This window comes from Pseudophryne corroboree, chromosome 1, assembly GCF_028390025.1.
Source record: "Pseudophryne corroboree isolate aPseCor3 chromosome 1, aPseCor3.hap2, whole genome shotgun sequence".
Lineage (NCBI taxonomy): Eukaryota > Metazoa > Chordata > Amphibia > Anura > Myobatrachidae > Pseudophryne > Pseudophryne corroboree.
The window spans coordinates 394055243-394127331 of record NC_086444.1 but is presented as its reverse complement, the minus strand read 5'-3'; positions in this window follow the sequence as shown (position 1 = coordinate 394127331).

Sequence of the window (72089 nt, the reverse complement as noted above, 5' to 3'; positions counted from 1 at the left end):
TTCTATGTATGTTTGTCCCCTGTGAGTCCATTTATAAAAGTTACGTTTTAACTGATTTTGAAGAGTGCCCCAGAAAAAAAAAGAGTTTTCTGTTTCTGATTTAATTTTGTACTTGGTATTAGGCTTGGGAGCACCACCAGTTAAAATAATTTGTCTTCTTTCTGATTGCAAAAAAACTTTAGCATTATCTAAATTAGATTGTCTTATAACATGCTGGCATTTACAATACTGTATATTGATTCAGTGTATTTGTAGGTGCAAATCATTGTGCCCTCCCACCTTCCTCCATTCTGATTAATTTCAGGACTACTTAGGAGCAGTGAGTTATGAGGCTCCTAGGACTGCCTAGAAGCAGTAAGTTATGAGGAACATGAGGCAGGATTGCCTTGATGCAGGCATACAAGGAAAAGTGCAGGTTTTCAGGTGGTCCAGTGTAGAAACACTGGTGCATTTTTCAGAATGTCCAGTGTAGGAACACTGGTGCAGATTTACAGTATGTCCAGCAATGGAACACTGGTGCAAGTTTGCAGGTTCTAAAGTGCAGACTGCAGGGCAGCAATCCCGAGCCAAGGTACTAGCCTCTGATAGAGTTGTAGTACTGATGTCACAGGGTGGCCAGGGGCTCAAAGAACACATTCTAGTTTGGAGAGATGCAGCCTGGCAACCAGAGATACTTAGCCCATAGCATACAGATGAGAATTGACCAGTCCACACCTTGCAGAGTCAAGAGCTGCTATTTAAAGAGTGTAACAACTGCAAGGTGATGCAGGTGGAACCAGAGTCAGTTAGTGCTAATTCAAGTGTTGCTGGAAAAGACTGTAAAACACTGTATTCAAGGAACTCATCCGTTGCTTCTGCGATGTCTCTTCTAGCTTCGCAAAAGAGACAGTTTCTAACTCCCTGACACCCTTAGTAGATGTCAGGTGAGGTGTAGGTGCTGGCCCACACAGAGATGGTGCCTACTGCGCTCATACAAGGCACTGTCAGATTGCACCACATACAGTAGCTTTTGGGCCTGTTGGAGGATATCTGCACCATCATGACTCTGTCAAACCTGACAGGGGTCTAGACGCAGATGTTCTGCATGGGACAGCTGACTTCACCAATGGGATGTTTTATAATGAGTGTCTTTGAGCTGAAACCTGACGTTCTTTAGAGTCTCTTGCATCTTGTTCTAAACTTGTGACCTGTGTTTGAACGTGGTGGTGGGAATGATGGTGCATGCGTATCTAGACAAAAGGCCTGGAGCAGGAGAGGGAAGTCCATTTCTCTGAGTATTTCTCAAATTAAGGAGCATCATAAACATGACAAAACTATCTCTATAACATTTGTCTTACAGGTACTTTGCAGAACATACTCCTCTTTCTGCTAGTCCATGGGACTGTAGATAATGAGTACTGCCAGTGTCATGTGAGATGTCCCACCTGCTGGTGAAAGTCTGGAGCTCACCACTGGTGAACTGCATGACATCAGTAAGTAGTTTTATACTGTAAGCTATTACAAACAGGGCTCTCTTTCCTCATATGCTTTTCCTTCCCTCATTTTTACCATCATCTCCTCCCCATAACCCATGTTTTCTGACGCCCTACTGCCTTATTAAGTATTATGACTGCTGATGCAGCAATGTTTATAAATGGATGCAGTCAAAATCCCGGCAGTCAGAAGACCGACAGCGCAATCCTGATGGATAGAATCCTGACACATCCCATTGGAAAGTAGAGGGGTTAGGGTTAGGCACTAGGGGGAGGGATAAGGTCAGGCTGCAGGAGTTGGGGAGGTTGAGAGGAAGGGTTAGGGTTAGGCTGTGGGAGGGGGGGTTTAGGGGTAGGGTTAAAATATTTACTGGGATGTGTCAGGATTCTGTCAGTCAGACTGTTGGGATCCCGACTGCTCGGATTTCATACCCTACCCTTTATAAAAAAAATGTCCATGTCCTGCAATGTTCTGTACTATAACTTTCTTTCTTATTTGGTCCATAGTGTTTTTGTACTCTGTAAGGTGCTACGGACCTTACAGAGTAAGGATAATAGTAGCACCATATAAATAAAGGATAATAATAATAATAATAATAAAAATAATAAGTAGTTTCCATGGTGTGCATTGGAGTTATGTGTGCCCTAGGACCCTGGCATCTGTCTGGTGGTTAGAAGCTAACTGGCAACTGTGATTTTCAGAGCACCTGTGAGAGGCTGATGAGGTGTGTCAGTTGCTAGTCTGAATCTCACACTATTTGGGGAACAGGCAGCAGGGCTGTTGAGAGACACTGATTACTGGCTTTAAGTACTGTGCTAATACTGTTGTATTGTGAAATGAGACAATAAGTTCTTCTTCCTTTGAGAGGGATTCATTTTGTTTAGTCAGAGCCTAGCATGCTAAGCGTTTATGTTTTATTTATCTTTCTGATACAAATAAAACTAGCTGCAGCAACTTGTACCAAGACCCTGGACAGATGTGCTACTAACTGGCTGCTGTGTGAGAGTGTCCCAGTCTGCCCCAAGATACGCATCCTTACCCTGATCTTGCCACACCACTAGCAAGAGGTGCTCCTAACCCCTTTTTCAAAGAGATCTGCTTAAATGATGGACAAAGGGAGATCTGGAATCTCATGGAGAGTGAGCAGCTCCTTGGCATGATAAGCCTGTAAAGCATTACAGGGAGCACAGGCAGAAACAACTCACTTGATGTTAGCAGCCATGACAGGACATCCTTAGTCCGCCATAAGGTGGCCACAAGTCTGGGAGGCATGGAAGCCTTGAAGGCATATAAGGTATCAGGAAATGCTGACTATTTAGAAAGATCAGAGGTGGTCAATTCATCGCTGAAAACAATGAAAGACTTAAGTTCACAAGACAGTTCCTTGTATAAAGAAGGCCAGTGACACAGGACAACACGGGACAATCATTGGCAGAGGTCATTCCTGAGAATTACATCACAGAGCTCTTAAATGTGTCTGGAGGAGGGGACATCAAATTCCATGACATCCAGGTCATCATTAGCATCAGGGACACTGGGAGTTACCACCGACGAAGTCGTCACGTATTATATAGTAAGATTTCCCTACAATGGTTTTAAGGAAACATAGTCCCAAACCATTTTTCCTACTCCACCAATCTTTACAGTTGTCAGTATGGATTCAGACAGGAATCATTCTCTTGGTATTCACCAAACCCAGACTCGTATGTCAGTCCGTGAGATGAAGTGTGTGATTTTTACTTCAGCAAACATGATCCACTGCTCCAGAGTCCAATGGTGGTGTGCTTTACACCGCTTGAGCTGTTTGGCATTGCCCATGGCGATTTGAGGCTTGAATTCAGCTGCTGAATCATGGATTCCCAATCCATTAAGCTTTCGACAAACAGTTATTGGCTGATGTTGCTTCCCGAGGCAGTTTGAATCTTGACAGTGAATGCTTCATCCGAGGATAAACAGCACTATAAAGTCTTGTCCTGTGAGATTGAGTGTCCTACTATTTTACAGCTGAATTGTTCTTGCTCTACACAATATCACTACTTACAATTGACTGTGGCAGTTCTAGCAGTGTGGAAATGTAACTCTTTGGTAAGGTAGCATCATATGCTGGTGCCACATTGAAAGTCACTGAGCTCCCCAATATGACCCATTCTACTGCTAATATTTGATTATTGAGATTGCATGACTGTAAGCTGTTGCACCTGTTAGCAAAGGGCTGGGTGGAAATTGGCCAAGTCATCAATTAGAAGTGGTGTCAACATATTTATTACAATTTATACTTATATAATTTAAGCATCCTTTATTTTGCAGTTGTATCATCTTATAAAGTAACTCTGTATACAAATACATGAAAATGTATATATTTATACAGTGTGTATTTATTAGAGATGAGCGGATTCGGTTTTACTCGGTTTTACTCGGTTCTCAAAACCGAATCTTATTGGCTATCCAAAACACGTGACATCCGTGAGCCAATAAGATGTCGTTTTGAGAACCGAGTAAAACCGAGTAAAACCGAATCCGCTCATCTCTAGTATTTATACATTATTTTTTCTTTATTTGTTTTACTATTTGGCCACAGAACTGTTAGAACGATATGTTGTACTCATCTTCATTGTTTATTATAATTTGTGCATAGTGTAAAAGCAAATCATACACAAATAAGATTAGTACATACAAGTTTGCTATATAAGGGACAGACATGAGACAAATAGTAGAGAAGGCACTGCTTGTGACATCTTTATCCAGGGCAGTGATTCTCAACCTCAACCCTCAAGTTTGCGCAACAGTTAATGTTTTCAGGATTTCTGTATGTGGAAGTAGGTGGAAGAATGTGTTGGGTTCGGTCTAAATACTGACTCCAGCATTCTGACAGTTCTTAGGGTTCGCACAGCAGCGGTCAGGTCTGAAGTGCGCATGCGCCGTCACCGCAGTGCCGTCGGCTGTCTTAGCCCTGTGATCGCCTCTGCCTGATTGCGACATCACACACAGCTGCTGTGACCCAGGCAGTGACGAGTAGCTCCCTGCCAGTGCGCAGGAGCTGCGCTGGTAGGGAGCTACTCTTCCAGTACAAAAGCATCGCAGCTGTGCGATGCCTTTGTACTTGGGCGGCGGGGTAGGGCCTGACATGCGGGGCGGACTAGCCTTGTGCTGGGCGTCTCCCCGCCTGTCAGGGAAGCTGATCGTAGATGTGCTAAATTTAGCACATCTACGATCAGGTCTGAATCACCCGCTTAATCCTAACAGGGGTTCTGCAGGAAAAGAACCTTAATCCTAACCCTCCCCGTAATCTTACGCCTCCCTCCTTGCAGTCTAACATTAGCCCTCCCTCCCCGCAGCCTAAACCTAATTCTCCCGCCCGCAGCCTAACCCTAACCCTCCCCCCTCAGCTTAACCCTAATCCTTCCCGGCATACTTACGTTGGGGATCACAGTGTTTGGGATGGTTGTGCCGGAATTCCGACATGTGTTGGGAGAGAAATTAGACTTGAAAAAATCTTGTCCAGGACTGTGAGGGCATTTTATGTACTGCAAACTTGTCATAATGGGACTGCACACAGTTACACACACATTCTCCTTTATTTGTGTGAAGCAAATGCAGAATCCTACCACATACTGCCAGACACTGACTAAATTGACATTACTTTCCCATACTGCCCTGCTTCACCTCAAATACCGCCCCAACACTGATATCCTTCTAGATATTGTGGTCTCTTCATGAAGCAGTGAAATGCATGGAGAAGTGAGACTGTGGAGAAGAACCAGACAGCTGCTCTTTAAAATTGTATAGTATGCAAATTATAAATGTTACTTCAATGCTGATTGGTTGCCATGGGCAACTTCTCCACTGGCTTACTTCTCCACAATTTTAACTGTTTCATGATAGACCCCATTGTCTCAACAGTGCATCCTTCTCCAATTAGCGCCCTATTTTACTTTATACGAGATCCGTACACTGATACCTTCTCCAAATATTGCCCCATTTCATGCTTAAGTCAAAACACTGCCCCGCGACAGATTATAGCCTCACTTGTTAGAGCAGGACTGCCCAGTAGGCCCATCATGCTTAAGGGGGACATTTACTAAGCAGTGATAAGAGCGGAGAAGTGAGCCAGTGGAGAAGTTGCCCCATCAACCAATCAGCAGCTCTGTATAATTTTATAGTATGCAAATTAAAAATTTTACGTCAGTGCTGATTGGTTGTCATAGGCAGCTCTCTACTGGCTCACTTCTCCACTCTTATCACTGCTTAGTAAATGTCCCCCTTAGTCTCACACTGCCTCGTGCTAGTTTTTAGTCACCTCAGCTTTTCCCCTTATTCTGGCTACAATCTGTCCCCAGACATACTGAAGACTCTGTGTGTGTGTGTGTGTGTGTGTGTGCGTGTGTGTGTGTGTGGGGATGGGGGGGGGGGGGGCGCGTAGCGAACATTTGCTCCTAGTGCTGAGGCTCCACGTTACACCTCTTCTGTGCAGAAATGCATCATTGTGAATCATAAGACGGATTGACAAGCTGCAATGTGTACACTTAGGTGGGGAAAACTCAATTTATAGCATATGCATGGTTGTTGAATATTGCATTTCCATTTCTTGTTATACATACTATAAAATTTGTTTTATTGTCTGTTTGATGGAAAACACATAGGATAAACAGAGTTTTATTGTCTGTTTGCTATACCTCAACAGTAAAGATGAGCAGATGTCTAGTCTCTGCAGGAGTTGAAGTAATATCTATAGTATAAAAGTGCAGGAGCAGGATATTCTTTTACTACCCTACATTAATAATACCAATATGTCATTCGCCATTCAGAATATTCATAGTTTTTTAATATCATATCTGTTCATTGTATTAGCATTACTCCTCTTTATCCATATTACCACCCATTTGTACTGTAGCTGATGTTTAAAACATTTAAGTTTTCTCTTACGTCCTAGAGGATGCTGGGGTTCATTTAGTACCATAGGGTATAGACGGGTCCTTTGGAAGCCACTGGCACTTTAAGAGTTTAATAGTGTGGGCTGGCTCCTCCATCTATGCCCCTCCTACCAGACTCAGTTTAGAAAATGTGCCCGGAGGAGCCGGTCACCACTAGGGGAGCTCCTAGGAGTTTTTCTAGTTTTATTGTTTTTCTAAGATTTGTTAGGTACAGGGAGGCTGCTGGCAACAGCTTTCCTGCTTCGTGGGACTTGGGGGGGGGGGGGGGGGGGGGAGTAGGAACCAGCTCTAGAAGTTAATGGTTCTCTATCTCCGCTGACAGGACACTGAGCTCCTGAGGGTGCTGATCGCAAGCCCATGAGGCGACCGCTCACTCCCGCAGCATGGCCCCCACCACCTAATAGAGCCAGAAGAAAAAAGAGTGGTGAGTTCAGCGCCGGCGGCCTAGTTAGCGGGTCACCAGCAGGAATGGCGGCACAAGGGTGGGAGCACAGCTCTGTCAGGCTGCGTTCCATGAAGGCTCAGCAAATTGTTATGTAGACGCGGCTGAATGGCGTCCTGGGCCAGCGTGACCACCCTACACTGGCAAAACAGCTAACAGGGGCTAATCCCACTGTTAGCACTAAACACCTCAAGCCAGTATAATCATATTATGTGCGGGAAGCTGCGCGCTATTGCAGGGTGCGGGGCTTCTTCTCAGAGCGAATCCAGCACTCACCAGTGCCATTTTCTCCCTGCAGAACGCTGAAGCACGCTGACAGGGAGCGCTGACCCTCCACATGACTCCAGTTACTGTGGTACCAGGGTGTTATAGACAAGGGGGAGTGTGTAATTAGTACTATTCAACCTATTAAGGTTGAATAGTCAGTGCCGGGCTTTTATCACAATAACTGCTCCAAGGGCGCTGTGTGGCTGTCTCCTTAGACTCTGTGACTCTCTGAAGGTACTCTGGGGGAAACTGTGTCTGACATTTTCCTGTCTGTTTGTGTGTATATGTATTTATCCACATTACCATGTCTAAGGGCTCTGTATCATGTGCTGCAGAGTGTGTATCTTCTCCTGAAGAGTCTATCCCATGTACTCAGGACTGCAATGTGCTTTCCCTGATTCTGAACCCCCATGGGTGGATTCTTTAAGGGGAATGATATCTCAGATTCCATCAAGGATGTTACGTAATGAGAAAGAGACGCAGTTTTTGAGAAAGTCTGTAGATGGTTGGCAGCATTCAGCTCCTACTTCCTCCAATACCCCAAATACATACCCTAAAAAACATACCCTTGCCCAAATAATGCAAGTTGACACTGATACCAACTCTGATTCAGGGGACGGTGATGGGGGTATGCATAGGGGGGGATGCCTCCCTTGTTAAGGGGGTGCAGTTCATGATTGAAGCCATTAGGGATGTTTTGCATATTACTGAGAAGGTACCTGAGCCGGAACAGAAATCTTATTTTACGGAACATAAGAAATCCTCCCTCACCTTCCCGGCTTCTAAAGAGCTACACTAACTGCACTAAAAGAGCTGGCTGACCGCAAGATTGAGACTACGCTCAAATCTATATACACAGCTACAGGCGTGGCCTTAAGGCCCACTATTGCTTGTGCGTGGATTTCTAAGGCCATAGTAAAGTGGTCAGGCACATTACTAGAGGTCTTAGATACTACGGATAGGAGTGACATTGATTTGTTTTTGCGTCACATACAGGATTCTACTGGGTTCATGGTAGAGGCCATGAAAAACCTTGGAATGCTGAATGCAAGGGCTACTTCCATGGCGGTCTCGGCACGCAGAGGACTCTGGCTACGCCAATGGACTGTGGATGCAGAATACATTCATATAAACACTTGTTGGAAGAAGCCAACAAAAAAGAGTAGATTGATTTTTTGGAGCACTCTTTTAGATTGTTTGACTAATTTGACATGATTATATCAATATAAAACTTACCCTTTAATATACTTCCATAAAATAGAGTGAGGTAATTAAACCACAATGTCCATAAATGAACACATTGAAATCAATGCATAATCTATAATGCACCCCCTATCCATTAGTGGTGCCGGTATCGATTATCAAAAATCTAATAAACTTATGTGGTGAATTTATAGTAACAAATCTTTCTTCACATAATAACAGCAAAATTGTTAAAAAAATAGAATAAGAGCCAATGTTCCAACAATTTTCTCAGCATAGAAATCTCTGTATTTATTACTGCTATTTACCACCGCTACAGCACAAATCTGTTGCAATACAATACCGCTTCTAAAATAAATCAATTAGTGATCAAAAAACAGTAATGTTACCTGTATAGAGATTTACCATATTTGTTATGGCTACAACATAAATGCAAAAAATGTATTTGGATACAAAGTGTACTATCTACCATGTTGTTTAAACTAAATGTAACATTGTTCCATTTACCATGGTAAGTAAAGACAGTATTTGAAAATCCCCGCAGGACATAACATGAAATACACAAAGTGCGCCAGCTACTATTTATGTTATCCACTGAGTAAGTTTGCTACAATGAGTGCGTCAGAACTATTATGTTCTTTGAAAAATATATCGCAAATGTAGCGTTTCTTACAGCACTTGGCATGCTGCCATTAACACAGGAAAGCATAAGTTGTAATATAACACCTTCAACTGTAATAAATATTGAAGTGTGGGGATGCAGAATCTAAGAAAAGTGTGGAGAACCTGCCCTTCACACAGGGCAGGCTCTGTTTGGGGACGCATTGGATGCGTGGCTTTCCACAGCAACTGCGGATAAGTCAACCTTTCTTCCCTCAGCAGCTCCACTGACTAGGAAATCTTATCCTACATCCACACTGCAGTCCTTTCGGACCGCAAAATTTTTAAAATCCAAATCCCTTTCCACCTTCTTTAGGGGTGGTCAGGGAAAATCCAAAAAACCTGCACCAACAGGTTCTCAGGAACAGAAACCAGGTTCTGTTTCCTCAAAATCTTCAGCATGACGGTGGACCTCCCAGCCTGGAGATCAGGCAGGCGGGAGCGAGACTAAAAAATTTCAGTCACATCTGGGCGTCATCAGGCCTAGACCTCTGGGTGACAGACATTGTTACCCAGGGCTACAGATTTTTCAATTCAGGCTTACCAGTTTCCCTGACAGAAAGTGCACTTGTGGTGCTGAAACTGGATGGTTCGGTAAGGCCGATTTTAAACCTAAAGTCATTGAACCCCTACTTAAGGGATTTCAAATTCAAGATGGAATCTCTGAGAGCAGTGATCTCAGGTCTGGAGGAGGGGGAATTCCTAGTATCCCTGGATATCAAGGATGCATACCTTCACATTCCGATCTGGCCGCCTCACCTGGCTTATCTCAGATTTGCGCTGCTGGATTGTCACTATCAGGTCCAGGCACTGCCGTTTGACCAATCCACAGCACCGAGAGTGTTCACCAAAGTCATGGCAGAGATGATGCTACTCCTCCGAAGGCAAGGAGTGAACATAGGGGGTAATTCCAAGTTGATCGCAGCAGGAAATTTTTTAGCAGTTGGGCAAAACCATGTGCACTGCAGGGGAGGCAGATATAACATTTGCAGAGAGAGTTAGATTTGGGTGGGTTATTTTGTTTCTGTGCATGGTAAATATTGGCTGCTTTATTTTTACACTGCAATTTAGATTGCAGATTGAACTCACCACACCCAAATCTAACTCTCTCTGCACATGTTTTATCTGCCTCCCCTGCAGTGCACATGGTTTTGCCCAACTGCTAACAAAGTTCCTGCTGCGATCAACTCAGAATTACCCCCATAATTCCATATCTGGACGATCTCCTGATAAAAGCATCTTCCAGGGAGAGGTTATTGCAGAGTATTGCTCTCTCAACTCGACTACTCCAGAATCATGGGGGGATCCTGAACCTCCCAAAGTCACATTTGGAACCGAGAAGGAGACTGCCCTTTCTGGGGATGATACTCGACACGGTAGTGCAGAGGGTGTTTCTACCGGTAGAGAAAGCGTTGATGTTCCAATCAATGGTACGGGATGTCCTGAAGCCAGCCCGGGTATCGGTTCATCAGTGCATTCGCCTTCTGGAAAAGATGGTAGCCTCCTATGAGGCTCTTCAGTATGGAAGATTCCATGCGCGGTCCTTCCAACTGGATCTCCTAGACAAATGGTTGGGATCACATCTTCACATGCACCAGCGGATACGCCTGTTATGCACACCAGTGCCTGCAGGAAAGTACTGGTGTCAGAACTGTTATGCACTCCAGTGCCTGCAGGAATGTACTGGTGTTTGAACTGTTATGCAAAACAAATGGACTCACAGACAGACTGGGGAATATGACATAACGTACACAGAAGGTGATAGGGTAACAAAATACACACAAAGTGAACAGAGAAGCCCAGAGGCTAAGGAACTGGGTATCTCCCTTGTATTAGAACTGCTCAGATGGGAAAAGCAAGATGTTGTGTTTTAATACGTAGAGAACCCGAAATGCTGTTGCTAAGGGCAACAGCAAAACCCTAAAGGGTTACCAACGGGTGTGGCAGTAAACTCCTTGGTCAGAGATGGAATGATAGACACAAGGAGAGTCTCCACAATCCTAATTCTCACTTGCAGTGCACAGGTTCAGCTTACTGCCACTAAACTGACCCCTGACACCTAGCACAGTGAGACAGGATTAGACAGGCAAGTCTTAGAATACAGCCACAAACTTGCTAAGTTCACAGAGTAGTAACAGAACCCCAGCAAGCTAAACGACTGACTCCAGTCTTACTGCTAGGTCTGGATTGGCAGAGTGTAATACCAAATCCCCAGGCCTATTTGCAGTAAGCAACAAACAAATACAAAGCTACACAGTACTGGCTAACTTTCATGAACTGACTAACCAACAAAGATTCAGCAGCATCTGCTTACCCTGAGAAGAGGCCTTATAAAGCAGGTGCTGTCCACGCCCCACTCAGACCTCACAGACTGTGAGCACAAAAACCAGCACCGGATCCCCTGCCGTGCACAGAGCCTATAACCACTGCACAGCAAAAGACCCGAACCGGAGTATCAGCTGCGCTCAGGTTACTCCGCTAGCACTTGTCTCCCGGTTGCCATGACGACGTGGCAGCACAGGGCAGGAGACCCTAACAGTACCCCCCCTCTGACGAGGGGTCAAAGAACCCCTGCCACCGGGTTTATCGGGGAACTGCGAGAAGAAAGAGCGTATCAGTCTGGGGGCATGAAGATCACAACTGCGCACCCACGACCGCTCCTCCGGGCCATACCCCTTCCAGTGCACCAAAAATGACAGCCGACCCCGAACCACCTTGGAGTCAAGAATCCTTTCAACAACAAACTCCCTCTGGCCACGTATCAGAAGAGGGGAAGGTCTTCCACTGGAAGAAGGATTACTAATCGCCCGTTTTAAAAGGGAACAATGAAATGTTTTATTGATACCCAAAGAACGGGGCAGATCTAACTGAAATGCCACCGGATTGATAACCCTGGTGATCTTATAAGGGCCGATGAACCGGGGGCCTAACTTATGAGATGGCTGTCTCAACTTCAAATTCTTGGTAGACAACCAGACGAAGTCTCCTAATTTGAAGCTGCAGGGTCTTTTCCGCTTATCAAAAACCCTTTTGGTCACTAATGACACAGACACAAGGGCTTTCTTCACTTTCCGCCAAATACCTCTAAGGACCGAAACCACAGAGGAACCACCAGGCGTGGAGTCCAGGGGGTCAAAAGAATTGGCCTTAGGATGATGCCCATACACACAAAGGAAGGGAGAGATCCCTGTAGCAGAGTGAGCCGCGTTGTTATAGGCAAACTCCGCCATGGACAGATGAGCAACCCAGTCAGTCTGACACTTGGAGACATAACACCTGAGGAACTGCTCCAAGGACTGGTTCACCCTTTCAGTCTGCCCATTAGACTGCGGATGGTAGCCTGACGACAAGCTGACAGAAATCTGGAGATCGGAACAAAATGCCCTCCAGAATTTGGCCACAAACTGGGATCCGCGGTCAGAGACCACATCAAGTGGCAACCCGTGGAGACGCACAACATGCAGCATAAATAATTCAGACAGGCGTCTGGCCGATGGCAGCCCAACCAGTGGAACGAAGTGCGCCATCTTCGAAAACCTGTCAACGACAACCCAGATGGCTGTCATCCCCGAGGATTTGGGCAAGTCCACCACAAAATCCATTGAAATGTGGGTCCATGGCTTAGATGGGATAGAGAGTGGATGTAATGGGCCAACAGGAACCCCTCTAGGAGTCTTATTTCGGGCACAGATGTCACATGCCCGAACCTACTGATCCACATCCTTAGCCACCGAGGGCCACCACACCGCCCTAGATAGCAACTCCCGAGTTCTGGCAATACCCGGGTGACCTGCCGACTTCTTGGCATGGAATTCCAGGAACACTCGCTGTCTTAACCTAGGAGGCACAAACAAAAGACCTACCGGAAGGTCTGGAGGAGCCTGCTCCTGTGCTCTAAGGACTAATGATAAGAGGTCCTGGGTAATGCCCACTTTAATACATGATGGGGAAACAATGGGCAACGGCTCCTCGGTGGTCTCCTGGATTGGAGCAAAACTACGCGAGAGCGCATCAGCCTTGATGTTTTTTGACCCAGGGCGATATGTTATCAAAAAATTAAAGCGAGCAAAAAACAAAGCCCATCGTGCCTGCCTGGCATTGAGACGCTTCGCTGACTCTAAATATGCCAGATTCTTATGGTCAGTGAGAATTGAGACCACAAACTTAGCCCCCTCAAGCCAGTGTCTCCACTCCTCGAGTGCATCCTTAATAGCCAACAATTCCCGGTTACCCACGTCATAATTCATCTCGGCAGGCGAAAATTTACGGGAAAAGTAAGCACGGGGATGAAGGCGATTATCAGACACTCCCATCTGAGAAAGCACTGCCCCAATACCCATCTCAGAGGCATCCACCTCCACCACAAAAGGACGCTCTGGATCTGGGTGTCGCAGCACCTTGGCCGAAACAAATGCCCTTTTGAGACGGGCAAAAGCCGCTTTAGCCTCACAAGACCAGTGAGCAACATCCGCCCCTTTCTTAGTGAGTGCCACCAAGGGCGCCACTATAGACGAAAATCCAGCGATAAATCGTCTATAAAAATTCGCAAAGCCCAGGAAACGCTGAAGCGCCTTCAAACTAGTGGGCTGCACCCAATCCAGGACTGCCTGTACCTTGGAACCCTCCATTTGGAAACCTTCTGGGGAGATAATATATCCTAGAAATGCGATTTGCTGAACTTCAAATTCGCACTTCTCCAGCTTCGCCCCAAGCCGGTGGTCTCTGAGTTTCTGGAGGACTAAGCGTACATGCTTCCGATGTTCCTCCAGGGAATGGGAGAAGATTAGGATGTCATCTAAGTATACAACTAAGAATCTATCCAAATATTCCCTGAGCACATCATTCATGAAATCCTGGAAGACTGCCGGGGCATTACAGAGCCCAAAAGGCATCACCAAATATTCATAATGCCCTTAGTGGGTATTAAAGGCAGTCTTCCATTCATCCCCCTCTCTTATTCGGATTAGATTGTACGCACCGCGTAGGTCAATCTTAGAAAAAATGGTGGCAGTACGAAGCTGGTCAAACAAGACCGAAATGAGAGGCAGTGGGTATGAGTTTTTAATCGTGATACGGTTCAATTCCCTGAAGTCGATGCAGGGTCGCAACGAACCGTCCTTTTTACCCACGAAGAAGAACCCCGACCCAACTGGAGACTGTGAAGGTCTGATAAATCCCTTAGCCAAGTTCTCCTGAATGTACTCTGCCATAGCCTGAGTCTCAGGACGTGACAGGGAGTACAACCTGCTCTTGGGAAGCTTAGCATTTGGCAACAAATCAATGGCACAGTCATAGGGGCGATGGGGAGGTAGTACCTCTGCAACTTTTTTGGAGAACACGTCCGCAAAATCTGCATAACACCCTGGCAATCCTGGCAAACTTAGCTGCGAGAGCCTGACTGGAAGGCTCAAGCAACTCCTGAAACAATCAGTACCCCAACTAAGAATCTCCCCAGAGACCCAGTCAAATTGAGGATTGTGGGCCCTTAACCAGGGTAACCCCAACACCAATGGGGCAAAAGTACAGACAGTCACATAAAAGGACAATTTTTCAGAGTGTGTGGCTCCAATAAACAAAGAAATCTGGCTAGTGCAAGAGGTAATTTTACCTTGGGATAATGGTTCCCCGTTTAACCCACAAATCTCAATTTCCGATGCCAAGGGTACTAAGGGAACAGAGTGTTTCAGGGCGAATTGGCGGTCCATAAAAACCCCGTCGGCCCCACTGTCCACAAAGGCCTCAGTCTTGACAGTTTGACCGAGGATCTTCAAGGTCACCGGAATGATAAAAGTCTTCTTGGGAAATTCTGACTTCTGGCCTGACAGGATATTTCCCATCACCCTCAGGCCCTGAAGTTTTCCGGCTTTTCTGGGCATGATACTACCACATGACCTTTATTCCCACAGTACAAACACAACCCCTGCTGTCTCCTCCGCGTCTTCTCACGCGAGGAGAGGCGGGTAGCCCCAATCTGCATTGGCTCCTCAGAAAATTCCTCAGAGTCTGAGGTTCCCTTGGGAAGGAAGGAAATCTCAGTCTCCCTTTCAAGCCTACGCTCTCTCAGCCGTCTATCCACCCGAATGGATAACTGCATGAGCTGATCCAAGCTATCAGGCAAGGGATATTGTACCAGTTGGTCCTTTATCTGGTTAGAAAGACCTCTTCGGTACTGGTGTCTCAGGGCTGCGTCATTCCACTGGGTATCATGGGCCAACCTCCGAAACTCCGTACAGTAAACCTCAACTGGCCTTCGCCCTTGCTTAAGGATCGAAATCTGAGCCTCGGCTGAGGCCGTCTTGTCAGGGTCATCATACAACATGCCCAGTGCCGTAAAAAAAGCATCAACACTTTTAAGCGACGGACAGTCAGGCTGCAATCCATATGCCCAGACCTGTGGGTCTCCTTGTAGCAAGGAAATCACTATGCCCACCCGCTGAATCTCCGACCCAGAAGACTGAGGCCTAAGCCGGAAGTATAGCTTGCAGCTCTCCTTGAAACAAAAGAACTGCGAGCGATCTCCAGAAAAACGATCCGGGAGATTTACTTTCGGCTCCTTAACCCCTGCAGGTGCTGCTGCTGCGGGAGCTCCGCCAGCAGCCTGGGAGGTGTGCATTTTAATGGACAAATCATTAAATTGTCGAGTCAGGACCTGCACCTGATCGACCACCTGTTGCAACGTATTTTGAGGGGTATGCTCCATATTCCCACAAAATTTCAACAGGAGTATTAGGCTGCTGAATATGTTATGCACACCAGTGCCTGCAGGAAAGTACTGGTGTCAGAACTGTTATGCACTCCAGTGCCTGCAGGAATGTACTGGTGTTTGAACTGTTATGCAAAACAAATGGACTCACAGACAGACTGGGGAATATGACATAACGTACACAGAAGGTGATAGGGTAACAAAATACACACAAAGTGAACAGAGAAGCCCAGAGGCTAAGGAACTGGGTATCTCCCTTGTATTAGAACTGCTCAGATGGGAAAAGCAAGATGTTGTGTTTTAATACGTAGAGAACCCGAAATGCTGTTGCTAAGGGCAACAGCAAAACCCTAAAGGGTTACCAACGGGTGTGGCAGTAAACTCCTTGGTCAGAGATGGAATGATAGACACAAGGAGAGTCTCCACAATCCTAATTCTCACTTGCAGTGCACAGGTTCAGCTTACTGCCACTAAACTGACCCCTGACACCTAGCACAGTGAGACAGGATTAGACAGGCAAGTCTTAGAATACAGCCACAAACTTGCTAAGTTCACAGAGTAGTAACAGAACCCCAGCAAGCTAAACGACTGACTCCAGTCTTACTGCTAGGTCTGGATTGGCAGAGTGTAATACCAAATCCCCAGGCCTATTTGCAGTAAGCAACAAACAAATACAAAGCTACACAGTACTGGCTAACTTTCATGAACTGACTAACCAACAAAGATTCAGCAGCATCTGCTTACCCTGAGAAGAGGCCTTATAAAGCAGGTGCTGTCCACGCCCCACTCAGACCTCACAGACTGTGAGCACAAAAACCAGCACCGGATCCCCTGCCGTGCACAGAGCCTATAACCACTGCACAGCAAAAGACCCGAACCGGAGTATCAGCTGCGCTCAGGTTACTCCGCTAGCACTTGTCTCCCGGTTGCCATGACGACGTGGCAGCACAGGGCAGGAGACCCTAACAACGCCTGACACAGAAAGCCAGAATTTCACTCCTCTGGTGGCTGCAAACTTCTCACCTACTCAAGGGCTGCAGGTTCGGATTTCAGAATTGGATCCTTCTAACCACGGATGCAAGTCTCAGAGGTTGGGGAGCAGTCACCCAAGGGGAAAATTTCCAAGGAAAGTGATCAAGTCTGGAATCCATCCTTCCGATAAGCACTCTGGAACTAAGGGCCATACACAATGGCCTTCTACAAGCGGCACATCTTCTGCAAGATCAGGCCATTTAAGTTCAGTCGGACAATGTGACGGCAGTGGCCTACATAAACCAACAGGGTGGAACGAAGAGCAGAGCGGCAATGTCAGAGATAACAAGAATCCTCCTCTGGGCAGAAAGACACGTGCTGGTGTTGGCGGCGATCTTCATTCTGGGAGTGGACAACTGGGAAGCGGACTTCCTCAGCAGACACGATCTCCATCCAGGAGAATGGGGCCTCCACCCGGAGGTGTTTGCAGAGGTAACAAGCCGATGGGGCGTACCTCAGGTAGACATGATGGCCTCTCGCCTCAACAAGAAGCTTTGCAGGTACTGCTCCAGGTCGAGAGACCCACAGGCAGTGGCGGTGGCTGCACTTGGTAACTCGTGGGTGTTCTAGTCAGTGTATGTGTTCCTTCCACTTCCACTCATCCCAAGGATTCTCAAACTAATAAAAAGAACAAGAGTTCAGGCAATCTTCATTACTACGGACTGGCCAAAGAGGGCTTGGTACGCGGATCTTCTGGAATTACTCCTGGAGGATCCGAGGCCTCTTCGCGAGGACCTTCTTCAACAGGGGCCATTCGCTTATCAAGACTTACCGCAGCTAAGTTTGACGGCATGGAGGTTGAACGCCAGATCTTAGCTCGGAAGGGCATTCCGAAAAAGATCATTCCTATCCTAATTCAGGCTAGGAAGAGAGTTACGTCTAAACATTACCATCAAATTTGGAAAAAGTATGTGTCTTGGTGTGAATCCAAGAAGTTTTCAACGGTGGAGTTTCAACTGGGACAGGGGCCTACGCTTGGGCTCCATAAAAAAAGTCCAGATTTCGGCCTTGTCCATTTTCTTCCAGAAACAATTGGCTACCCTCCCTGAGGTTCAGACATTCTTGAAAGGGATTCTGCACATCCAACCACTCTTTGTTCCTCCTACGGCACCTTGGGATCTTAATGTGGTGCTACAGTTCCTGCAATCGGATTGGTTCGAACCTTTGCAGGAGGTGGTCGTCAAGTTTCTTACTTGGAAGGTGGTCACACTGTTGGAATTGGAATCTGCTAGACGTGTGTCAGAATTAGGGGCATTGTCAAGCAAGAGCCCCTATTTGATTTTCCATGAAGATAGGGCTGAGCTCAGAATGCGTCAGCAGTTTCTTCCAAAGGTTGTGTCGGCTTTTCATATCAACCAACCTATTGTGATGCCAGCGGCTACTGACTCCTCAATTACCTCAAAGTCCTTGGATGTGGTGTGCCTTGAAGATTTATGTGAAGAGAACCACTTGTCACAGGAAGTCGGACGCTTTGTTCGTCTTTTATAATCCCAACAAGGTTGGGTGTCCTGCTTCTAAGCAGACAATTTCTCATTGGATCAGGTTTACTATCCAGCATGCTTATTCTATGGCGGGCTTGCCGTGTCCAAAATCTGTTAAGGCCCACTCTACTCGTAAAGTGGGTTCTACCTGGGTGGCTACCCGAGGTGTGTCGGCTTTACAGCTTTGCCGAGCAGCTATTTGGTCTGGGTTGAACACGTTTGCTAAGTTCTACAAGTTCGATACTTTGGCCTCTGAGGACCTAAAGTTTGGTCAATCTGTTCTGCAGGAACCTCAGCATTCTCCCTCCCGTACTGGAAGCTTTGGTACATCCCCATGGTACTAAATGGACCCCAGCATCCTCTAGGACGTAAGAAAAAATAGGATTTTAATTACCTACCGGTAAATCCTTTTCTCGTAGTCCATAGAGGATGCTAGGCGCCCGCCCAGTGCTCCATATTCCTGTTTTGTTACTTGGTTCAGTATTGTTGTTTCAGCCGTTACTGAATTGTACCAAGTTGGTTAGCTTGGCTTTCCTTTTTGTTATGTGTGAGCTGGTGTGAATCTCACCACTATCTGTGTATTTCCTTTTCTCGAAGTATGTCCGTCTCCTCGGGCACAGTTTCTAGACTGAGCCTGGTAGGAGGGGCATAGAGGGAGGAGCCAGCCCACACTATTAAACTCTTAAAGTGCCAGTGGCTCCCAAAGGACCCGTCTATACCCCAAGGTACTAAATGGACCCCAGCATCCTCTACGGACTACGAGAAAAGGATTTACCGGTAGGTATAAAAGAAAGAGTTAGATTTGGGTGGGGTGTGTTAAAACTGAAATCTAAATTCCAGTGTAAAAATAAAGCAGCCAGTGTATACCCTGCACAGAAACAAAATAGCCCACCCAAATCTAACTCTCTCTGCACATGTTATATCTGCCCCCCCCCTGCAGTGCACATGGGGGGTCATTCTGAGTTGATCGCTCGCTAGCAGTTTTTAGCAGCCGTGCAAACGCTATGCCACCGCCCACTGGGTGTATTTTAGCTTAGCAGAAGTGCGAATGAATGTATCGCAGAGCGGCTACAAAGTTTTTTTGTGCAGTTTCAGAGTAGCTCAAAACCTACTCAGCACTTGCAATCACTTCAGACTGGCCAGTTCCTGTTTTCCCAGAAACGCCCACCTCATGTCACTCTGCGGTCACCAGTGCTACTGAAATGCTTCGCTAGACCCTGTGCAAACTACATTGTTTGTTGTGCCCGTACGGTGCGCATGCGCATTGCGCCACATACGCATGTGCAGAGCTGCAGTTTTTTAGCCTGATCGCTGCGCTGCGAACAAATGCAGCTAGTGATCAACTCGGAATGACCCCCATGGTTTTGCCCATCTGCTAATAAATTTGCTACTACGATCAGGTCTGAATTAGGCCCATTATGCAACACAGTATACCCAATTTACATTATGACAGCGTCCCCAGTTTATTTCATGCCTGATTGAAATGTAGTTGGAGATGCTATCACTGCTGCTGGAGGTGTATTCCTGTTACAAGTAGACGCCTCCTGCTGTACTAGTGATCCTAGATGCGTAATAGGATCAGATCTCTCACTCACCATCGGGGCCAGAGACCAGGAAATCTCCATCCAACAATGGAGATCCCTGGCCTGTTCTCTCCCCCTAATCAGTGGCGATACGTTTCCCTTTTCCCAAACAGAACCCATCGCCATCCCCTCCCCGCTCGCAAAATGGCATCAGACTGTCAATTACTGACCGACACACATCTTACGACAATATTTAGTATTTAGTATTTAATTTTTTGTATTATGATAAGTGAGTCTTTGTGTTTATATACCTTTGAACACGAGGACTCATCTGTTTGGTGTTTATATGTACTCACTTGACTAAGGATTTATTTTCTGAATTGGTGCTTTTGGAATGTTTTGGAATCATGGAGCTATAAATACCGTGGGAAGCCTACATAACCACCGATATATCCAGTGCTTTTTTTTATCTCGCAATTATACACTAATTTTTAGTTGTTCGATATACTGTATTACTATTTTTGATGACTTGATGGCAGCTATGCATGTCAGTGTGTATATTCACTAACTTTTCTGGGTAGGGTGTTATTTTGATAGTGCCAGCCCTGTCATGTAATGTTGTAATTCTGCAATACTACCCACTGCTACACCTATCCCGTCTCCAGCGCCAAAGCGGGCATTGCGTCCTAGTGATACATGCCGGGCTGGTTGCTAAGAGACGCGGGATGACGAGTGCTGTGTCAAATGACGCGCGACTGGAAGTGCGCGATCTGAGACAGGAAGCACGATGCGTTCCACGGCGGTGGCGTGCGTTCCACCACCGGGAACGGCTTCCATTTATCTTTTGTATGGTTATTTAATTATTGCCTTATTTATTTCTTTTTGCTGCTTGTAGTTATTAACCTATACACACTGGTCTTGGCTTTTTGGTGGACATTATACTAGTATTTTGATGCTAATAGTAGATACGAGCTCCCTATTGGTTAGGAATTAATTGGTGGGCTGTCCCTTAGGCTATTTATGGCTCCACAGGCATGATGTGTGCAGGAGAGATGGCAGCCTAAAATTTTGGTCTTGATAAAGGTTCCATAGAGGACCGAAACGTTGACCCTGACCCTGTAAACTATGTGAGCTGAATTAAAGAAATCTTATTTTCACTACTGAAGAAGACTGGTGAGTGCGTTCCTTGTCACTTTTTCTATGTTTGAGACAGCTTCTGGAGGGGACTGATCTCTGGCTATTGCACCCCAGCAGTTGTGACAGTTCAGTATGCGAGTGCAACTTCTCTGGATCTCTCTCTCTCTCTCTCTCTCTCTCTCTCTCTCTCTCTCTCTATATATATATAGTGTATAATATAAATATATATATATATATATATAAAATATAAATATATATATATATATATATATATATATATATTTAAGCTTATACAAGATTCAAAAGAAGAAACAATACTCTTTCTCTGCCGGCTTATTTCAGATCTGAATGCGTCATTACATAACACAAGCTGGATCTTTTGTTAACTGACAAGTCATGCTTGGAAACAGATATGCCATTTTGTAGGATCTTTTGTTTTATCTTCTTTCAAGTATGTTTAGAAGTGCCAAAAAATGATGATCAATAGTATCACTATGACTACAGATATGTACAAAAATATGGAGAATCAACTAGAGAATACAGCTGATGCTGGTGAGATTGTCATTGTCCATCTTCTGAACATTTCAAGCTGTGCAGAAGATGACTCCAGGGGAACATGAATGACTTTATAGAAATTGGTCTACACTGTGAAATATTAGTGTGCTGAAAACTATTTTGGAATAGGAGTAAGCACAGTGTGCAACATAGTCAAGAAAGCTTGCATTACTGAGAAATATAATTCACTGTTTAAGTATCAACAGTCAGGGAAGATTGTGGAATACATTTCGCTGTGACCAGTAAGTATAAAACTTCAGAACATAATATGGAGGATTAAACATTCACAATAAAGAGAGTCCAGTCAACCCATTTTTCTTAAGAGCTTTTTATGCCTTTCTGAAGGTACAGTATAGAGTTGCACAGACCAGTTTTGGCATTTGTATGACACTTTCTGATGTACATTTCCATGTCCTGTATGAGTTTATTTCTTTGCTGACGTTCATCTTTAATACTGGTTTTCACAAAGTCTAATGTTAATTCTGCTTCAAGCATGTCCTATTTAGTATAGCATTCTTATTAGAAAGCTTATTTTTAATGCTGGATCATTCATGCAGCTTCTGTATTGCAACTCATATGCGTTTTGTAGTAGTAATCCATCTTCTGTGAAATAGCTGGTCATCTTTTATGAATAAACTTATGTGTTTCTAGTGTCTTTCTCTCTTTATTAGCCCATTCCTGTTATTAACCTATAGTCTGTGATAGTAATAAGTCCCCATAAGTCATCTCTGAATAGCAGCATCTCAGCTTTAAATTTACACAGCTGATACAGAACAAATGGTATAATAAGAGAGCCAGTAGTAGAAGTAACTTAGAGAAAGTAGCTAAGGCAGAGAAAGTCCTGGATTATGTGATAAATATTGCTGAAATAGGAGATGATGGCTTAGCAGGAGACGATTACCCACACTTAGGGGAGATGGTCGAACGTGACACTGAAATGCTTCATATCTGTATACTGTATATATCACTTCTTTATCAAACCCAGCCATCATGCTCACTTCTACCCCATCTCTCATCCTAATCCTCTGCTACGTGGCTCACTTCTACCCCATCTGTGTCAGCCCTGTCCGTTTGCCCCGCCTCTTCAGAATGTAAGCTCTCACGAGCAGGGTCCTGCTTTCCAACACTGCTACCAGACTTGCTGAAGTCTGCTCCTGGACATCCAAATCCAGCTTTGTGACAGCTGCATTCTGATTGGTCCCTGCTGTTTTATATATAAGTTTCAATGACAATTTCTTGTCTGTCTTAAGCTTCTGTTATGTTTGCTGTGACACCTGCTTGTGCAGTCCGACTCTGTTATATAACAGCCACCTGACTCACCTTCTACCTGTGTACCAGTTCACAGCTAGCCCGAGCTTGTGCCTGTGTACCTAGGGTTGCTATAATATTCCTTTAATCAAAGACATATGAATTCTACACAGATTCTGTGGCTGGCTGACTTCAAGTATACATTTCACCAGGTTTTGGTCAGCCACATAACATTTGCAGTTCATATGTGTCTCTGATTGAAAGGATATTATAGCAACCCTATGTGTACCATTATGCTACTAAACTGACTGTTACCTGGATTGAACTCTGCTTGCGTACTTACAGTCTGACTGCTGTCTGTATAGATCTCTGCCTGTCTACTACAATTCTGCAATTTTGGTTACTTCTTGTACTGATGTGCATATGTACCCTGAGTCCTGCTTCTGCTTGCTGTCTGAACTTTGCTGTTTATCGTTCTGAAGTGTATTTCCTATATACTTTCTATTGGAATAGTAAAGTCAGATCAGTTACATAGTTTTCTACTACTACTTCTCATCTTACAGCACAATAGTAAATCTCTGCTGCCCTGAATTTAAACACTGCGGACATTCAAGTAGCAGTGAACAAAGAGCGCTCTAAAGAATCTGTGGTTGCTAACTTGCTATAGGTGTAGGCATCTGTAAGACCAGTTCTACTAACTTGTGAAGTGTGAGTAGTTTCATGATAGAGCCCAGACTAATAGAATTCACCAACAATTATTTATCTCATTAACACATACACATGATACTGTATATGCAATATATGTGCAAGAGATTTGGTTCTTTTTTTATATATCATTTCTTTTTAAAAGATGTGATTCCAGCCTCGAGGCAACCCATGCTGCCAGTTACTAGCTAGAGTTGATGTTATTACAGTATGTGCAGTTAACAGAGGATGTGCTTATCATTTCCATCATTTCCATCAAGCAACAATGGGGGGTAATTCCAAGTTGATCGCAGCAGGAAAAATTTTAGCAGTCGGGCAAAACCATGTTCACTGCAGGGGGGGGGGGGGGGAGGGCAGATATAACATTTCAGAATCAGAATCAGAATCAGAATCAGGTTTATTGGCCAGGTATACTTGCGTATACTAGGAATTTGTCTTCGGTTTGCTTTACAACAGCCAAGTAGGTAACAGATAAGCAGGTGGGGGGGTAAGCAAAGTCACACAGATAGGGTATACGGTAGGAACACAAGTGAGTTACATGTACGTCTAGTCAGTCAATGTTCAGGAGTTCAGCAGGCGGACCGCTTGGGGAAAGAAACTTTTGAGGCTTCTGGCGGACCTGGCGGGGACGGCCCTGTAACGCCTGCCTGAAGGAAGCAAGTTAAACATGCTGTGGCCGGGGTGTAACTGGTCTTTTACTATCTTCATTGCCCGCTTTTTAGCTCTGGACAAGTACAGGTCCTGGACTGAGGGAAGGTCGGCCCCGATGATCTTCTCTGCGGTTCTGACCACCTTTTGGAGCCTGCATCTGTCCCTCGCGCTGGCGGAGCTGTACCATACGAGTATCGAGGAGCACAGTACCGACTCCACAATCGCGGAGTAGAAGAGGAGCAGAAGCTTCTGTGGGATGTTGAACTTCCTTAATTGCCTGAGAAAGAACAACCTCTGCTGCGCTTTCCCAACAGTGGCGTCAGCGTTGGACCCCCATTTAAGGTCCCGGGAGATTGTGATCCCTAGAAACTTGAAGGAGTCCACTAGCGATACCACACTGTCAGCAATCGTTAGCGGAGGTGCACTAGATGACTTCTTCCTGAAGTCCACTATCATCTCGACAGTTTTGAGGGGGTTGAGCTCGAGGTTGTTGTGGATGCACCACTGGGCCAGCCGGTCTACTTCCCGTCTATAGGCCGATTCGTCCCCATCCTTGATGAGGCCGATGACGGTGGTGTCATCGGCGAATTTGATGATCCTTACTGATTGCGCCTCTGAGGTACAGTCATTTGTGTACAGGGAGAAGATCAGGGGTGAGAGGACACAGCCCTGAGGGGCCCCTGTACTAATGGACCGCGCTTGAGAGATGAATTCCCCCGCTTTCACCACCTGTGTGAAGAGGGAGTTAGATTTGGGTGGGTTATTTTGTTTCTGTGCAGGGTAAATACTGTCTGCTTTATTTTTACACTGCAATTTAGATTGCAGATTGAACTCACCACACCCAAATCTATCTCTCTCTGCACATGTTATATCTGCCTCCCCTGCAGTGCACATGGTTTTGCCCAACTGCTAAAAAAGTTCCTGCTGCGATCAACTTGGAATTACCCCCAATGTGTTTCCTGATGAGGTTTAACGGCAAAACTTCTAACAATTTATCTACATGAACACTTAACGCATTGGACAATTTGCACACTGAAAATGCTGTATCTGAGTAGCACAATGTTGAAAATGTTGGCCTAGTAATTGTAATGCAATCTCATGACACTGCTCCATTGGATTTTAAGGATAATGGGCCAATGCATACCTTCCAAATGTCCCGATTTTCGCAGGACAGTCCAGTTTTTTTGGGACTGTCTTGCTGTCCCATCCATAGGTCACAGTGTCCTGTGGTGGGAGAGGGGAGGGGGGGGGGGAGGCAGTTGGAAGGCTGCTGTCACTAATTAAGTTGCTGCTCTGCAGCAGTGAATAGACAAAGATGCAGCATTACTCACAGATCAGATGATAGCACTATGGGGGTTATTCCGAGTTGTTCGCTCGCAATTGGATTTTAGCAGATTTGCTCATGCTAAGCCGCCGCCTACTGGGAGTGAATCTTAGCATCTTAAAATTGCGAACGATGTATTCGCAATATTGCGATTACACACCTCGTAGCAGTTTCTGAGTAGCTCCAGACTTACTCGGCTTCTGCGATCAGTTCAGTGCTTGTCGTTCCTGGTTTGACGTCACAAACACACCCAGCGTTCGCCCAGACACTCCCCCGTTTCTCCGGCCACTCCTGCGTTTTTTCCGGAAACGGTAGCGTTTTTTCCCACACGCCCATAAAACGGCCTGTTTCCGCCCAGTAACACCCATTTCCTGTCAATCACATTACGATCGCCAGAACGAAGAAAAAGCCGTGAGTAAAATTCCTAAGTGCATAGCAAATTTACTTGGCGCAGTCGCAGTGCGGACATTGCGCATGCGCACTAAGCGGAAAATCGCTGCGATGCGAAGATTTTTACCGAGCGAACAACTCGGAATGACCCCCTATGATTGCACAGTATGTATGCATGAAGTGAGATGCTAGAGCCGCAGTTACTGCATACAGGATCGCAGAAGTAGGCTGAGATACACCTGACTTTTGCTACCACACTCCATTAACTTCCCAAACAGTCCTTGACTGTCACTTTGCAAATACAGGCTCTCTGCGAGCGCCATCGCAAGACCATTGCAGCATCTGCACAGTGTGACTTAAACACATACGCAGCTGGCCAATAATTGCTCAACTGCGAAAACATCAGGTATGCATACATCTCTGAATATTGCCCAATATCTTTTGTAGGGGATCGGTATGAAATACCTACAGCAGGGGTGGCCAACCCGCGGCTCTCGAGCCGCATGCGGCTCGATCCGTTCCCGGCCACCGCTGCGCTACTTCAAAGGACTCTCAGCGGCGTGTGAGGAGAGGGGAGGAGAGCGCAGCGCGCGCCTCTCCTGCCCTGACTCCTGCGGCGATGTCTAGCTTCAATTTGGTGCCGGACCATGAGCCAATCAGAGCTCGCGGTCCGGCAGCTAAGGCTCCTGATTGGCTGCCGGATCACGAGCCCTGATTGGCTCACGGGCAGGCGCTGAATTGAAGAAATACACTGCCACCGGAGTCAGAGGAACAGGAGAGGCGCGCGCTCTCCTCGCCTCCCCTCACAACAGCAGCAGCAGCACGAGCCACTGTGGGGACGTGTTTCTGCACTGTGGCCATAGCTGGCACTGTGGGGGCAAGTGTATCTGCGCTGGGGGCATAGCTGGCACTGTGGAGGCATGTGTGTCTGCGCTGGGGGCATAGCTGGCACTGTGGGGGCATGTGTATCTGCGCTGGGGGCATAGCTGGCACTGTGGGGGCATGTGTATCTGCGCTGGGGGCATAGCTGGCACTGTGGGGGCATGTGTATCTGTGCTGGGGGCATAGCTGGCACTGTGGGGGCATGTGTATCTGTGCTGGGGGCATAGCTGGCACTGTGGGGGCATGTGTATCTGTGCTGGGGGCATAGCTGGCACTGTGGGGGCATGTGTATCTGCACTGGGGGCATATCTGGCACTGTGGGGGCATGTGTATCTGCGCTGGGGGCATAGCTGGCACTGTGGGGGCATGTGTATCTGTGCTGGGGGCATAGCTGGCACTGCGGGGGCATGTGTGTCTGCACGGGGGGCATAGCTGGCACTGTGGGGGCATGTGTATCTGCACTGGGGCCATAGCTGGCACTGTGGGGGCATGTGTATCTGTGCTGGGGCCATAGCTGGCATTGTGGGGGCATGAGTCTCTGCGCTGGGGGCATAGCTGGCACTGTGGGGGCATGAGTCTCTGCGCTGGGGGCATAGCTGGCACTGTGGGGGCATGAGTCTCTACACTGGGGGCATAGCTGGCACTGTGGGGGCATGTGTATCTGCACTGGGGGCATAGCTGGCACTGTGGGGGCATAGCTGGCAATGTGGGGGCATGTGTATCTGCACTGGGGGCATAGCTGGCACTGTGGGGACATGTGTATCTGCACTGGGGGCTTAGCTGGCACTGTAAGGACATGTGTAGCTGGCACTGGGGGCATATGTGGCACTGTAAGGACATGTGTAGCTGGCACTGGGGGGGGCATATCTGGCACTGGGGGCATATCTGGCACTGTTAGGACATGTGTATCTGGCACTGGGGGCATAGCTGGCACTGTGGAGACATGTGTATCTGGCACTGGGGGCATATCTGGCACTGTGGGGGCATGTGTATCTGGTACTGGGGGCATAGCTGGCACTGTGGGGACATGTGTATCTGGCACTGGGGGCATAGCTGGCACTGTGGGGGCATGTGTATCTGGTTCTGTGGGGGCATGTGTATCTGGCACTGGGGGCATATATTTATCTGGCACTGTGTGGACATATGTAGATCTGGCACTGTGGAAGGGGGTATATGTATTTGGCACTGTGGAGGCACCCATTTATTGGCATTTTTATATGTATGTGGCACTGTACTGGGGCATTATCTGTATGTGGCACTGTACAACATGACTAAAAATGGGGTTATGACACAAGGTCCTACGCCTACAAATGTCATACCGAAAGGTGCACGCACAAAAATGGGGTGTGGCTTTGAGAAAACTAGACCACGCCCCCATTTTTGGGCGCGCGTCTACGGCGCGCGCATGATAGTGGCTCTTGCCCTTTACTACGGATCTTTTCTGGCTCTTTGCCTCTGACTGGTTGGCCACCCCTGACCTACAGTCAAAATCCCAACGGTCATAATCCCGACAGCAATTGACCGACGGTCAAAATCCCGACATGGACAAAATACCGACATTTAAAATACAGACAAGGTCAAAATACAGACGTAAAATGTTGACAGGTTAAACTGCCGACACAAGCTTTTTATTATTTTATTATTATTATCCTTTATTTATATGGCGCCACAAGGGTTCCGCAGCGCCCAATTACAGAGTACATAAACAAATAATCAAACAGGAAAACAGCAACTTACAGTTGACGACAATATAGGACAAGTACAGGGTAAATAAACATAGTTACATCAGCAGATGACACTGGAATAAGTATCAGGTGGCAGAAGACTGCTGGATTTGGTGCAGCTGAAGATTATTAAAGTAAGAAAAGGGTAAGCACATGAGGGAAGAAGGCCCTGCTCGTGAGAGCTTACATTCTAAAGGGGAGGGGTAGACAGACAGGGGTGAGACAGATGGGGTACATAGAGAGCGTGGAACAGAGGTTTAGGATGAGATTTGGCTGGGTTTGGTGAAGAAGTGGGTCTTGAGAGCCCGTTTGAAGTTTTGTAGAGAGGTGGAGAGTCTGAGGGGGAGAGGTAGGGAATTCCAGAGAAGTGGTGCAGCATGTGAAAAATCTTGGAGGTAGGAGTGGGAGGAAGTAATCCGTAGGCAGGAGAGTCGGCGTGCATTAGCAGAGCGAAGAGGACAGGTGGGAGTGTAAAGCGAGATAAGGTCAGAGATGTAGATGGGAGAGTAGTGGGTGAGGGCTTTGTAAGCAAGTGTGAGAAGCTTGAAATGGATTCTGAAAGGGAAGGGGAGCCAGTGAAGGTCTAGTAAGAGAGGAAAGGTGGACGTAGTGCGTTTGGTGAGGAAAATGAGCCAGGCAGCAGCATTGAGGATAGCTTGGAGTGGTGAGAGGTATTTGTCAGGAATGCCAGTCAGGAGGAGATTACAGTAGTCCAGTCTGGAGATGACCAGTGAGTGGATAAGAGTCTTAGTAGCATCCTGGGTCAGAAAGGGTCTGATCCTGGAAATATTTTTTAGATGAAAACCGCAGGTTTGTGAGAGGTGCTGAATGTCTGGTTTGAAGGAGAGGGAGGAGTCAAGGATTACTCCAAGACAGCGCACTTGGGGGTAGAGGAGATAGTAGTGCCATCAATAGATAATGAGATTGTAGGAGGTGAGGTTATGCGGGAGGGAGGGAAGATGATCAGCTCGGCCTTAGACATGTTAAGTTTAAGAAAGCGCTGGGACATCCAGGAAGAGGTAGCAGAGAGACAGTTGGAGATATGAGTGAGGAGAGCAGGGGAGAGGTCTGGAGAGGAAAGCTTTTCATTGTGTTTGTGTGTGACTCAACATAGGTCGACATGGACACCATATAAATGTACCACATCCCCTCGTGCTTCGGGCACGATGCCTTGATGTGCTCGGCACACTATTATATTCCCCCTCCACATCCACTGGGATGGTAAAGTATGAACAAGTCGGTTTCAATGAAAAAATAATGAAAAACTTATGTCGACTTTTTGACCTGTCGACATTATAAATGTCGGTATTTTGGCCTTGTCTGTATTTTAAATGTTGGTATTTTGACCATGTTGGGATTTTGACCTTGTCGGGATTTTGATTGTCGGTAAATTGCATCCCTTTTGCAGAATTAATTTGTGCAGTTTTCCTTTTTTGATGGCTTGTAGATTTTATTTCTACATAAAGATTGAGTGTTCAGCACCTGTCTGAGAATCTGATGAAAGTTCTTCAAAACAATCCATACATGAGTTCATCATAATTTTTACTTAATTCAAATAAATTGCAGTTTCTCCCCTCATTAGTACATGCTGAACTAGATTTCTTTTGTCCTGATTGGAAATAGATTAGCAGGAACATCTTTGCTTGGAATTTTCTCCATGTCAATAAACAGGGGCTGATTGGTAACGTAAAGTGGTCCTGGAAAGAATTCTGAAAGTGGCCTCAAGTATTAGGGATGATATAAACTGTAGAGGTGTCCGACAGAAATGTAGGCCTGGCTGGAATACTATTTCCTCTAACTACATTGATCATAAGCAAGGTCAGTACAGAAGACAGTGATAGGAGGATTCCCAGCAAGGACAAGCACAGCTTAGCCACACGTAGGCAAAGCATGGTGTATTCTGAATTTCTGACATCAGAAATATGCAAAGAGATGCTGCAGCAACCTACAGCAGTTTATAGATTGCATGCACACAGAGCCTGTGCTATTAATTAGAAAACCTCACATATAACCTGGAAATATATAATAGATACCAGCTCATAAAATGGTTCATAGCGCACAATATAAAATCCATATTAAACAGCAAATAAATAAGTCATGTAGTAAATAATACTGCCATTACAATATAATAGACATTTATTACACCCAATTTGTATAAACTCACAGGGTAGATCTGTGGTTGTTCAGTGACTGGCAGGTAGGAAAACACAAACAGGCAGCTGGACTCATCTAACAACTGTTCCAGCAACAGAAAAAAGGCAATGAGAAACACTGTACACATTTTTCGTATCAAATGTGGGTGTAGTTTTATATAAAACGATGAAAAAATATGTTATATTAAAGCCATAATCAGTTACAGCACCAATCAGCTCTATCTGACTAATATTTAATGCAGGCTTTTCTAGTCAAGACACTCCCCACTTCTTACCTTGGGTGCATGAGGGCAGTATCAGTGCTTTTAAGAGTATTTTAATAACCAACATGCAATACAGAGAGCATCTTAGTACCTGCTGTAGAATACAGAGTATCCTAGTGACTGCCATACAATATAGACAGCATCCTAGTTACTGCCATACACTACAGAGAGCATCCTAGTGACTGATATGCAATACAGACTGTATTTGAATATGTGCTAACAATGCGAAAGGGCATTATGAAATTGTCAGTCTGATGAGTAGTGATATATGGAGTTTTTCCTATATTTATTAGGTTAGCATTTACCTGTGCACTTTAAAACATATATGCAACTAAAAAAACAGTGTGTGGGTATATTCATACAGATAACTGTTATTGCTAATCATTACTCTCTGTATGAAACAAATCTTCCCATGTCTCTTTAAAAGAGCATTTACCTCCAGAATCACCTAGAATCTGTTGTATTTGAGATTAATATCTCATCCCATTAAAGTCTATGAAAGAGATTAATCGTCTGAAGATTATGCATGGCAGTTAAATTTCAGTATTACACGAATGAAGGAGATCATCACACTACAAATCTAAATACTAAAAATCACTTCACAGTTAGTCATGCTTTACCATAGCCGACATACGCAAATAAACTCGATAACATTTTACTAACAACTGAGAGACTTTGTGGTCCATATTTTGTTTCTATTATGGGTGCATATTATTATTTTTAGGTGTGATATATATATATATATATATATATATATATATATATATAGGTATTGACGTACAGACATCCAGCGGCACTCAAAGACTTTCATTTTCAAAAAAGTGTAATAAGAATCACTGCATAGCACTCCAACGTTTCGGGGCTAGCAAGCCCCTTTGTCAAGGTGATTAACAATAAGGATAAACGGTAACATACCTTTATACCAAGAGCAGAAGCCCCATGTGCACTCGCGTAGGACGCCGCCCGGCTTCGGGACACGGCATCTTCCGGTTTCGTCATCAGGGAGTGGCCACCATTACCATAGTAACCAGATGCGCCGTCTCCTCCCGTCTGACGCGCTGGTAAACAAAAGTGTATGTAAAGAAACTAGTCTCCCTCCACTTGGAGCAACTTTGTACATACCTGCTGCGTAATCGTGGGACAAGTATATACAGTGGCAGTGATAGCGCTGTTGAGTCTACACTGAAACAGTGATGGACAGAGTGATATTAGTCAGTGTATATATGTACGTGAAAAAAATGCTGAGGTTGTATCTATAGGTTTGTTAAAAAATGATCAGTATTAGAAAATATTGGAAAGGTGATGGTTCCAAAAAGGTACACATTACATGCATACCTGGAATAATTTCATGAGAGAAAAATTATCGCCAAACTGCCAGATTACATGGCCCACGGTAGGACTGCAAGGTAAGTACTAGGGAGGCCAATCCCGGGCCGTTTTTTCAATCCCGGGATTCGGGATTGAAAAACGGTCAATCCCGGGATTTCCGGGATCCCGGGATTGCAGTAGGGACCAGTGAAGGTTGTAGGGAGCAGCGCTGGAGGGAGGGTGTAGGTAGTGGTGCGGGAGGTAGGGAAGGTGTAGGAAGTGGTGCGGGAGGTAGGGAGGGTGTAGGTAGCGGTGCGGGAGGTAGGGAGGGGGTAGGTAGCAGTGCGGAAGGGTGGGTGTAGGTAGTGGTGCAGGAGGGAGGTTGTAGGTAGCGGCGCGGAAGGGTTGGTAGCGGCGCGAGAGAGAGGGTGGGTGTAAGTAATGACACTTACTATTAGGCGGGCGGCCGCGGCAGCCATGGACTCACTGAATGCGGGAGCATTTCAAATGAAGCGCCGGCCGCCAGCCAACCAGAGCTGGCGGACCGGCAGACAATCAGGGAAGCGGTCGCAGCAGTGGCTACTGATTGGCTGCCGCTGCTGCGGCAGCTTCCTTGATTGGCTGCCGAGCCGCCAGCTCTGATTGGCTGGCGGCCGGCGCTACATTTGAAGTGCTCCCGCGTTCAGTGAGTCCATGGCTGCCGCGGCCGCCCGCCTAATAGTAAGTGTCATTACTTACACCCACCCTTCCGCACATGCGCACTGTAATCCCTTGAATCCCGGGATTGGAAGCTCCAATCCCGGTATTCAAATCCCGGCATTTTTGGGCCCAAATCCCGGGATCCCGCCGATCCCGATCCCGGGATTGGCCTCCCTAGTAAGTACATATGGACTATTACAAAGACGAGAATCAAGAAAGGAAAAAGAAAAAAAGAAGAGGAAGAATGGAGGCTGGAGGAATGGCTAAGACACAAGAGATGAAACAAAAGGGGAAGAATTTGTAAACAAGGATTGATTAAGGAATCATTTTCATTTAGGTGTCCTTCTGGAGTATAGATTAATTGTCGTTTTACAGTCTTTCGGGAATATTAGACCCACTCATAGATAAACATCCGATTGACCAATTATTAAGAGTGTGTAAACAGATTCCAAGGCATCTGTTTATTCAGGCCCCTAGGATTGATGGTGTCCAACTTAAAAATCCATTTTGCTTCCGTCCGGAGCAGTTTTCTTTCACGGTCACTTCCCCTCAGGGTTTTGGCCACATGGTCGATTATTAGATGTTTGAAGTCCTTAAGAGAATGTCCTTTTTCTGCGAAATGTCTCGCAACCGGTTGGTCCGAGTCTACCAGCAATCGCCTGTTTTATAGCTGACATGTGGAGGGCCATCCTTTCCCTTGCTGTTCTAATTGATTTACCTACGTAGTATAAATTACACGGACACACTATGAGGTAGATGATGTAAGAGGAAGTGCAAGAGTGGATATGTTGGATTTTGAATGATCTATCATCATGAGGATGTTTGAAGCTAGAGCCGGTCAGCATATGTGTGCATGTAGTGCACTTTGGACACCTTTAGCAACCGGGGGGTCTAGTTAGAAACCCTCTGGGGCGTACCACGCTTTGTTTGAAGCCTGTAATGTCCGTATGGACAACAAAATCTTTGATGTTGCATCCTCTGGTAACGCAAGGCATTGGACGTCTGTTCTTAAATGCTGGTAATGACTTATCAGCGATATAAGTAGAGATGTGCACCGGAAATTTTTCGGGTTTTGTGTTTTGGTTTTGGATTCGGTTCTGCGGCCGTGTTTTGGATTCGGACGCGTTTTGGCAAAACTTCCCTGAAATTTTTTTGTCGGATTCGAGTGTGTTTTGGATGCGGGTGTTTTTTAAAAAAAACCCCCTCAAAAAAACAGCTTAAATCAAAGAATTTGGGGGTCATTTTGATCCCATAGTATTTATTAACCTCAATAACCATAATTACACTCATTTCCAGTCTATTCTGAACACCTCACACCTCACAATATTATTTTTAGTCCTAAAATTTGCACCGAGGTCGCTGGATGACTAAGCTAAGCGACGCAAGTGGGCGGCACAAACACCTGGCCCATCTAGGAGTGGCACTGCAGTGTCAGACAGGATGGCACTTAAAAAAATTAGCCCCAAACATCACATGATGCAGAGATAAATAAAATAAAAAAAGAGGTGCAAGATGGAATTGTCCTTGGGCACTCCCACCCACCCGTATGTTGTATAAACAGGACATGCACACTTTAACAAACCCATCATTTCAGCCACAGGGTCTGCCACACGACTGTGGCTGAAATGACTGGTTGGTTAGGGCCCCCACCAAAAAAGAAGCAATCTCTCCTTGCACAAACTGGCTCTACAGAGGCAAGATGTCCACGTCCTCCTCATCTTCCGATTCATCACCCCTTTCACTGTGTACATCCCCCTCCTCACAGAGTATTAATTCATCCCCACTGGAATCCACCATCTCAGATCCCTTTGTACTTTCTGGAGGCAATTGCTGGTGAATGTCTCCACGGAGGAATTGATTATAATTCATTTTGATGAACATCATCTTCTCCACATTTTCTGGAAGTAACCTTGTACGCCGATTGCTGACAAGGTTACCGGCTGCAATAAACACTCTTTCGGAGTACACACTGGAAGGGGGGGGGGAGGGGCAACTTAGGTAAAATAAAGCCAGTTTGTGCAAGGGCCTCCAAATTGCCTCTTTTTCCTGCCAGTATACGTACGGACTGTCTGACGTGCCTACTTGGATACGGTCACTCATATAATCCTCCACCATTCTTTCAATGGTGACAGAATCATATGCAGTGACAGTAGACGACATGTCAGTAATCGTTGGCAGGTCCTTCAGTCCGGACCAGATGTCAGTACTCGCTCCAGACTGCCCTGCATCACCGCCAGCGGGTGGGCTCGGAATTCTTAGCCTTTTCCTCGCAGCCCCAGTTGCGGGAGAATGTGAAGGAGGAGCTGTTGACGGGTCATGTTCCGCTTGACTTGACAAGTGTCTCACCAGCAGGTCTTTGAACATCTGCAGACTTGTGTCTGCCGGAAAGAGAGATACAACGTAGGCTTTAAACCTAGGATCGAGCACGGTGGCCAAAATGTAGTGCTCTGATTTCAACAGATTGACCACCCGTGAATCCTAGTTAAGCGAATTAAGGGCTCCATCCACAAGTATCACATGCCTAGCAGAATCGCTCCATTTTAGCTCCTCCTTCAATCTCTCCAGCTGCTTCTGCAAAAGCCTGTTGAGGGGAATGACCTGACTCAGGCTGGCAGTGTCTGAACTGACTTCACGTGTGGCAAGTTCAAAGGGTTGCAGAACCTTGCACAACGTTGAAATCATTCTCCACTGCACTTGAGTCAGGTGCATTCCCCCTCCATTGCCTATATCGTAGGCAGATGTATAGGCTTGAATGGCCTTTTGCTGCTCCTCCATCCTCTGAAGCATATAGAGGGTTGAATTCCACTTCGTTACCACCTCTTGCTTCAGATGATGGCGGGGCAGGTTCAGGAGTGTTTGCTGGTGCTCCAGTCTTCGACACGCGGTGGCTGAATGCCGAAAGTGGCCCGCAATTCTTCGTGCAACCGACAGCATCTCTTGCACACCCCTGTCGTTTTTAAAATAATTCTGCACCACCAAATTCAATGTATGTGCAAAACATGGGACGTGCTGGAATTTGCCCAGATGTAATGCACGCACAATATTGGTGGCGTTGTCCGATGTCACAAATCCCCAGGAGAGTCCAATTGGTGTAAGCCGTTCTGCGATGATGTTCCTCAGTATCCGTAAGAGGTTGTGAGCTGTGTGCCTCTTATGGAAAGCGGTGATACAAAGCGTAGCCTGCCTAGGAACGGTTGGCATTTGCGAGATGCTGCTACTGGTGCCGCCGCTGCTGTTCTTGCTGTGGGAGGCAATACATCTACCCAGTGGGCTGTCACAGTCATATAGTCCTTAGTCTGCCCTGCTCCACTTGTACACATGTCCGTGGTTAAGTGGACATTGGGTACAACTGCATTTTTTAGGACACTGGTGACTCTTTTTCTGACGTCTGTGTACATTCTCGGTATCGCCTGCTTAGAGAAGTGGAACCTAGATGGTATTTGGTACCGGGGACACACTACCTCAAGCAATTCTCTAATTCCCTGTGAATTAACGGTGTATACCAGACACACGTTTAACACCAACACAGCTGTCAAGGCATGAGTTATCCGCTTTGCAGCAGGATGACTGCTGTGATATTTCATCTTCCTCGCAAAGAACTGTTGGACAGTCAATTGCTTACTGGAAGTAGTACAAGTGGTCTTCCGACTTCCCCTCTGGGATGACAATCGACTCCCAGCAGCAACAACAGCAGCAGTGCCAGCAGCAGTAGGCGTTACACTCAAGGATCCATCGGAGGAATCCCAGTTAGGAGAGGACTCGTCAGACTTGCCAGTGACATGGCCTGCAGGACTATTGGCTTTCCTATCTAAGGAGGAAATTGACACTGAGGGAGTTGGTGGTGTGGGTTGCAGGAGCTTGGGTACAAGAGGAAGGGATTTAGTTGTCAGTGGACTGCTTCCGCTGTCACCCAAAGTTTTTGAACTTGTCAATGACTTCTGATGAATGCATTCCAGGTGACGTATAAGGGAGGATGTTCCTAGGTGGTTAACGTCCTTACCCCTACTTATTACAGCTTGACAAAGGCAACACACGGCTTGACACCAGTTGTCCGCATTTCTGTTAAAATAATTCCACACCGAAGAGGTGATTTTTTTTGTAATTTGACCAGGCATGTCAATGGCCATATTCATCCCACGGACAACAGGTGTCTCCCCGGGTGCCGGACTTAAACAAACCACCTCATCATCAGAATCCTCCTTGTCAATTTCCTCCTCAGCGCCAGCAACACCCTTATCCTCATCCTGGTGTACTTCGACAGTGACATCTTCAATTTGATTATCAGGAACTGGACTGTGGGTGCTCTTTCCAGCACTTGCAGGGGGCGTGCAAATGGTGGAAGGTGCCACCTCTTCCCGTCCAGTGTTGGGAAGGTCAGACATCGCATCCGACACAATTGGATTCTCCTTGGGGATTTGTGATTTAGAAGAACGCACAATTCTTTGCTGTGCTTTTGCCATCTTAACTCTTTTCAGTTTTCTAGTGGGAGGATGAGTGCTTCCATCCTCATGTGAAGCTGAACCACTAGCCATGAACATAGGCGAGGGCCTCAGCCATTCCTTGCCACTCCGTGTCGTAAATGGCATATTGGCAAGTTTACGCTTCTCCGCAGACGCTTTTCATTTAGATTTTTGGGTCATTTTACTGAACTTTAGTTTTTTGGATTTTACATGCTCTCTACTATGACATTGGGCATCGGCCTTGGCAGACGACGTTGATGGCATTTCATCGTCTCGGCCATGACTTGTGGCAGCAGCTTCAGCACGAGGTGGAAGTGGATCTTGATCTTTCCCTATTTTACCCTCCACATTTTTGTTCTCCATTTTTCAATGTGTGGAATTATATGCCAGTAATATATCAATAGCAATGGCCTACTGTACTGTACTATATATGTATACTGTTGGTCACCAAAATGCTGCACTGTAATACTATATATACTGCTCAAAAAAATGCAGCACAGATATGGAATGGATACGTGCAGTCACACAGAGCTGCAAGATATAGCAATGGCCTACTGTACAACTATATACTGTTGGTCACCAAAATGCTGCACTGTAATACTATATATACTGCTCACAAAAATGCAGCACCGATATGGAATGGATACTTGCAGTGACACAGAGCTGCAAGATACAGCAATGGCCTACTGTACAACTATATACTGTTGGTCACCACAATGCTGCACTGTAATACTATATATACTGCTCACAAAAATGTAGCACAGATATGGAATGGATACTTGCAGTGACACAGAGCCGCAAGATACAGCAATGGCCTACTGTACAACTATATACTGTTGGTCACCAAAATGCTGCACTGTAATACTATATATACTGCTCACAAAAATGCAGCACAGATATAGAATGGATACTTGCAGTGACACAGAGCTGCAAGATACAGCAATGGCCTACTGTACTGTACTACTATAATTATATACTGGTGGTCCCCAGTCCATACAATAAAGCACACTGAGCACAGATATTTGCAGCACACTGAGCACAGATATTTGCAGCACACCATACTTACCTACTCTCCCGGAAGCTGCGGGAGGCTCCCGTTTTTTGGGGTAGCCCCCCGCACCCTCGGAAGAGTGGGCAGGTCTCCCGCATCCTGCTCGTACCCTAGTGTTGCGGGCAGGATGGAGAGATAGCCTCCCGCATTCGTGGGTCCGTCGGGTGGAGAAGGGGTTAAAATGACGCAAATCGCGTCATTTTAGCCCCGCCCCTTCCCCGCGGACCTGCGAATAGCGGCATTTCCCGAGGCGGGGGCGGGGCTTAGTGATGTCACAGACCCCCCCCCCCCCCGTCCCCCCCACCCCCGAAGAAACCTGCAACGTCTCCTCTCCGGGCTTCTCCCGGAGAGGAGAAATACAAAGTAGGTAAGTATGCAGCACACTGAGCACAGATTATGGAGCTTTTCAGGGAGAGAACGCAGCCACGTCCTCTCCGTTCAATCTCCAATGCACGAGTGAAAATGGTGGCGACGCGCGGCTCTTTTTATAGCATACGAATCTTGTGAGAATCCTAGAGATGAGCGCCTGAAATTTTTCGGGTTTTGTGTTTTGGTTTTGGGTTCGGTTCCGCGGCCGTGTTTTGGGTTCGAACGCGTTTTGGCAAAACCTCACCGAATTTTTTTTGTCGGATTCGGGTGTGTTTTGGATTCGGGTGTTTTTTTCAAAAAACACTAAAAAACAGCTTAAATCATAGAATTTGGGGGTCATTTTGATCCCAAAGTATTATTAACCTCAAAAACCATAATTTACACTCATTTTCAGTCTATTCTGAATACCTCACACCTCACAATATTATTTTTAGTCCTAAAATTTGCACCGAGGTCGCTGTGTGAGTAAGATAAGCGACCCTAGTGGCCGACACAAACACCGGGCCCATCTAGGAGTGGCACTGCAGTGTCACGCAGGATGTCCCTTCCAAAAAACCCTCCCCAAACAGCACATGACGCAAAGAAAAAAAGAGGCGCAATGAGGTAGCTGTGTGAGTAAGATTAGCGACCCTAGTGGCCGACACAAACACCGGGCCCATCTAGGAGTGGCACTGCAGTGTCACGCAGGATGGCCCTTCCAAAAAACCCTCCCCAAACAGCACATGACGCAAAGAAAAAAAGAGGCGCAATGAGGTAGCTGTGTGAGTAAGATTAGCGACCCTAGTGGCCGACACAAACACCGGGCCCATCTAGGAGTGGCACTGCAGTGTCACGCAGGATGTCCCTTCCAAAAAACCCTCCCCAAACAGCACATGACGCAAAGAAAAAAAGAGGCGCAATGAGGTAGCTGACTGTGTGAGTAAGATTAGCGACCCTAGTGGCCGACACAAACACCGGGCCCATTTAGGAGTGGCACTGCAGTGTCACGCAGGATGTCCCTTCCAAAAAACCCTCCCCAATCAGCACATGATGCAAAGAAAAAGAAAAGAAAAAAGAGGTGCAAGATGGAATTGTCCTTGGGCCCTCCCACCCACCCTTATGTTGTATAAACAAAACAGGACATGCACACTTTAACCAACCCATCATTTCAGTGACAGGGTCTGCCACACGACTGTGACTGATATGACGGGTTGGTTTGGACCCCCCCCAAAAAAGAAGCAATTAATCTCTCCTTGCACAAACTGGCTCTACAGAGGCAAGATGTCCACCTCATCATCACCCTCCGATATATCACCGTGTACATCCCCCTCCTCACAGATTATCAATTCGTCCCCACTGGAATCCACCATCTCAGCTCCCTGTGTACTTTGTGGAGGCAATTGCTGCTGGTCAATGTCTCCGCGGAGGAATTGATTATAATTCATTTTAATGAACATCATCTTCTCCACATTTTCTGGATGTAACCTCGTACGCCGATTGCTGACAAGGTGAGCGGCGGCACTAAACACTCTTTCGGAGTACACACTTGTGGGAGGGCAACTTAGGTAGAATAAAGCCAGTTTGTGCAAGGGCCTCCAAATTGCCTCTTTTTCCTGCCAGTATAAGTACGGACTGTGTGACGTGCCTACTTGGATGCGGTCACTCATATAATCCTCCACCATTCTATCAATGTTGAGAGAATCATATGCAGTGACAGTAGACGACATGTCCGTAATCGTTGTCAGGTCCTTCAGTCCGGACCAGATGTCAGCATCAGCAGTCGCTCCAGACTGCCCTGCATCACCGCCAGCGGGTGGGCTCGGAATTCTGAGCCTTTTCCTCGCACCCCCAGTTGCGGGAGAATGTGAAGGAGGAGATGTTGACAGGTCGCGTTCCGCTTGACTTGACAATTTTGTCACCAGCAGGTCTTTCAACCCCAGCAGACTTGTGTCTGCCGGAAAGAGAGATCCAAGGTAGGCTTTAAATCTAGGATCGAGCACGGTGGACAAAATGTAGTGCTCTGATTTCAACAGATTGACCACCCGTGAATCCTTGTTAAGCGAATTAAGGGCTCCATCCACAAGTCCCACATGCCTAGCGGAATCGCTCCGTGTTAGCTCCTCCTTCAATGTCTCCAGCTTCTTCTGCAAAAGCCTGATGAGGGGAATGACCTGACTCAGGCTGGCGGTGTCTGAACTGACTTCACGTGTGGCAAGTTCAAAGGGCATCAGAACCTTGCACAACGTTGAAATCATTCTCCACTGCGCTTGAGACAGGTGCATTCCACCTACTATATCGTGCTCAATTGTATAGGCTTGAATGGCCTTTTGCTGCTCCTCCAACCTCTGAAGCATATAGAGGGTTGAATTCCACCTCGTTACCACTTCTTGCTTCAGATGATGGCAGGGCAGGTTCAGTAGTTTTTGGTGGTGCTCCAGTCTTCTGTACGTGGTGCCTGTACGCCGAAAGTGTCCCGCAATTCTTCTGGCCACCGACAGCATCTCTTGCACGCCCCTGTCGTTTTTTAAAAAATTCTGCACCACCAAATTCAAGGTATGTGCAAAACATGGGACGTGCTGGAATTTGCCCATATTTAATGCACACACAATATTGCTGGCGTTGTCCGATGCCACAAACCCACAGGAGAGTCCAATTGGGGTAAGCCATTCCGCGATGATCTTCCTCAGTTGCCGTAAGAGGTTTTCAGCTGTGTGCGTATTCTGGAAAGCGGTGATACAAAGCGTAGCCTGCCTAGGAAAGAGTTGGCGTTTGCGAGATGCTGCTACTGGTGCCGCCGCTGCTGTTCTTGCGGCGGGAGTCCATACATCTACCCAGTGGGCTGTCACAGTCATATAGTCCTGACCCTGCCCTGCTCCACTTGTCCACATGTCCGTGGTTAAGTGGACATTGGGTACAACTGCATTTTTTAGGACACTGGTGAGTCTTTTTCTGACGTCCGTGTACATTCTCGGTATCGCCTGCCTAGAGAAGTGGAACCTAGATGGTATTTGGTAACGGGGGCACACTGCCTCAATAAATTGTCTAGTTCCCTGTGAACTAACGGCGGATACCGGACGCACGTCTAACACCAACATAGTTGTCAAGGCCTCAGTTATCCGCTTTGCAGCAGGATGACTGCTGTGATATTTCATCTTCCTCGCAAAGGACTGTTGGACAGTCAATTGCTTACTGGAAGTAGTACAAGTGGGCTTACGACTTCCCCTCTGGGATGACCATCGACTCCCAGCAGCAACAACAGCAGTGCCAGCAGCAGTAGGCGTTACACGCAAGGATGCATCGGAGGAATCCCAGGCAGGAGAGGACTCGTCAGAATTGCCAGTGACATGGCCTGCAGGACTATTGGCATTCCTGGGGAAGGAGGAAATTGACACTGAGGGAGTTGGTGGGGTGGTTTGCGTGAGCTTGGTTACAAGAGGAAGGGATTTACTGGTCAGTGGACTGCTTCCGCTGTCGCCCAAAGTTTTTGAACTTGTCACTGACTTATTATGAATGCGCTGCAGGTGACGTATAAGGGAGGATGTTCCGAGGTGGTTAACGTCCTTACCCCTACTTATTACAGCTTGACAAAGGCAACACACGGCTTGACACCTGTTGTCCGCTTTTCTGTTGAAATACCTCCACACTGAAGAGCTGATTTTTTTGGTATTTTCACCAGGCATGTCAACGGCCATATTCCTCCCACGGACAACAGGTGTCTCCCCGGGTGCCTGACTTAAACAAACCACCTCACCATCAGAATCCTCCTGGTCAATTTCCTCCCCAGCGCCTGCAACACCCATATCCTCCTCATCCTGGTGTACTTCAACATCTTCATCTTCAATCTGACTATCAGGAACTGGACTGCGGGTGCTCCTTCCAGCACTTGCAGGGGGCGTGCAAATGGTGGAAGGCGCATGCTCTTCACGTCCAGTGTTGGGAAGGTCAGGCATCGCAACCGACACAATTGGACTCTCCTTGTGGATTTGGGATTTCGAAGAATGCACAGTTCTTTGCGGTGCTTTTGCCAGCTTGAGTCTTTTCAGTTTTCTAGCGAGAGGCTGAGTGCTTCCATCCTCATGTGAAGCTGAACCACTAGCCATGAACATAGGCCAGGGCCTCAGCCGTTCCTTGCCACTCCGTGTGGTAAATGGCATATTGGCAAGTTTACGCTTCTCCTCCGACAATTTTATTTTAGGTTTTGGAGTCCTTTTTTTACTGATATTTGGTGTTTTGGATTTGACATGCTCTGTACTATGACATTGGGCATCGGCCTTGGCAGACGACGTTGCTGGCATTTCATCGTCTCGGCCATGACTAGTGGCAGCAGCTTCAGCACGAGGTGGAAGTGGATCTTGATCTTTCCCTAATTTTGGAACCTCAACATTTTTGTTCTCCATATTTTAATAGGCACAACTAAAAGGCACCTCAGGTAAACAATGGAGATGGATACTAGTATACAATTATGGACTGCCTGCCGAGTGCAGACACAGAGGTAGCCACAGCCGTGAACTACCGTACTGTACTGTGTCTGCTGCTAATATAGACTGGTTGATAAAGAGATGTCTATGTAACTATGTATGTATAAAGAAGAAAGAAAAAAAAACCACGGTTAGGTGGTATACAATTATGGACGGACTGCCTGCCGAGTGCAGACACAGAGGTAGCCACAGCCGTGAACTACCGTACTGTACTGTGTCTGCTGCTAATAATATAGACTGGTTGATAAAGAGATGTCGTAGTAGTATGTATGTATAAAGAAGAAAAAAAAACCACGGTTAGGTGGTATACAATTATGGACGGACTGCCTGCCGAGTGCAGACACAGAGGTAGCCACAGCCGTGAACTACCGTACTGTACTGTGTCTGCTGCTAATATAGACTGGTTGATAAAGAGATGTCTATGTAACTATGTATGTATAAAGAAGAAAGAAAAAAAAACCACGGTTAGGTGGTATACAATTATGGACGGACTGCCTGCCGAGTGCAGACACAGAGGTAGCCACAGCCGTGAACTACCGTACTGTACTGTGTCTGCTGCTAATATAGACTGGTTGATAAAGAGATGTCTATGTAACTATGTATGTATAAAGAAGAAAGAAAAAAAAACCACGGTTAGGTGGTATACAATTATGGACGGACTGCCTGCCGAGTGCAGACACAGAGGTAGCCACAGCCGTGAACTACCGTACTGTACTGTGTCTGCTGCTAATATAGACTGGTTGATAAAGAGATGTCTATGTAACTATGTATGTATAAAGAAGAAAGAAAAAAAAACCACGGTTAGGTGGTATACAATTATGGACGGACTGCCTGCCGAGTGCAGACACAGAGGTAGCCACAGCCGTGAACTACCGTACTGTACTGTGTCTGCTGCTAATATAGACTGGTTGATAAAGAGATGTCTATGTAACTATGTATGTATAAAGAAGAAAGAAAAAAAAACCACGGTTAGGTGGTATACAATTATGGACGGACTGCCTGCCGAGTGCAGACACAGAGGTAGCCACAGCCGTGAACTACCGTACTGTACTGTGTCTGCTGCTAATATAGACTGGTTGATAAAGAGATGTCTATGTAACTATGTATGTATAAAGAAGAAAGAAAAAAAAACCACGGTTAGGTGGTATACAATTATGGACGGACTGCCTGCCGAGTGCAGACACAGAGGTAGCCACAGCCGTGAACTACCGTACTGTACTGTGTCTGCTGCTAATATAGACTGGTTGATAAAGAGATGTCGTAGTAGTATGTATGTATAAAGAAGAAAAAAAAACCACGGTTAGGTGGTATACAATTATGGACGGACTGCCTGCCGAGTGCAGACACAGAGGTAGCCACAGCCGTGAACTACCGTACTGTGTCTGCTGCGACTGGATAATAAATGATATAAAAAATATATATATATCACTACTGCAGCCGGACAGGTATATATTATATATTATATAATGACGGACCTGCTGGACACTGTCTGTCAGCAGAATGAGTTTTATTTTTATAGAATAAAAAAAACAACAACACACAAGTGAAGTCACACGACGAGTGTTTAACTTTTTCAGGCAATCACAATATAAGTATACTACTAACTATACTGGTGGTCAGTGTGGTCAGGTCACTGGTCAGTCACACTGGCAGTGGCACTCCTGCAGCAAAAGTGTGCACTGTTTAATTTTAATATAATATTATGTACTCCTGGCTCCTGCTATAACCTATAACTGGCACTGCAGTGCTCCCCAGTCTCCCCCACAATTATAAGCTGTGTGAGCTGAGCAGTCAGACAGATATATAATATATATAGATGATGCAGCACACTGGGCTGAGCCTGAGCAGTGCACACAGATATGGTATGTGACTGAGTCACTGTGTGTATCGCTTTTTTCAGGCAGAGAACGGATATATTAAATAAACAGCACTGTCTGGTGGTCACTCACTATATAATATTATGTACTCCTGGCTCCTGCTATAACCTATAACTGGCACTGCAGTGCTCCCCAGTCTCCCCCACAATTATAAGCTGTGTGAGCTGAGCAGTCAGACAGATATATAATATATATAGATGATGCAGCACACTGGGCTGAGCCTGAGCAGTGCACACAGATATGGTATGTGACTGAGTCACTGTGTGTATCGCTTTTTTCAGGCAGAGAACGGATATATTAAATAAACTGCACTGTCTGGTGGTCACTCACTAGTAAACTCTCTGCACTCTCTACACTTCTACAGTACTCCTCCTAGTCCTAAGCTCCAGTAAATCTCTCTCTCTTATAATCTAAATGGAGAGGACGCCAGCCACGTCCTCTCCCTATCAATCTCAATGCACGTGTGAAAATGGCGGCGACGCGCGGCTCCTTATATAGAATCCGAGTCTCGCGAGAATCCAACAGCGTCATGATGACGTTCGGGCGCGCTCGGGTTAACCGAGCAAGGCGGGAGGATCCGAGTCTGCTCGGACCCGTGAAAAAAAACATGAAGTTCGGGCGGGTTCGGATTCAGAGAAACCGAACCCGCTCATCTCTAGAGAATCCGACAGCGGGATGATGACATTCGGGCGCCTTTGGGTTAACCGAGCAAGGTGGGAAGATCCGAGGCTGCCTCGGAACTGTGTAAAATAGGTGAAGTTCAGGGGGGTTCGGATTTCAGAGAACCGAACCCGCTCATCTCTAGATATAAGTATCAACTATCTGGACGTCCAAATTTCCATCATTGACAGAAAGATCCAGACTGGGCAAACAGCCACCATCCCAGGGGCCTCAAAAGAGGTCTCTCTAGGTCACAGATGATAAGGGTCTCCCGGATAGTCAGCGATCGATCCACATTGGAAGCTGAATTAGATAAATGAATCAATAAATTCCTACAGAGAGGATACGACCGTAAACTATTGCTTATACAAAAGAAAGAAATATTAGCGTTACCAAGAAGCAGTCTGATGACACCCAGAGTGAAAATGAAAGACGATGCCATTCCATTTGTTGTTCAATATAATACCGCCAGTTCGGTTATTCCTCGAGCCTCAAGGGCGTTATGGTCACTGGTATCCAGAGATAAGTCATTACCAGCATTTAAGAACAGACGTTCAATGCCTTGCTTTACCAGAGGACGCAACATCAAAGATATTGTTGTCCATTCGGACATTACAGGCTTCAAACAAAGCGTGGAACGCCCCAGAGGGTTTCTAACTAGACCACCTGGTTGCTACAGGTGTCCAAAGTGCACTACATGCACACATATGCTGCACTACATGCACACATATGCTGCACTACATGCACACATATGCTGACCGGCTCTAGCTTCAAACATCCTCATGATGATAGATCATTCAAAATCCAACATATCCTCTCTTGCACTTCCTCTTACATCATCTACCTCATAGTGTGTCCGTGTAATTTACACTACATAGGTAAATCAATTAGAACAGCAAGGGAAAGGATGGCCCTCCACAGGTCAGCTATAAAACAGGCGATTGCTGGTAAAGCCTCGGACCAACCGGTTGTGAGACATTACGCAGAAAAAGGACATTCTCTTAAGGACTTCAAACATCTAAAAATCGACCATGTGGCCAAAACCCTGAGGGGAGGTGACCGTGAAAGAAAACTGCTCCGGACAGAAGCAAAATGGATTTTCAAGTTGGACACCATCAATCCTAGGGGCCTGAATGAACAGATGCCTTGGAATCTGTTTACACACTCTTAATATGTACTTATCTTGCAGTCCTACCATGGGCCATGTAATTTGGCAGTTTAGTGATAATTTGACCCGCGTGTCAGACGGGAGGAGATGGCGCATCGGTTACTATGGTAACGGTGGCCACTCCCTCATGACGAAACCGGAAGATGCCGTGTCCCGAAGCCGGGCGGCGTCTGACGCGAGTGCACATGGGGCTTCTACTCTTGGTATAAAGGTATGTTACTGTTTATCCTTATTGTTATTCACCTTGACATAGGGGCTTGCTAGCCCCGAAACATTGGAGTGCTATGCAGTGATTCTTATTACACTTTTTTGAAAATGAAAGTCCCTGAGTGCCGCTGGATGTCTGTACTACATCATTACCTTGCCTATTCTTAACCAGAGGGCACCGGAGCTGATATTTTAATGTGTGGGAGTGCCGGTCCATGAAATCCCAGTTATATATGTGTGTGTATATATAATATATATATTCGTGTGTGTATACACACACACACACACACACACACACACACACACACACACACACACACACACGCACACAAACACACACACACACACACACACACACACACACACACACACACACACACTATATTCAAGATTTAGTTAACACATTTATTAACTTCACACTGGTTGTTATTCCCTTTATTTACTAGGGAGGGGCCTTAGACTGCAAACCTATAGCTTCCAGTAATGTGAGGTGCTACCTACTGAGACTTGTGGTTCTACAGAGAAAAGGGGGGGTGTTATAGGTGCACTATCTCTAGCATTACTGATATCATATAGCTTAGCATATATTAAATAGTGGAGTTTAGTTATGTATTGATCAGTGCATGTAGCTGCAGCCCCACGGCAAGGGACTCCACTCTGCTGCAGTACCTAACCCTATAGGGGATCAAACCTAGGGCACGAGACCCCCCAAACCACCACAGCCAAGCAACCCCAGGGAAACACAGGGAATGATTATGTGTAGTGAGAAGGATTAAGGAATAGGTGAGAAAAAAGTGTTATGGGGTGAATTAATATAAGTGAAAAAGGAGTGCCATGTTTAATAAACAAATAGTGAAAACGCCAAATTAAATGTAATGCCGCAATGCCCTGTTGTCACCCGGCCACGGCAGTCCAGAAGGCCCCGGGCCGCACCCCAAGAGCAGCAGCAGAGTGGAGTCCCTTGCCGTGGGATAGAGATAGTGCACCTACAACACCCCTCCTTTTCTCTGTATTCCCTTTATTTACCATAGTGATACAGTTGCTTGTGCAGTCAGAAATCTGATTGTAGATACAGTATGTATGAAATGATGCAATTGCATCTGTGGACATCAGTGTCCTCATGGTTCCAGCAGACTTAGCAGCTGAAAAAACAGAAGAACTCCCGTGAGAGGGGTAATGTCAGACAGGAAAATACGTCTCCTGTGAAAACTGCTTAATTACCTAAAGTGAAATGTTAGAACCAAGATCCCTGCAGTCATCTACTTCACAGAAGTTTCTCTCAAAAGCTCTCACTCCCATAGCCACATATATTTATTATTTAAATGGTTCATTAATTGTGCATTATTCTCAGTATGTAAATTGACAGCTTTTTATAGCTGCAATATTGATTTTGTACCTTTGTCTCTATCCTCAGTTTTCCTGCTTCATACGTTATAAAAATAACACATTTATAGAACTAAGCCCTTTAGAGAGGTTTGAGGTTTTTTTGCGGCAAATCCAATGAAAACAGAAAAATATAAGTTTCCCTCAGATTTAAGAAGTGGGTTTGGAGCAGATATGGAAGGATCTATAGGCAGTGCCGTAACTAGGTGTGTGCGAAGGGGGCATTGCACACAGCGCAGTTAGGCTGTGGGCGCACCCAGTGCCGTAACTAGGTGTGTGCGAAGAGGGCATTGCACACAGCACAGTTAGGCTGTGGGCGCACCCTCCGCACACACTGATTGCTCCTCACCAGCAGGGCCGTCTTTCCGTATGGGCTCAATGGGCTCTTGCCCAAGGGCCCCAGGAGTATAAGGGCCCTAGGCTGATGGCTGAGGGTCCCCTCTTTCCAGGGGTACCAGATTTTTTAAAATCGGCCTTGGAGAACCGGAGATATCCAACGTGAAAGCAGTGGTCCCCATCCAAGCCTGTTAATTGCTCTTCCCAGCCATATATCTCAGGTTCTGTCTGACTTAGAGTTTTTCTGAGGGTATAATCCAAAAGCTGGGACTCTCCCCTTTTGCTGGACTCTGGCAGCTTGTCTCTACTGTGCCCAGAACCAGAGACATCAGCCTTCCAGCAGCTGGTCCCTCCTCCAGCTCCACGCGCCTGGTATACAGTTTTATATATTCATTGGAGGATTGCTCTGGCTCCTGACCTCTGATCCCCAAGTACCCAAAACCTTCTGAAAGGTGGGACTCTCTAGTTTTTTATCCCATTTAAAACAAAGAAATATATTTTCAGGAACTTGAGATATCTGCAGTCAAGCAAGCTGCCCTCCCACCAGAAAAGGATGAATATTAAGCCCACTCCACTATCCCTCCCTCCCCTGTGTATTAAACACCCCTACCACCCCGGAAGTCATGTACCGGGGCCCCTTCATTCAGCCCAATGCCCCCTTCTACAGTTTAGTGTTCTCCCTCCCGCCCCATCTGTGCAGTAAAGGAGCAATTAGCAGAAATTACTGCTCCAGGTCCTACATGTTGAGCGGAAGATAGAACACCCCCTACCACCCACGGGACATCAAAGCTGCCACTGATAGCACCCCCCACTCCTACTGCTGGAGGATGGGTAGGGGGCCCAATGCATTGCTGTGCCCAGGGGCCTACACTGCCGTTAAGACAGCCCTGCTCACCAGCTGCGCCGCTGCCCGCTGTAGTGTAGTGTAATATTAGTAGCTCTGTGCCCGGCACCTTCCCTGCCGGAGGCAGCGCTGCTAATATACATTACACTACAGCGGGCAGCGGCGCAGTGCTGCGCTGCCTGTGTAGACAAGGTCTCTCCCCACGATCAGTCCCCCTCTGACAGTCCGCCCCCCTCCTCCTGCTCTTCTCAGCACTGCACAGTTATATACACTTCCGGGAACGTCTATGAGATAACTCATCTCATAGACGGCTGCTGCTGCTGCTGCTGCTGCCTTCGGTTCTCTCACGAGTGAAGTCTCTCTTCTCCCTCCCCTCGTCCCTCGTGCAGACAATGCTTACCAGACATGACATGTAGGTGCTGCACATACATTAATCTAATGTGTTTGTGTATATATATCTATATATATTATATATTTAGATATATATTTAAGAAGAAAATAATGTGGGCGCTCAAGGGAAATCGTAGTACAATGGCTGCTGATTTTGTAAATATTCAATATTATTTATTGGTAAAAAAATATATTAATATGAGCAAATAGACATTTAAATGACTAGAGTGCCATAGGTAATTCCTATACACAATTGAATAAGAAAAATAAAAACAACAAGTTACAACAATAATAATAATAATGATAGTAACTGTGTCCTGGGTCCCAGGACTTATATATGTTTAAGCACTATCCCTAATATTAGTTGTTAGTTCTTTTGCATGCGTAAGCCAGCTGTTAATGGCAATGAGGGTTTAGTGCTTATACAGGCTTAAATGCACTTTGCGGGAAAGAAAGGCTAGAGATGAATAAAGCCTGTTGATACTTCACCAGAAAGAACTGATGTACGCAATGTTCAAATGGTGTGGCTGGATTTGGAGTATGCCGTTCCCGCAGCTGTCTCCCTCCGTGTGGCTTGTTGGGTCCACTCACTGGGAAAGTGGCTGGCCGCACTGCGGCGGTTCTCTTTTGGCAATGCCTGCTGTGAGTGGTATGAAGTGCTGTCAGCTAGCACTTGGCCCTTGCAGGAACGGAGACAGGGAGCCGCATGTGTAAGTCCTGGGTAGCAGGGGACGCTGAGATGCCGCGATTCACGTCACGGCTTCCGGGTTCGGGGCTTCCGGCTTCCGGTTGCGGTCCACCTGCGTTCCACAGTCGTAACAGGTCACCTGATGCGTTTCTCCACCTCCACAGTGGGCGGTTTCATCAGGGGTATATATATATCTATATATATAGATAGATCTATATATCTATATATATAGATAGATCTATATATATATAGATAGATCTATATATATAGATAGATAGATAGATATATGGAGTACTACTGTCTGTGACTCGGATGCTGCCATGCTGTGTAATGTGGCCGACGGACGCTACCGTGCTGTATAATGTGGACGACGGACGCTACCATGCTGTGTAATGTGACTGACAGACATTACAGCGCTGTGTAATGTGATTGACCGAAGCTATCGCACTGTGTATTGCGACTAATGGATGCCACCACTCTGCGTAACGTGACTAATGGACGCTACCGTGTGGTGTAATTTGACTAATGGGCGCTACCGTGCAGAGTGATGTGAGTAACAGACGATACTGTGCGGCGTAGTGTGAGTGACGGGCACTACCATGCGGAGTTATGTGACTAATGCATGCTCCATGAAGCCACACCCCTATTTTTTGATGCCGTAACTAGCGGCGTGTGATTGATGGGGCGGGGGGGGGGGGGGAGAGGTAAAATTAATTTCAAAACATGGCGGGGGGGGGGGGGGGGGCGATGCTGTTTCTTGCACACAGCGCTAAAATGTCTAGTTACGGCACTGTCTATAGGATACCAACCTGGTACTCTCTGCTAACACATAAGCAGTGAGCAGACTATGGTGGTCATTCTGAGTTGATCGCTTGCTAGCTGTTTTTAGCAGCCGCGCAAACGCTATGCCGCCTCCCACTGGGAGTGTATTTTAGCTTAGCAGAAGTGCGAACGTAAGGATCGCAGAGCGGCTACAAAGTTTTTTTGTGCAGTTTCAGAGTAGCTCCAAACCTACTCAGCGCTTGCGATCACTTCAGACTGTTCAGTTCCTGTTTTGACGTCACAAACACTCCCTGCGTTCGCCCAGCCACGTCTGCGTTTTTTCCTGGCACGCCTGCGTTTTTTCGAACACTCCCTGAAAACGGTCAGTTGACACCCAGGAACTCCCACTTCCTGTCAATCACTCTGCAGCCAGCAGTGCGACTGAAAAGCTTCGCTAAACCCTGTGTGAAACTACATCGGTCGTTATAATAGTACGTTGTGCTGTTTTTTTGCCTCATCGCTGCACAGCGAACGAATGCAGCTAGCGATCAACTCGGAATGACCACCTATGGGCCTAATTCAGACCTGATTGCAGCAGCAAAATTGTTCTCTAATGGGCAAAACTTGTGCACTGCAGGTGAAGAAGATGTAACGTGCAGAGAGTTAGATTTGGGTTGGTTATATTGTTTCTGTGCAGGGTAAATACTGGCTGCTTTATTTTTACACTACAATTTAGATTTCACTTTGAACACACCCACCCAAATCTAATGGGCCCTACACATTTAAAGATCCGCCGCCGAACTGCCCGACGGCGGATACTTCTTCACTCCCCCCGTCACCCGGCTCCATTGAAGTGCAGGCAAATATGGACGAGATCGTCCATATTGGCCTGCATGCACAGCCGACGGGGCACCAGCGATGAACGAGCGCGGGGCCGCACATCGTTCAACGCTGGTGACTCCACACTCAAAGATTTGAACGTTATCTCGTTCAATAATGAACGAGATCGTTCATATCTTTGAGGATTATTGGCTAGTGTGTAGGGCCTATTACTCTCTCTGCATATGTTATATCTGCCCCACCTGCAGTGCACATGGTTTTGCCCATTAGAAAACTATTTTTCTGCTGCGATCAGGTCTGAATTAGGCCCTAAGTGTATACAGTAGCGTAGCCAGGGTCCAAACCTGGAAGTAACTTGATCACATTAGCGATTATATCACATCTTACACAAAGCAGGGACAGGCTACTTATTGAAGCCTCCATCCCTGCATGTGATTAATGGTAAATTCCGGTGATGATAAGAATTTATAATTGCAAGGACCATTCCTGAACTTTTAAACTGAATTCTCAATTTAGCCTTTGTGTCCCATTCAAGGGTGTAGCTACCATAGGGGCAGGCAGTGCAGCTGCTATGGGGCCCAGAGCTGAGAGGGGTCTTCCTTCCCTGTCAACGTTACGGGGGCCATTCCAACGCGTTCTCACGCAGCGGTACTTCGCTGCAGTGCGAACGGGTCTGGAATGCGCATGCGCGGCGTGCGCATTGCGCACGCGAGATGGTGCCCGGCGATGGCTGTCACCAGGCAACGACGCTGACTACGAAGAAAGCAGTAGCAGCAGCGACCGCAAGAAGATCCGGGGCGGATCAATACCGCTGTATGCCGTTTTTAGGGAGTGGTCGGCTGAACGCAGGTGCATCCACGCGAACGGAGGGCGGATGTCTGACGTCAAAGCCAGGACCTTCGGCGCTGGATCCGTCGTACAGGGTAAGTAGCTCCAGCCTTACTCTAAACTTGCACAAAACTTTTTTAGCTAAGCAGGGCTGCACATGCGATCGCACCAGCAGCAAAAAGTTGCTTGGTGCGATCAACTCGGAATGAGGGCCTACATGTGTTATATACATTTGTCACCATTAGTAGATACATAATGGCCCTTACAACTTTTGCATTGGGGCCTACAATATATCTAGTTATGCCCCTGGTACTGATCATTGTAATGTGGTATGAAATGAATTGGAGGTTATTATAATGTTACATACTCTAATATGAACTGGGGGCCAGCTTTTGATTATCAGCAGGCCATCCTCTCTTGTGAAATCCGTAGAGAGTGAAGAGAGAATCTGTCTTTCTGATGGCACTGGTACGATCCACGTAGATCCTTAATGCACGGACCACGATGCATCTCCCGCAGAAAGGCCCAGTACCTAGAAAGCCGGGACTACAATTTATTCATTAAGATGGAATTTAGACACCACCTTCGGAAGATACCCAGATCTAGTTCTGGGAACTGCTTTATCTGGATAAAAAAAATCAGAGATGGGGAATGACATGATAATGCCCTAAATCTGATACTCTTCTAGCTGACGCCATAGCCAGTAGAAAGAGAACTTTAGCTGTCAACCATTTAAGATCCACTTTATTAAGTGGTTCAAATGGGGCAACTTGAAGGGCTTTCAGGACTAGACTTAAGTCCCAAGGCATTGTAGGAGGAACAAAAGGAGGTTGAATGCGCAGCATTCCCTGGAAAAAGTATGCACATCCTGTAAATTGGCAATTTTCTTTTGGAACCATACAGTCAATGCCGACACTTGCACTCTGAAGGAAGCCACCTTCAAAGCTTTATCCATTTCTGCCTGAAGGAATGCTAGGTCCCTGGAAACTCTGAGAAACTTAGGGTCAATTTTCCGTTCAATGCACCAATGAATATAGGTTTGCCATATTCGGTGATAAATGCGAGCTGAGGAAGGTTTCCTTGCTCTGATCATAGTATGAATTACCTGTTGTGAGACTCCTCTTGACTTCAGGATAGAGGTTTCAAGAGCCACGCCGTCAAAGACAGTCGATCCAGATGTCTATGATAATAAGGACCCTGCATCAGTAGATCTGGACGTTGAGGGAGCAAAAGTGGAACATCGATCGACATCTTCTGCAGATCTGTGTACCAATGCCTTCTGGGCCAAGCCGGAGCTATTAGTATCATGGCACCTTTCCCTTACTTTATCTTTCTCGCCACCCTGGGTAATAGGGTGATTGGAGGAAACTCATGAGCCAGATGAAAGTCCCATCTCACCAACAGGGCATCCACAAAGATCACTCTGGGATCCTTTGTTCTTGACCCATATGCGAGCACTTTGTTGTTCAGACGGGATGCCATGAGATCTATCTCTGGCAAACCCCACTTGTCTACTAGAGTCTGGAAGACCTCCGGTTGTAGATCCCATTCGCTTGCCCGAATGGCATGTCGACTGAGAAAGTCCGCTTCCCAGTTTAGGACTTCCAGAACAAACACTGCGGACAAGGCTGGATGATGAAGTTCTGCCCACTTTAATATGTGACTTACCTCCTTTATCGCTTTTTGGCTGCGATTTGCTCCCTGATGGTTGAGGTACGCTACTGCCGTCACATTGTCTGAGCGGATCAGGACTGGTTTTCCCCGAAGAATGTCCTCTGCTGAATCAGTGCCATGTATATGGGCCCAAGATCCAATATATTTATTGGCAGGCAACTTTCTTCCTTGGTCCATTGCCGCCAAAAAACACAACCTTCCTGACACTGATCCACAGCCCTGGAGACTGGCATCTGTCGTCAGAATTTCCCAATCTGATATCCAAAAGGGTCTCCCCTTGTTCAGATGGGATGTCTGTAGCAGCTACCTGAAGTTTGAAATCTGTATTACACCACAAGCGCTAATAAACTATATATCACACATAAGATATCACCATTACATCCCTTTTGGCAGAGTGAGGAGTTCCTTTGGCTGAGTCTTTTCTTCAATTCGAAATGCCTGATGTAGAATCTCCCGCATACAAATACATAAAAATAAAAAATAACCAATGTGTAGTAGGTATTTTTCCCTTTACAGATAAATGGATAATAGTGACTTCGAGAGTCTACAAGTGATTCTAAAACGTACCCCACTCACACTTTAGTCAGATAATCACATGCACATCAAGGTTTCTTTTTAGGAGACAGTGACTTCTCCCACTTGTACTGCACCCAGCGTGGTATTCAGAGGTCTCTATCTAGCTATAGAGTGTGTCCCGTGGTGTTCAGAGAAGATAAACTGGAGCGTACCCCAAAACTCACACTCGAGAGATAGGTGGCAAACGCATCAAGGTATCTTTTTTAGGGGAGGAATAACAATCCAATACAGCATACCCCAACTCACAATTCAGGATGTTGTGTGACTCCTTGTCACAACCGAGGGCTGGTGTCGGCTGTGGGAAGCCTCAGTTGTAGGGGCTGAGTTGTATGTGAACTTGGGTGGTGAGACAGGACTCCTAGACATACGTGTGGACCTGCAGCACCAAAGCCCAAAGGCGTGACCACGACAACAAAGGAAAGTTCAAAAGGTTTTATTGAAACTCAGCTCACAAGCATATGTTGGCAGTTAGTAATAGTAAGAACAGCATATAAGTCACAGTTCCCAGGAGTGCATATAGGCATCTCTAGGTGTGGTATAATTAAACACAGTCTTGCAGGACTTGGAGATGATATGTCCTTACCAACACCGATGCACTGGGTAGCTGATGGGAAACAGAAGCTGATGACTGAACTGCCGAGTTGTGCCAGATGGGACTGGTCCAATAGTAGAGCTTAGTTGGTAGTGCAGGAACCCACTAATGTAGCTTGAGTTCGAGGAATATATGGGTGATGCTTGAGAGCATAAACAGGAGATGCTTAGGAGCATATACAGGAGATACTTAGGAGCATATACAGGAGATGCTTAGGAGCATATACAGGAGATGCTTGGGAGCATATACAGGAGATGCTTGAGAGCGCAGATTACTGGAATATTGAGACAGGGCACCGCTGGAAGCTGGAATGCTGGAAGCCGGTGTTGTAGTAATCTGTCAGACACAGGATGCAATAATGGGATACTGCGGAGTCAGGCTGCACCATGAGGATAGGAATTGGAGCCAGTCTCTAGTGGAGCTTGCAGACGGCGATCACCACAATCAGGAGAGACTGCTATCACTGGGATGACAATTGAAGCACTGACATCTTTCCAGCCCGGGAACAGGATATTTATACCTGCTGGGAAGCAGGGATTGGCTGGCTTATTAAGCAGAGTCTAGAGTGCAGCTGCTGGATAATTAGGCTGAGACCATAGTGCAGCTGATAGGCTGAAAGGTAACATGTGACCAGGAAAACATGGCTGCGGCCATGTTAGCTTTTGGAGGGAAAGATTGTTTGTAACTTGAATGTGAGCTTTAACCATGAAGCTGCCAGAATCACAATTAAGAGACCTGAGGCAATGGGATGCAGCGTGCTGCACGCAGACAGCGCAGATGGAATCCAGGCTTGGAACGCTGGAACAGTCTCAGGAGGCATTTGGAAGGTAAATATTGTTGAAAAATTACCCGGATCGTGACACTCCTATAACGGTATCTTTAGATTCGATTCCTGGTGATGTACTTTTCACAATAGTTTGGAAAAAATTTAAATCCCAGAAAAACTTGATCGCCAAAAAAAGGGGATACACAAATTTATTGCAAGTACATACACAACCACAAACCAAAAGCAACGGACAAAAGTCACATGTGAAAAAGTAAAAAAACCGCAAAGAGGATTCTTTTCTCCGCTAAGAAAATACAAAATACAAAAAGTGGATAAAAAATCTTCCATAAAAATAGTAGCTACTCACACTCCCGCTGTCAATGCATTTCAGCCCTTGAATGGGCCTTTATCAAGACATGATGTCTGTAGCCACCAGGCTAATGACCTTCTTACTTCTAACGTAAGAACCATAGTCTGTGTTTTCATCGTCTGATGCAACCCATTCCAATTGGCAAGAATCAGACGCTGCAGAGGCCTCGAGTGGAATTGTGCATACTCCACCATGTCGAATGTTGACACCATCAAACCCATCACGCGCATTGCTGCATGAATGGTTACCCTTTGATTGTGTAACAAGTCCTGAATCATTGATTGAACCTTGGATATCTTGTTCAGAGGTAAAATTACTCTCTGATGACTTGAATCCAGAACAGCCCCCCGCTGTGACGGAACCAGAGATGATTTTGCCCAATTTATGAGCCACTCGTGGTTCTGCAGACATGTTAATGTCTGTTGAAGATGACATAAGAACAATTCCTACATTTGTGCCAGGATTAAAAGATCGTCGAGGTATGGAAATATTCTAATCCCCTGCTGGCGGATATAAGCTGCCATTACCACCATAATCATGGTAAATACTCTGGGGGCTGTGGCTCACCCAAAAGGTAGGGCCTGGAAATAAAAATGTTGGAGGATAGCGAACCTGAGATAGCACTGATGAGACAGTACTATAGGAACATGTAGGTAAGCATCCTGTATATCCAGGGATACCATATAATCCTCTGGCTCCATGGCCAAAATGATGGAACGTAACGTCTCCATGTGAAACTGAGGTACCCAAATGTATTTGTTCAGCACTTTGAGATTGAGAATGGGCCGAAATGACCAATTTGGCTTCTGAACTAAAAACAGGTTGGAGTAAAAACCCCGTCCTCATTGTGCAGGAGGAACTGGAATGACTACTCCTGACTGAAGCAATTTCTGGACTGCCTCTAACAAAGCCCTGGCCTTCGTCTCTACCCGAGATGGGCTGGTACAAAAAAACCTTTGAGGAGGGTGCTTTTTGAAGGCAAATGCATAACCTAGAGATACCGCTTCCTGCACCCAGGCATCTGTTGTAGACTGCTGCCAGATCTGTGCAAACTGAAGAAGTCGGCCCCCCACCCTGGGGTCCCTCAGGTGGAGGCCCACAACATCAGGCTGATGGCTTATTATCTGTTTTATCAACCGGTCCACTGGTAGCCCAATGCTTTTCAGTCTTACCAGACTTGTATTGGGGCTGCTTGCCATCACTTTTTCGTTTAGCTTTTCCTTGAGACCAAAAGGGCCGAAAAGCCGGAACTTTAGGTTTGAAATTGTATGTGGAAGGAAACTTGACCTTCTTGGAGTCTGCTTCTGACTCCAGAATGTCTGTCAATTCTTTACCAAAAAGAATATTTCCAGAAAAGGGCAAAGATTCCAAAACCTTCTTAGATTCTGAATCAGCTTTCCACGTACATAGCCATTGTTGAAGCTGATGCCCTGGAGGCAATAGTACCCATATCCAATGCTGCTTCTTCCAAGAACATTGCAGCCCGGTTTATATGAGCTATATGGGATTTTTGCTCTCTAGAACCTATTGAAAAATCCCCCTCCAATGCATCAGCCCAGGCAGCCACAGCCTTTGCCATCCAAGCTGAAGCCATGGCTGTCCTTATGACTGCCCCAGACAGGGAAAAAAAGTTTTTTTTAGAAAACCACCCACTCTCCTATCCGTGACATCATTTAATGATGTTGAAGGCAAAGGTAATGTAGATTTTCGCACTAATTGAATAACATGTGTATCTACTTTAGGAGCCACCTCTCTTTTTAAACAATCCCCAGCTGGAAGAGGATAATTAGAATTTAATTTCTTAGGAATTCTAAACTTCTTATTGGCTCAAGCCTCTTCCGTGATTTGCGTCAGCTGATCTGACCCTGGAAACTCAGTCTTAACTGTTTTGGGATGTTTAAACACTGGTGTCACAACTATGGGCTGAGGCTGACCTGGGGAGGCTTCAGTTGTAGGGGCTGGAGTGTAAGTGAACCGGGATGGCTGGATAGGGTTCTTAGACATGCAGAGGATGTCACTGAAGCCCGAAGGCGTGACGAAGACAACGTGGTAAAATAAAGTCTGTTTATTAAACACACAGTTCTGATACACCTAGGCAGTTCAGGTAATTCAACGGTAGATTGTGCATTGAAAACAACAGTACAGTTCCTTTAGCACAATGGTAGAAAGATACTGGGGCAATATAGAATTAATTGGTAATAAAGTCACTGGAAGACCCGGAGATGTAATGTCCGTTGGCCACAACTAACCACTGTAGAGGGAAACAAGCAGGTACTGACCAGCAAGTTATACTCTGAGAGCTGAAGTCGAGATAGATGCACAAAGGTTGAGAAGAACACAGGAGAACTGCCGGGGATGCCGGATGGAACTGGACCAGACGGGAAGGTGTAGCAGAACTCACCAATGATGTTAGAGTCCGACGGTGAGTACCGATGGTGATGAGTGTCAATGGTGGAACACTGATGTAGCTGGAGATCGATGGTAGAACACCGATGGAGCTAGGCAGAGCTGCAAACAGCGGGAGTGGAGAGATACCAGAACACTGCTGGAAGCTGGAAGCGGAGCAGAATCCAATGCTGGAAGCTGAAAGCCGATGTAGGTATATCAGCAGATAACCAAGAAGCAGAGCTGGAACACTGCAGAAGTCAGGCTGCACCGCAAGTTGGTAAACGGTGTGGGTCTCTAAGTGTGTCACGCTCAGCGTAAGTTGGGGTTCCGACAACCGAGTTTTGAATGAAGGGACAGCTTCCTGTGAGGAGAGTAAACGAGGTGGCTGAATGTAATTCCTCCTCATGGGGTGGAAGCCTAACTAAGTGTTAACGTTGGCCAGAGGGCGTAAAGAAAAGGAGGACTTCGTAGGAAGATAACTGTAGTTTTAATGAATAATCAGGCTGTACACGAATATTGGAGCAATTGAAGAAACTGGAAGAATTAGAGTCTATGGTTAAATGACTTGAAGAGTGAAGCTGAGGAACTCCGGTAAAGAAGAACTGAAGACTGTGTTTTATGATTTAAAGATGAGGCTGAAGAACTTGGATTTTGAAGAAATGAAGACTGTGGTTTGTAATTGAAAGACGAGGCTGAAGAACTTGGACTTTGAAAAAAATGAGGACTGTGGTTTGTGATTGAAAGACAAGGCTGAAGAGCTTGGACTTTGAAGAAATGAGGACTGTGGTTTGTGATTGAAAGACGAGGCTGAAGAACTTGGACTTTGCAGAAATGAAGACATCTGCGGGAACCGCCGTTAGCACCTGGAGCTCCTCTACGACCTGGGACCCCGTGAGCGCTTCCACGAGTGACAACGGACTTAGACAGCAGGACCGCAGCAGCGTTTAGGTAACCGATGGATGAGAGCAACCAGGACCAGGGAACCAGAAGTAACCTGGGAGCACAGAGGTGGAGAACCTTTCACAAGGAGGTAACATGAAGCACTGGCACTCTCCCTCTGAGCCAGCTCCCTTTTGTAAGGGGAGAACACGCAGGATTGGCTGGACATAGACTGTGAACTTCATTGGTAATACTCTGGTCTCCAACATGGCTGCCCCCAGCACAGGAGACATACTTAGCTGTTAGCACACAGCTTTAGTCAGCTTTTGTCTCTGACACACTATACTGTGTCACCACTAGAGGACCTTACCGCAGCGATCCCTGCCGCAGCGCCCGGCTCTCCAGACCCTCGGCCCCCGGCCCTTGGCAGCCGCACATCCGTCCAGAAGGACCCGCCGCCAGCAGCTCCCTGCAGCCGCACCCGCGCCAACCAGCGGGATGGTAACCCACGGGAGCACACGCCGGAGGTAAGGCTGCGGAGCCTGACAGAGTGGAGCTGAATCACAGGAGTTGAACACAGGAGCTGGAATACCTGGAGACTCGAACTGTAGATTCCACAGACAGGAGAGACATGTGTACAAGGTTTGACAACCAAAGCACTGACGATTAGGCAGCCTTGATGCAGGATATTTATACCAGCTGGGTAGCAGGTATTGGCTGGGTAATCAGACAGAGTCCAGAGTGCAGCTGCTGGGTAATCAGGCTGAGTCCAGTGTGCAGCTGATAGGCTGTAAAGAACATGCGATGAATCCAAACATGGCTGCGCCCATGTTTGAATTTGGAGGGAAAGTATGTTTGAACTTTAGCATGTGAGAGACTGAGGCCATGTTACACAGCATGCCGCTCGCAGACAGCGTAGGTGGAATCCAGGCTTGGAGCGCTGGGCCAATCTCAGGAGACCCTTGGAAGGTAAGAAATGGTGATGAATTACCCGGATCGTGACAACAGGTCCCTTGGTTTTTAACACAGGCTCTGCTGAATCCTCTAAGGACAGAATGGCTTTCATTGCTTTAATTAACTCAGCTATATCCACTGAGCTGAGACCTTCCTCCTCCTCTTCGTATGCCGAAGTAGAATTAATTGAGCTTTCATCTTTCGATAAATCCTCATCTGAATCATGTGTAGCCTGTGAGGGTGAAGATTTACTTACCACCGACTTATCAGCTTGTTTCTTTTTAGAAGCTGCTGCTGGTAGTGAAACACCATAGGTGGGGAGCTGCATGTAAGGGTTAATAGTGTAACCTATCCCTGGTACAGGAGTTGGAGGAATTATCCATTCAGCTATACTGGATAAAGTCTGTGCAAACATAGCCCAAGGTGGATCCATCTGCACCTGAATCTGCCTTGTATTTTTCAATAACCCCTGGTGAAAGCTATAACAATTTGCACACAAACCTTCCTGAACCAGATCCTGAGAGGATAACACAGCTTTGCAAGACAAACATGATATGAGCGTTGGTGTTGCTGTGAGTGTACCTTTCTTACCTTTGCCGCTCTTAGACATGATAAATAATCAACACTTCCACAGTGTACTACATCATTTTTGACTGTAATCACTTTAAGCTTCCTAAAGTGACATACAATCCGACCCTACCCATGCACCAGCATTGAAGATCGGAATAAACAAAACTGACAGAAATATAGTAAAGTCAGCAATCACACTAGCAGTCAGTCACGTTACACATTAGTATAATAAGCAATATGAGCACATCATCAACTACAACTACATCTTAAGTATGTAGGAGAACATATTACTGCATACTGTTTAAACAGATCTAACGTATTCAGATGCATTGCGAAAAAGAAACAACAGTAAATGTATACAGACTCATATGCAATAGGCACTTATCTGGGTGGTCTTCAGTATGCCGAATGTCGGGATCCCGGCGCACATTATACCGGCGCCGGAATCCCGACACCTGGCATACCGACAGCTATTCTCCCTCGTGGGGGTCCACGACCCCCCTGGAGGGAGAATAAAATAGTGTGGGGCGCGTAGCGTGCCACCGTGCCTGCAGCGTGGCGAGTGCAGCGAGCCCGCGAGGGGCTCCTTAGCGCTTGCCACGCTGTCGGTATGCCAGCGCCGGTATGCTGGTCGCCGGGAGCCCGAGCACCGGCATACCGTACTACACCCCACTTATCTAACTATTCGTACTCAAAAGGGTATATGGAGACTTAGTGCTGTTTTACCCGTACTCAGTAGAGTGGGATATAGGGAGACTCTCCTCGCTTCCAGGACCGATCAATACGCTAGCGAACGCTGAGTGGATTCAGACGCTATTAGTGTACACTGCCGTTCCATGAACCTATAGCGAACACAGACCATCAGTGAACACAGACGCACCAGTCACACATCCACCTATGTTGCGACTGGGTCCCCTTTGTGTACAGCGTCTGAGACGGAAGCAGGATACACTTCATGGTGGGAGACTCGGAGGAAACTGGTCATGAACCGGGGGAGGGGCGACCAGGAGAGCATCTGACTACCCACTGCTGACATCAACCCTAGGGATCGCGGCCTCATACTATTCCTGGAGCCTCTGATCCCTAAGGCCTAGCGCTGGTGCACCCGGGGTGGCAGTCGCGTCAGCGACTCTTTGGTAGGCTTCTCCCAAAACAGTGCGACTGTGTCCGTATTCCCCTACTAAGCGTAACCGATGCCTTACCTTCTCCTCGTGCTCCGGCCACAGCCTGGTAATGTCTGCTGTACCTGCTAGTATATCCGACACAGACACCTGCCGAAACAGCACTGTACTCGTGGGTAAGCGTTGTCTCGACCTGGTGGAGAGTTGTTGGAGCGACTTTTTCTAAGGTACCTATAAGACGCTGTTTAGAAAGATCATTCAAGAAAAAATATTAAGGCTATAAAAATAAAATAAGGAAGCTTAGTGCTGCTAAAAACCAGCAGCCCTCTGACCATGGTCTGGCTCCTGCCGCACCAAACAAAAATCTGATTTGCCTGAGCCAGGAGGCGGGGATATATGGACGGGCCTGTTGCATGCTGGGAGGCCGGAAAAGCTTTGACCGATTGGTGCAAATCCGCTGTTGATTCATCATATCCCATTGTTATCCTGTGGATAACATGTGGACCCTGCCGGAGAAAGTCCAAAAATGTAAATAAAAAGTGAAAAACTTATGTCGACCTTTTGAGCTGTTGACCTAGTATATGTCGATCTAATGACCATGTCGACCTAGTGAGCCTGTCGACCTAATGCATGTCGACCAATCTTGGTTGACCTAATGACTGTTGACCTAAGTTGTGTTGACATAATGACCGTATCCCTTGTATGTTATAGGGGTGTATTTAATTGATGTCGGATCCTTTCCGTCGGAAAGGATCCGATATTTCAGTATTCAATTAGAGGCCAAATCCGACTGGTTTTGGCCATTCTGGACAATGCTAATCCGACTTTTTGGCCGCGAATCCAACTAAACACGTGGATTCGTGGCTAATCCGCCGATCCACGTGTCTTCCGACAAGTCGGATTTTCTGACTTGTCAGATAAATGGCAGTCTGTTTGAATAGGTCGAATACTGACGTTTATCCGACAAGTCGGGAAATCCGTCTTCAATTGAATAGACCCCAAAATGTTAATTGTGGGTACTGTGTAATGGTAATGTGTATTGGTATAATGTGTACTGGAAGCCCTACAATGTGACATAACATAAACTAGGGCACTACTATGGTTCATAAAATAAACTAGGGCACTACTATGGGGCATAACATTGACTAAGTCACTACCATGGCTCAGAATATCAACTAGGTCACTATTATGGAGCATACAATTAACAGCAGCTGCGGAGAGGTGTATCTCTTGAAGTATTGGGACAGGGGCACCTTTAAAATGTTGCTATGGGGTTTACAAGATTCTGGCTACGCCCCTGGTCCCAACCAATGGCGTTTCTATAATGGGTGCAATGGGTGCGGTGCACATGGGGGGGCACATCTCCCCCATGTTTTTTTATTTACCTTTCTGGAGTCCTGCGTTGGAGCTGCAGTCACAGTAAAATAATCATCATCAAAATTCCCACCGCACATGCATTGTAGGGTTTAAGTCTTCGGAACATGTGCATGCGTAGTACACTCTGCCAATTTGCTAGAGTCTAATGCGCTGTGAAGAGGAGGGTACCCACCCGAAGTCTGCACACAGGCCCCCTCCTCTGTTAAAACACCCCTAGTCCCGTTGTAGCTGCATCTTGTAGTAAGCTAGGCATTTAGGATTAGTATTTATGTACAATGGAGTTGCAGGATGCATGGCACAACTCGCTCATATTGGTTCTTGGACTTTTGCCTTTTCCCCCAAGTTAGTGTCCAAGTCGCATACTACAATGTCAGTAGCAGTGTGCACGGTACTCATGCATTGTGCTTGTGTCACATTAATGATGCAACTAAGACACACATTCAGTTCAAAATTGCATGGCGGGACACATGATGCGGCTTGGTTGCATTATCTGTGGCATGCCAACAAGTGCCATTTGTTGCAATGACTCGGTGCAGCCGTGGACGCAAAGAGGTGTGGCTTTGTGTAGGCGTGGCTAAGCGCCCCGACCCTCATTTTTGTCACTCCAGGGTGCCCCCGGAGACTAGCGTGTCTGCTTCTACATGGTGACAGGAGCCAGGTTGCTGCATGTAATGTTAGAGTGCAGCACCCAGCTCCTATCACTGAGCAGGATCGTCCCCCTTCCCTGTGTTGTAACTCTTTGGCGGGTGACAACTGTATGTGGGCCACACCCCTGCACCCACCTTGGGACGCCACTGGATTTAGGCATATGTGGACACATCTGTATCTTTGTTAGCTATTCAGAGTATGTACATACAACTAGTGATGTGCACCGGAAATTTTACGGGTTTTGTGCTTTGGTTTTGGATTCGGTTCCGTGGCCGTGTTTTGGATTCGGACACGTTTTGGCAAAACCTCCCTGAAATTTTTTTGTCGGATTCGGGTGTGTTTTGGATTCGGGTGTTTTTTAACAAAAAAACTCTCAAAAACAGCTTAAATCATAGAATTTGGGGGTCATTTTGATCCAATAGTATTATTAACCTCAATAACCATAATTTACACTCATTTTCAGTCTATTCTGAACACTTCACACCTCACAATATTATTTTTAGTCCTAAAATTTGCACCGAGGTCGCTGGATGGCTAAGCTAAGCGACACAAGTGGCCGACACAAACACCTGGCCCATCTAGGAGTGGCACTGCAGTGTCAGGCAGGATGGCACTTCAAAAAAATTGTCCCCAAACAGCACATGATGCAAAGAAAAAAAGAGGCGCACCAAGGGGGTCATTCCGAGTTGTTCGCTCGGTAAATTTCTTCGCATCGCAGCGATTTTCCGCTTAGTGCGCATGCGCAATGTCCGCACTGCGACTGCGCCAAGTCAATTTGCTATGCAGTTTGGATTTTTACTCACGGTTTTTTCCTCGTTCTGGTGATCGTAATGTGATTGACAGGAAGTGGGTGTTTCTGGGCGGAAACTGGCCGTTTTATCGGTGTGTGGGAAAAAACGCTACAGTTTCTGGGAAAAACGCGGGAGTGGCTGGAGAAACGGAGGTGTGTCTGGGCGAACGCTGGGTGTGTTTGTGACGTCAAACCAGGAACGACAAGCACTGAACTGATCGCAGATGCCGAGTAAGTCTCGAGTTACTCAGAAACTGCACAGAGATGTCTTATCGCAATATTGCGAATCTTTCGTTCGCAATTTTGATAAGCTAAGATTCACTCCCAGTAGGCGGCGGCTTAGCGTGTGCAAAGCTGCTAAAAGCAGCTTGCGAGCGAACAACTCGGAATGACCCCCCAAGGTCGCTGTGTGACTAAGCTAAGCGACACAAGTGGCCGACACAAACACCTGGCCCATCTAGGAGTGGCACTGTAGTGTCAGACAGGATGACACTTCAAAAAAATAGTCCCCAAACAGCACATGATGCAAAGAAAAAAAGAGGCGCAATGAGGTAGCTGTGTGACTATGCTAAGCGACCCAAGTGGCTGACACAAACAAATGAACCCATCATTTCAGCGACAGGGTCTGCCACACGACTGTGACTGAAATGACTGGTTGGTTTGGGCCCCCACCAAAAAAGAAGCAATCAATCTCTGTTTGCACAAACTGGCTCTACAGAGGCAAGATGTCCACCTCATCATCATCCTCCGATTCCTCACCTCTTTCACTGTGTACATCCCCCTCCTCACAGATTATTAATTTGTCCCCACTGGAATCCACCATCTCAGATCCCTGTGTACTTTCTGGAGGCAATTGCTGGTGAATGTCTCCACGGAGGAATTGATTATAATTCATTTTGATGAACATCATCTTCTCCACATTTTCTGGAAGTAACCTCGTACGCCGATTGCTGACAAGGTGAGCGGCTGCACTAAATAAACACTCTTTCGGAGTACACACTGGAGGGAGGGCAATTTAGGTAGAATAAAGCCAGTTTGTGCAAGGGCCTCCAAATTGCTTCTTTTTCCTGCCAGTATACGTACCGACTGTCTCACTTGCCTACTTGGATGCGGTCACTCATATAATCCTCCACCATTCTTTCAATGGTGACAGAATCATATGCAGTGACAGTAGACGACATGTCAGTAATCGTTGCCAGGTCCTTCAGTCCGGACCAGATGTCAGCACTCGCTCCAGACTGCCCTGCATCACCGCCACCGGGTGGGCTCAGAATTCTTAGCCTTTTCCTCGCACCCCCAGTTGCGGGAGAATGTGAAGGAGGAGCTGTTGACGGGTCACGTTCCGCTTGACTTGACAATTTTCTCACCAGCAGGTCTTTGAACCTCTGCAGACTTGTGTCTGCCGGAAAGAGAGATACAACGTAGGTTTTAAATCTAGGATCGAGCACGGTGGCCAAAATGTAGTGCTCTGATTTCAACAGATTGACCACCCGTGAATCCTGGTTAAGCGAATTAAGGGCTCCATCCACAAGTCCCACATGCCTAGTGGAATCGCTCTGTTTTAGCTCCTCCTTCAATGTCTCCAGCTTCTTCTGCAAAAGCCTGATGAGGGGAATGACCTGACTCAGGCTGGCAGTGTCTGAACTGACTTCACGTGTGGCAAGTTCAAAGGGTTGCAGAACCTTGCACAACGTTGAAATCATTCTCACTGCGCTTGAGTCAGGTGCATTCCCCCTCCTTTGCCTATATCGTGGGCAGATGTATAGGCTTGAATGGCATTTTGCTGCTCCTCCATCCTCTGAAGCATATAGAGGGTTGAATTCCACCTCGTTACCACCTCTGGCTTCAGATGATGGCAGGGCAGGTTCAGGAGTGTTTGCTGGTGCTCCAGTCTTCGGCACGCGGTGGCTGAATGTCGAAAGTGGCCCGCAATTCTTCGGGCCACCGACAGCATCTCTTGCACGCCCCTGTCATTTTTTAAATAATTCTGCACCACCAAATTCAATGTATGTGCAAAGCATGGGACGTGCTGGAATTTGCCCAGATGTAATGCACGCACAATATTGGTGGCGTTGTCCGATGTCACAAATCCCCTGGAGAGTCCAATTGGGGTAAGCCATTCTGCGATGATGTTCCTCAGTTTCTGTAAGAGGTTGTCAGCTGTGTGCCTCTTATGGAAAGCGGTGATACAAAGCGTAGCCTGCCTAGGAACGAGTTGGCGTTTGCGAGATGCTGCTACTGGTGCCGCCGCTACTGTTCTTGCTGTGGGAGGCAATACATCTACCCAGTGGGCTGTCACAGTCATATAGTCCTGAGTCTGCCCTGCTCCACTTGTCCACATGTCCGTGGTTAAGTGGACATTGGGTACAACTGCATTTTTTAGGACACTGGTGACTCTTTTACTGACGTCTGTGTACATTTTCGGTATCGCCTGCCTAGAGAAATGGAACCTAGATGGTATTTGGTACCGGGGACACAGTACCTCAAACAAGTCTCTAGTTGCCTCTGAATTAACGGTGGATACCGGAACCACGTTTCTCACCACCCAGGCTGACAAGACCTGAGTTATCCGCTTTGCAGCAGGATGACTGCTGTGATATTTCATCTTCCTCGCAAAGGACTGTTGGACAGTCAATTGCTTATTGGAAGTAGTACAAGTGGTCTTCCGACTTCCCCTCAGGGATGACGATCGACTCCCAGCAGCAACAACAGCAGCGCCAGCAGCAGTAGGCGTTACACGCAAGGATGCATCGGAGGAATCCCAGGCCAGAGAGGACTCGTCAGACTTGCCAGTGACATGGCCTGCAGGACTATTGGCTTTCCTGTGTAAGGTAGAAATTGACACTGAGGGAGTTGGTGGTGTGGTTTGCAGGAGCTTGGTTACAAGAGGAAGGGATTTAGTGGTCAGTGGACTGCTTCCGCTGTCATCCAAAGTTTTTGAACTTGTCACTGACTTCTGATGAATGCGGACCATGTGACGTATAAGGGAGGATGTTCCTAGATGGTTAACGTCCTTACCCCTACTTATTACAGCTTGACAAAGGCAACACACGGCTTCTCACCTGTTGTCTGCATTTGTGTTGAAATAATTCCACACCGAAGAGGTGATTTTTTTTGTATTTTGACCAGGCATGTCAATGGCCATATTCGTCCCACGGACAACAGGTGTCTCCCCGGGTGCCTGACTTAAACAAACCACCTCACCATCAGAATCCTCCTTGTCAATTTCCTCCCCAGCGCCAGCAACACCCATATCCTCATCCTGGTGTACTACAACAGTGACATCTTCAATTTGACTATCAGGAACTGGACTGCGGGTGCTCCTTCCAGCACTTGCAGGGGGCGTGCAAATGGTGGAAGGCGCAAGCTCTTCCCGTTCAGTGTTGGGAAGGTCAGGCATCGCAACCGACACAATTGGACTCTCCTTGGGGATTTGTGATTTAGAAGAACGCACAGTTCTTTGCTGTGCTTTTGCCAGCTTAAGTCTTTTCATTTTTCTAGCGAGAGGATGAGTGCTTCCATCCTCATGTGAATCTGAACCACTAGCCATGAACATAGGCCAGGGCCTCAGCCGTTCCTTGCCACTCTGTGTCGTAAATGGCATATTGGCAAGTTTACGCTTCTCATCAGACGCTTTCAATTTTGATTTTTGGGTCATTTTACTGAACTTTTGTTTTTTGGATTTTACATGCTCTCTACTATGACATTGGGCAACGGCCTTGGCAGACGACGTTGATGGCATTTCATCGTCTCGGCCCTGACTAGTGGCAGCAGCTTCAGCACGAGGTGGAAGTGGATCTTGATCTTTCCCTATTTTAACCTCCACATTTTTGTTCTCCATTTTTTTACGTGTGGAATTATATGCCAGTATCAATAGCAATGGCCTACTACTATATATACTGCGCACAACTGAAATGCACCACAGGTATGGATGGATAGTATACTTGACGACACAGAGGTCGGTAGAGCAGTGGCCTTCCGTACCGTACTGCTATATATACCGGTGGTCACTGTCAGCAAACTGCAAAACTAAAATGCACCACAGGTATAGAATCTAGATGGATAGTATACTTGATGACACAGGTGTAGGTAGAGCAGTGGCCTTCCGTACCGTACTGCTATATATACTGGTGGTCACTGTCAGCAAACTGCAAAACTAAAATGCACCACAGGTATAGAATCTAGATGGATAGTATACTTGACGACACAGAGGTAGGTAGAGCAGTGGCCTTCCGTACCGTACTGCTATATACACTGGTGGTCACTGTCAGCAAACTGCAAAACTAAAATGCACCACAGGTATAGAATCTACTTGACGACACAGAGGTAGGTAGAGCAGTGGCCTTCCGTACCGTACTGCTATATATACTGGTGGTCACTGTCAGCAAACTGCAAAACTAAAATGCACCACAGGTATAGAATCTAGATGGATAGTATACTTGATGACACAGAGGTAGGTAGAGCAGTGGCCTTCCGTACCGTACTGCTATATATACTGGTGGTCACTGTCAGCAAACTGCAAAACTAAAATGCACCACAGGTATAGAATCTAGATGTATAGTATACTTGACGACACAGAGGTAGGTAGAGCAGTGGCCTTCCGTACCGTACTGCTATATATACTGGTGGTCACTGTCAGCAAACTGCAAAACTAAAATGCACCACAGGTATAGTATCTAGATGGATAGTATACTTGACGACACAGAGGTAGGTAGAGCAGTGGCCTTCCGTACCGTACTGCTATATATACTGGTGGTCACTGTCAGCAAAACTCTGCACTGTACTCCTCCTATATAATACTGCTGGTCCCCAGTCCCCACAATAAAGCAGTGTGAGCACAGATATATGCAGCACACTGAGCACAGATATGGAGTGTTTTTCAGGCAGATAACGTATACTGGTGGTCACTTGTCAGCAAAACTCTGCACTGTACTCTCCTATATAATATACTGGTGGTCCCCAGTCCCCACAATAAAGCAGTGTGAGCACAGATATATGCAGCACACTGAGCACAGATATGGAGTGTTTTTCAGGCAGACAACGTATACTGGTGGTCACTGTCAGCAATACTCTGCACTGTACTCCTCCTATATAATACAGCTGCTCCCCAGTCCCCACAATTAAGCAGTGTGAGCACAGATATATGCAGCACACTGAGCACAGTTATGGAGTATTTTTCAGGCAGACAACGTATACTGGTATTCACTGTCAGCAAAACTCTGCACTGTACTCCTCCTATATAATACAGCTGCTCCCCAGTCCCCACAATTAAGCAATAAGCACAAATATTTTTGCATCAAGAATTCAAGATTAATAAACGGAGAGGACGCCAGCCACGTCCTCTCCCTAACATTTCCAATGCACGAGTGAAAATGGCGGCGACGCGCGGCTGCTTATATAGAATCCGAATCTCGCGAGAATCCGACAGCGGGATGATGACGTTCGGGCGCGCTCGGTTTAACCGAGCCATACGGGAGAATCCGAGTATGCCCCGGACCCGTGTAAAATGGGTGAAGTTCGGGGGGGTTCGGTTTCCGAGGAACCGAACCCGCTCATCACTACACACAACCACCTCTTCCTACTGTTCCGAGGTAGATGTGGTTGCGTTTTAGTTGCACACAGTGTTCACTAGTTTAAGATCAACAAGCATAAAGAAAACATTGCAATTCACAGAAACACATGTAGGAAACACTGCGGGCCCATTTCTGAGTTGCGCACAGTGTCAGTGCCGCATGCAGTTGGCCGATGTTCATGTGTCCTCACTGTTAGCTCTCATAAACGCAAGACAGAATCGAAAGCGCAGTTGTGGAATTCAGTGGCCATTCCTGGCAGGTAACAGGGGTGGCTAAGTAGATGTGGGCGTGTCGTGATGTGTAGTTGTATGCGGCTGTGTCCAAAGATGCACAGCAGCTCATACACAAGATACATATCTAAAGATGCACCGAGACGCAACTGCACTGCCGCAAATTGCTGCAAGTGGGCGTCTCAGTATTAATGAAATTGACTGCGGCATTAGCATAAGAAATGACTGTATCATAAGACGCAGACACGGCCACGTCTGCACGCAACTCAGAATCATCCCCACTGATTGCCTCATTCAGTGGTGGACACAATGGCTATGTCGGATGCAAGCAGCCCATTTTTTAAGTCTGTGCATTTGTCTAAATTGCACCATGCATGTGATTACCGGCAGGGCACGCAGTATGAATTTGGATGCAATTGGAGGCAAAGTGAGTGGGCATACCTGGGAGGTAACAGAGGTGACTAGCCAGACATGGGCGTGTTGTGGTTGTGTCATGGCTAGCGGCTG